Below are 72,089 nucleotides of genomic sequence, written 5' to 3'. Positions count from 1 at the left end.
CAGTCCTAAAACATTACTCAGAACGAGCAAATGAGAGCCTACGTAGTTTTGGGAATGAAGCACTATCGCAGGACTCATGCACTAAATTTTGCGTCGGTTAAGTAGTATTTTAGGCGAGTACCAATTTTAAATCTCGCTGACAATTGTAATCACTTCGTATCCTATATATATATATATATATATATATATATATATGTATATATATATATATATATTTCAGCGAAGAAGACTGGCGCGCCCTACGGACGCACTATCATCATCGGCCCGCGAAGGGGCTCGCGCTCTCGGTGTCTGGCGCTCGACTGAAGCGGTCGCGTTCCTGACTGCTCAATAAACCGCATTACATATTTGGTGGAGCTGTGCTGGGTAGTACTTCCCCAACCACCCTGGAACTACGTAATCGGACAATGCCGGCCATCATGCCTGACGACGCCAGCCAAACAACACCTCCGGCATCGCCAACATTGATTTGTCCTGGCTGAGTGCGTCAACGCGATCCTCCGATCTTCAGCGGTTCCGACGAATAGGACGTAGAAAATTGGCTCTCGACATATGAGTGGCTGAGTGCCCACAATAAATGGGACGAGGCTGCGAAGCTCAGTTACGTGAACTTCTATCTCACGGGTGTCGCTAGCGTGTGGTACCACAACCACGAATCCGACGTCAGCACCTGGCCAGATTTCAAGGCGCGCATTACGCAAGTCTTCGGTCGCCCTGAGGTGCGAAAGCTTCGTGCCGAAGAGCGCTTGCGCAGCCGTTCCCAGCAACCCGGTGAAAATTTCAGCACGTACATTGAAGACGTTGTGGACCTTTGCAAGCGCGTCGATCCATCGATGACTGAGTCTGACAAGATCCGTCACGTCATGAAGGGCATCGAAGACGACGCATTCCAAATGCTCCCCTCGAAAAGCCCGCGGACCGTGGTCGAAGTCGCTGAACTTTGTCAAATCTAAGATGAACTCAGGAGGCAACGTCTACTCACTCGACGTTCTTCGGTCCCCGATACTTCCATTGCATGTTTAGCCGCTGTGACTAACAACCACCATCTGCTCGGCGAAATCAAGGAATTTATATGCTCCGAAGTCGGCCGCCAGCTATCCCTACCCACCGCCGTCCCAGGGCCTACGCCGTCCTTGGCTCCTACGTTGCGTCAGATGCTACAGGAACAAGTGTCCGAAGCTCTTCAGTCCCCTCGTACAGCGCCTATCATTGCCTGTACCTCTAAGCTACGCCGAGGTTGCAGCACGACCACCGCTATCGACTTTTTCAGCACCACTCTTTGCCGCACCGCCACGTCCAATCCCTCCAGTGTACACCACCAGATCACCAGCTAGCACGGGACCCTGGCGTAAACCCGATAATCGCTCCGTTTGCTTCTTCTGTGGAATCCCTGGTCATGTGCCACGGCACTGTCGCCGTCGCTTATGGCTTCGAGGTAATGACCAACCTGTCCGCTCCTACGCTTCGCCAGCTTCGTCCTTCTCGCCGTCAAATGACTCGTACTTACCGTCTACGAGCAACGTCATTCCTTCTGCTTGTGATCGTCGCTCGCCATCCCCTCGTAGCCGCTCACTTGCCCCCATGCGGCGGCGTCCGGCCCCATCGGAGCAGGACAACTAGCTACCGCAACTCAAGAGGCGAGAACTGCGTTCTAGTCGAACCATAGAAAGTATCTGTAGAAGGAGTCGTCACACTGACATTAGTCGACACAGGCGCCGCCGTTTCAGTAGTTACGGAAGAACTTTGCCTCAAGCTTCGAGAAGTAATGACGCCCTTATCTGCGCTGTCACTCCGGACAGCAAGTTATCAGTGCGTTACGTCTGTGGCCGCATGTACCACCCACATCGTCATTCAAGGATACACGTATACAGTCAAGTTCGTCGTCCTCTCATCCTGTTCATACGAGCTCATCTTAGGGTGGGACTTCCTTTCCGATCATCAGGCCATCATTGATTGTTCTCGCGCCGAAGTTGAATTTTCTCCGCTTCCCGATACCAGTGTACATGACTGATGATTCTGGTGACAAACTGGCCGTTACAGAACCACACCACGATCCCTCCGTACTCTTCTGTGATTGCGAATGCCTGCTCTACTTTTACCACTGACATTACTGCCCTGTTTGTCCCATCGGATATTTTTGTTCACCGACGATGTTCCCTTCCCTTCGCTGTCCTGTCAGTGGTGGCTGCACGCAAACTTCTCGTTTCCAACACTAAGGCCACGCCCCTCGTCTTACGTCGTGGCGAGTGCCTTGGACGTCTTCAGCCTGCCGACTCAGTGACCATCTTTGTCGCACTTGACAACACCTGTTCAGACGTGAACTCGTTGATTTATAGCTTGCGTTGTTCCCAGCCTACTCAAGACGTCTTCCATGGCTAAGTAGATGCCCTCCTGATCCTTACGCAGCGTTCGCAGCTTCGCAGCCTTCTACGGAAATACCAATCTACGTTCGACTGTCAACAAACCCCACTAGGTCGCACATCGACTCTACGTCACGAGATCGACACCGGCACCCACACACCACTGCGCCAGAGGCCTTATCGTGTATCACCCGCGGAGCGCCGTGTTATGGAAAATCAAGTAGGCGAAAGCTTGAGCGTGGAGTGGTTCAACCCTCTAATAGTCCCTGGGCGTCACCTGTAGTCCTGGTTAAGAAAAAAGATTGCTCAATTCGATTTTGCGTAGACTACCGCCGTCTTAATAACATAACTCGCCGAGACATCTACCCTCTACCACGCATCAACGATGCTCTGGATTGTTTGCAAGGCACAGAGTATTTTTTTTCGCTCGATTTACGCTCAGGCTATTGGCAAATGCCTATGAATCCTGCCGATCGCCCGAAGACAGCCTTCGTGACCCCAGACGGCCTATATGAATTCAACGTTATGCTATTTGGGCTCCGCCACGCCCCTGCTACATTCGAGCGAAAGATGGACAATCTCCTTCGTGGGCTAAAATGGAAGACATGCCTATGTTATCTTGACAATGTCGTCGTATTTTCTCCAGATTTTCCCTCACATATGAAGCGTCTCGAACAAGTCCTGCAGTGCATCACCGAGGCAGGCCTCCAGCTTACTTGAAGAAATGTCGCTTTGGAGCCAAGCATCTTGCAATACTTGGATACGTCGTATCGAAAGATGGCATACTACTCATGCTTCCAAACTTCGCGCCATCGCCGAATTCCCGAAACCCACGTTCCTGAATGAACTTCGGAGCTTTATCGGGCTCTGCTCCTTCTTTTGTAGTTTTATCCGGAATTTCGCTTCTGTCATTGCTCCCTTCCGTCAGCTGCTTCGCGGCGACACACGACTTTCTACTTGGGCTACAGCTTGCGACGATGCTTTTGAAACAATGCGGCGTTTGCTCACTTCGCCTCCCGTACTGCGCCATTTCGACCCCACGGCCCCCACGGAAGTCCACACCAGTGCCAGCGGCATAGGACTTGGTGCCATGCTTGCACAGCGAAAAAGTGGGCATGATGAATACGTAGTAGCCTACGCAAGCCGAATACTAACGAAAGCGGAATCCAACCACTCCGTCACCGAAAAGGAGTGCCTGGCTATCATCTTGGCCCTTAGAAAATTCCGACCCTACCTGTACGGCCGCCCCTTCGACGTCTTTACAGATCAGCATGCTCTATGTTGATTATCGACTTTAAAAGGTCCGTCTGGCTGCCTTGCGCGATGGGCTCTACGGTTACAAGACTTCGACATACGCCTCATTTACCCGTCTGGCCGTAAACACACGGACGCGGATGCCCTCTCTCGGTCGCCCACACCAAGTGACATGACTTGCATTTCAGTCATCGAATCGGCGTTTTCGTCGCCTGTGAACGTCAACACGGCTGTGGAGCAACGCAAATATCCCTGAATTGTGGCACTTATGGATTGCATTTCTGACACTTCAACAACACGCCCTTCACGCGCTATCAGCCGCCAATCTTCTGATTTTGAGTTACGGGATGGTGTTCTTTATCGTCGAAATTACAATTCCGATGGCCGTAAATGGTTATTAGTCGTCCCCCGCCATATGCGCACAGATGTATGCTCCACTCTCCATTCAGGCCCGCAATGCGCCCATGCTGGCCTCTTCAAGACTTACGCCAGGCTTCGCTCCCGCTTCTATTAGCGTGGTATGTATACATTTGTGCGAAAGTACATTCGCTTGTGCACAGCGTGCCAACGCCGCAAGTTTCTTGCCCCTCGTCCTTCTTGTCCTTTGCAGCCCATTCCTTGTCCATCCCGACCATTCGATCGCGTCGGCATCGATCTTTACGGTCCTCTTCCCTGCACATCAGCTGGCAATCGCTGGATTATTGTCACTGTCGACCACCTCACCCGCAATGCAGAAACTGCTGCACTGCAAACAGTGACAGCCCGCGACATTGCGTCCTTCCTCATGCATCACCTCATACTGCGTCATGGGGCACCACGGGAACTCCTGAGTGACAGAGGGCGTGCGTTTATGTCCGAAGTTCTTAACGCCCTTCTGACCGCGTGCCATACCGTGCATCGCACCACTACAGCTTATCATCCTCAAACAAATGGCACAACAGAACGCTTCAATCGTACTTTGGGCGACGTGATATCCATGTACATTACATCGGATCATACGAACTGGGACCTTGTGTTGCCATACGTTACGTACCCCTATAACCCCGCTTCACAGGCCACAACGGGATTTTCGCCATTCTTTCTCCTATATGGCCGTGAACCTACCTGTACGCTCGACACCATTCTCGCCTACCGGCCTGACCCATCACAGGGCACGCCTCTGTCTGAAGCTTCCACGTATGCCGAGGAATGCCATCAGCTGGCCCGTTCGTTCATGGCGGAAGACCAGAGTCTCCGAAAATTCCGTCGCGATGATGACCGACCTCCCTGCACCTATCAGCAGGGCTCACTAGTCTAGCTTCGGATACCTTCAAGCACGCCTGGTCTATCCTCTAAACTCCTCGCTCAATACAACGGTCCCTACCGCGTCGTACAACAGACGAGACCAGTCAACTACGTTGTCGAGCCGCTAACGCCATCTACTGACTTGAAGCGTCGCGGACGCGAGACAGTGCACCGTCCAGAGGCTTAAACCCTATTACGACCTCCTTGTCCTCTCCTCTCCTTGAGTTTCCAGGATGCCTCCTTCTTCTCCAGGGGGCAGTTGTAGCGAAGACTGGCGCGCCCTATGGACGCACTATCATGACCGGCCCGCCGACGAAGAGGGACACTCGCTCTCGGTGTCTGATGCACGACTTAAACGGTCGCGTTCCTGGCTGCTCAACAAACCGCATTACAATATACATATATATATGTACTCGAACCTTGCAAAGGCAAGCTTCGAGTCCCGGACCAGGACGAATTTTTCAACTGTGTGGCTTTTCTTTCGAGGAACCCGTATGGGTTTCCTTTGTAGCAATTGCTACGAATGGGTGGATGTCTGAGTTTCCCTTTATTAATTACTTCTCTCCACCTCGCGGGTTTCCGCAGAACTACTGCGTCGAATACTAATGAGGTGCGTTGCTTTAGAAGAAATTATTACAACTCAGTAATTGTAAGAGCTGAACATTCAACTTATTCATGGCACTAATTTTTCTTAGCAGGGTACTATAAAATACAAAATTGCAAAAAAATATCAAGTTCCTGGTTGACAACACTGTAACTCGGCAATAACAAAACGATATCACAATTATGGAAATGACACCTAATAATGTATCTAGAGCGTGAAAAGTGATGTATTATACACCTCCACAAAATATAACACTTATTTGTGAGTAGCACTCTTGCAAAACGCTCGTAAACACTGTAAAAGTGCCACGTAAGGTGTAAACTAAGGCCTAAAACTTGTCCCATTGAGATACTCTTACAGATTCAGTTGATAGAACTCATTTCTTTATATCTGTTTGTTTGTTTCTTTGTTTGTTGGATTGATTGATTTTGGCAAAGTTGCGAATTTCCAAATTACGTTTGAATGTTTTACCTTATCACCATTTCAGCAATTCTTCTAAACAATTTGAAGCCTTATATCAAAATTCTGCTAAACTGTAACTTTTTTTCTCTAAAATCTGAAATCAAGTTCATTCCAGTAGAGCCAGCGGTTGTCCAACGAAATCATTATTTTCTGCGTTTTACGTGTATTTGAGTAGGGGAATCGGACTTGGTCCTCCGCTTAAGCATCTTTTTAACCATATCTTGTTTTTTTTTGTTCGAGACAATTTCTGTCTAAGTAATCTTGAAGCATATACTACACATGACACGCAGTTGAGCTAAGAGTACTGAGCAACGTATTTTCAGAGAGGCTGTTGCAAATAACAGACAATTGTAGCAAGCCCTAATTTGTACAAAAATGCATGACTATTTCTTCATATTAAGCACTAACACAATGCCTGGAAAAAACTTGAACATATCATGAGGCCAATAGAAGCATGATGGATCGTTTGCAGGCGGTATATATCTGTATTATATTCGTATTTACGATGTTACACCAAATGGCAAGGTTGCTATTGCAAAAGGCAGTGTCTGGTGCAACTCAAAGATAAACCGAGTGGTCGCGCTATCTAAAAAGCATAAAAGTTTTACAGGCTGAATTGACCTGGATTCCTTTATAGCGAAGCTGTATTTGGGTTAGCCGATTTGTGCATCCGTCCGTCTTTCACCTGTACACTGAAAACTCCTCCGGCGCAACCCCATGCGCTTGCGCAAAAAAAAAGAGATCAAGAGAGGTGCGCGCTGCGCTATGCCAGTAGTGTCCTCCTTGCTCTCCCTGGCTCTCCTTCGAAGCCAAGCGAGCGCGCAGCAGTTTCTCTCCGGCTCCGAAATGGGTAGGCCACGCGTCATACGTATTCCTGAGGCGCAGGTGGCTTTTGATCAGCAACGCCATGAGCAGAACCGGGATAGAGCTAGTCTGCGCCGTGCCGATGCTGCAGACCGGGCTCAAGAACAGGCTCGGGCCGCCGAGCGCAAGCAGCAACTGCGAACCGAGGATTAGGCTGCCTACCAATCCGTCGTTTAATGAACGGTAGGAATTAGCCCAGTGACAAACACCGGGGCCGCACGTTTCAATTTCGCTGGTTAACAATATGTACGGAGTGCTTGGGCGGGGATTTTTTTAACAAAATGCTTCGACATGTACGGCACACCTCCGTATTGCAAGAGTAGGAGAGCTCCGATAACTTTACATAGCTTGCAATATCTCAGCCTCAATTTGTCATGAGCCGTGTGGTTTTGAGAAATGTCAAACGGCAGTTCAAGCTTGACAGCAGAACGTAGCCGAAACATGCTACCGCATGCGCAGCTCTCGCGTATTATCGCGCTCAGTATAAGCTACAACGCGAAAGCGGTACCGGTTCGGAAGCCTGAAATGAATCCTGCAGCTTTTGATTCATACAGAGTAGTAGCGCTGTTCTCCTGTACGGAGGAGCTAATGGAGAAGATGGCGTGACAAAGCTCATTTGGTACGTCGAGCAGGGTCGGAAACTACCGCCTTTCATGACTGGCTTTCGGCAGAGTCTAAGTGCTCAAGACAATGTGCTGGATCTGCTGAGTCACATAGAATATTACTGTGAGGTTGGCCTGTAGAAACTTCGCGATTCATAGATGTTTCCAAGGCTTCCAAGTCTCAAACAGGCATCATCAGCCAGTCACAAGTTATAGTTGCCACGTGTAATCTCTTGCACTTCCTATGTCAGTTTCTTAGCTATCACCGCATCAGAGTCCATCTTGGCGACACTTTAAAGATGAAGTCCAGCAATCCGGGATATCGACTACTGCGGCGAAGCCGACCCTTGAGCAATGCCTTGAGCGTACCTCTATAGGAAGAATTTTATAAACGTGCGTTGCTGAACAATAGCTCTTCTTTAGCAAATTGCACTTTAGGCGCTTAATCCCGACAACGGCCTCACGCTACACGCCACATCTAGCTTAAGTTCACTGGCTCTATTTTTTCGTGGGCCAATTTTATAGACCCGTTTAAAATGTAGCAGGTGATTTTAAAGCGCAGAGGGCGATAACTCCCTCGAAAATTGCACTCCTGTGGCACATACTCTAGGTCTCTTTCTATACATGTGTCTCGCGACCGTCCGTCACTGTACATTCTGCCCGCTTTTGGGAAATCCAGTTACCTCGTGTTGCTTCCACGTGTGGGCTATCGCTCCCTGCTCTTCATTGGAAGAGAGGTAGCTGGCCGACTGGGGCGCCACCACAGCCACTCGGCACATCTGCTTTTACTTTGGAATAAAGCCAGTCGACTCTCCATTCTAAACCTGTCAAACCTTGTATTACTTGGCCTTGGATTGTAGCGCGAAGCGAACACGGACACAGAAAGGAGCAGACAAGATGAACGCTAACTCTCAACTAAATTTTCTTTGTCCGTGTTCACTTCGCGCTACTATCCAAGACCATGTTACCGTACCAACTCGCCCAGCTTTCGATCCTTTTGTATTACTTGCCTCTGCTAAACAAAGCTCCCAACAAGTGGCGACCCAGGACATTTACGTTTTTGTTTTGAACACTGCCATGGGCGACGTTGCTCCAACTCCCGCTGATATAGAAGACACGACGATTACTTTTCCTGTCATCGCCGTAGACTTTCAGCTTCCCAGCATTTCGTACAAAATCCTCGATTTTGGTTTACGCAAGTAAAGACGAGTTTTCAAAAGTCGTCGCCGCGCTACCCTGCCACATCACCGATGCCATAAACGAGTTGCTAGCGGGCACACCTTAGGCCACAGCATAAGAAGACCTGAAATACATGGCCCTGCTGCACCTCGAGCCGCTGCAGCAGAGTAGGCTCCAATAGCTCCCCTCCGAGGAACTCGGCCACCAACGACTGTCACAACTGCTGCACCGGTTGGGTCATTGGTTGGGTGAGCACTCCGTAAACGAGAGCTAGCTTGCAGTTTTGCACGAGATGTTCTTGCGGCGCCTCTCACAGTCCGCACGCATGGTGCGGGCCGGTTTTGACGAGACGAGTCCCGATCGGCTACCTGCACTCGCTTACTGCATATGCGACTGCTGATCTGCGGCACAGCTACCTATCACCGCTGCGAGAGTCTCAGAGTCAGGAGACCGACTCTCGCGCCAGGAGCAAACAGTCGACTGCCTTACCAATGCACTGGAGAAGCTGACCACGGGTGCCAACATTGGCGACCATCTTCGGCGCAATGATTCGCCTTCACAGTCTCGCCGCGCACCAAGATAGTGGCCGCGTCAGTTGTACTGTTACTACCGTCGCGTTCGCGAATAAGCAAGTCGCTGCACCCAGCCCTGCTCGTGGACGGGAAACCCACTGGCCAGTCGCTAACGGTACCGTGTGACATCAGCCCCTGCTCAAGCTGCCTACCCTTCGTAGTCGACCACAGCACCGGCACCCGCCTCCTCGTCGGCACCAGAGCCGACCAAAGCCATCGGGTCGTATGGGCTCCAGTCAATAACACTACACATCGGACTCCGGTGCTTGCACAGATAGGTGTTCGTGATCGCCTACGTCAACTTTGCGATACGGGGAGCAGAATTCCTCAGCCATTCCAACCTTGATGTGAGTGTTCGCGACTAGCGCGTAAAGGATAACGCCACATCCATCGATGTACTTGGCCTGTATTGCAACCTCACTTCATCTGGAATCTGTACGTTTCGGCCGCTCTCTATGTACGACAAGATATTTCATGATTATATTGCGCTTAGCGTTACACTGACGAACGTGAAAGACAGGACGCGGACGTACGTAGCGTAAATCATGAACGTCCACCAAATAGCCCCGTTCATTTCTTTACTAGGCAAGATACTTTTTGAGCACCCGCAACTCACGAAGCGCCGAAATGATGCGGTGCCTGTGAAACATAAGGTAACGTATCATATCACCTCAACTGGCCCACCTGTCGAAACGCGGCCACGGAGGCTCGCTGGACGGAGGTTGGAAGCCTCCCGCCATGAGTTTGAACACATGCTGGGCGTTATTCCTTCTTCCTTCAGCAATTGGTCTTCATCTCTCCAACTGGTTCCAAAACAGAACCGTGGCGACTGGGACTCTTTTCGTGATTACCGAGTTTGAATGCCGCCACTACTTCGGTTCAATATCCCCTTCCCCAAATACATGACTTCGCCACTCCTCTCGCAGAACTAAAATATTCAGCATGGTCGACTTGATGAGAGCGTAACACCAAAGTGCTGTCGAACCCAGCGACATTTCGGAAACAGCGATCACTATTCCATGTGCCTATTGGGTTGTTCCATATGCGTTACGGTTTGAAGAATGCGAAGCAAACCTTTCAAAGGTTCATGGACAAGGTCATGCGCGGACTCCCGTTCATTTTCGCCTATCTTGACGACATTCTCGTTGGAAGTCACGCAGACGAAGGGCACAAAGAGCACCTTCGCCTTCTATTTGAGCGACTGCATGAACAAGGCCTGGCCCTAAAGCCCCATAAATGCTTTTCCGCGTCGAAGCCCAGGATTTTCTCTGCCATCGCATTGCACCCCATGGCATCAAGCCAATGGAATCACGGGTGCGGGCAATCGAGGACTTCCCTTGTCTAACCTCCTTCCGAAAGTTGGGCAATTGTCTGGAGCTCAAATTTTCACAAGCACTTCATACCATCCTGTGCGCAAGTTCTTCTGCCACTTACCAACCTGCTGCGTTGCGACTCCGAAATACCTCCTACCTTCCACTGGTGCTTGGATCCCGGACATACCTTCCAGGAAGCCAAAACACGGTTGGCGACTTCACTGTTGCCGATTCATCCGTTGCCCGACACCCCAACTCGCCTTATGGCAGACGCGTCAAACAGGGTAGCAGGTGCAGTGCCGCAGCAGCGTGATGGCACAGACTGGAGGCCGCTGGGCTTCTTCTCAAAGTCGGTTCTTCTTCGCCTTCGTAACACCATGCCTTACAATCCACAGGCGTCACTGGCGCCACACTCCACATACCGCACAGGGTGGAAGGACTACCCCTAGTACTACTGCGGCTGCGAACAACAATCACGGATGACCTCTTAATCAATGCAGCCGAGACGTTCTATGAATCAGCCATCCACGTCCCAGGCCAGTTTTTCAGCACCCAGCAAAGCGCTGCACCAGCAGCCGCGCAGCACATAGAGAGGCTACGTTCCTGATTCGACCAGATTCGACCTACACCCCTACGTATTTCCCAGGGGCAGCCACCATTCACTCCTTCTTATGAAGCTCCTGTCGTGTGGTTTCGAGTTCAGAGAAAACCTTGAAGATTGACGTACATGGAAAAGAAGAGACGGTCTCATGTGACCGCGTGAAACCAGCCTATCTTGAACAATAACGCTTCATTCTTTCCGTCATTTACACGAAAGCCTCCAGCATTCACGTAGGGCGTCTTTGTAGCGACCGTCCGTCACTATGCATTATCCATGCTTCTGGAAAATCCACTTATCGCGCCTTGCCTGCACGAGGGGGTCACTGCCCTCTGCTCTTTGAAGTGAGCTTGCTGCCCCTCCGGGACGCCACCATAGGCTCTCGGCAAACCTGCTTTTACTTTGGAATAAAGCCAGTCGACTCTCCGTTCTCAGCCTCTGAAAACGTGTAAAAGTTGCCTCCGCTAAACTGAACTTGCCAGATGTGTCCACATTGGTCGTATTCTGCTGGATAAAATTTTTTCATGAGGCGCTTTTATTCGGCTGCTATGTAGCGTAGCTTCACTACAGGGGCAAAAGATTCGTCCGTTGTTGTATGCAGGGAAATGGTTCGTCGATCACGTTCAAACTCAGACTCGAATGTGCAGCTATGATGCACATTCGTTATAGCCTCGTTATAACGAACAGTTAAAAAGTCGGACATTAGTTCGCTATATCCATAATTCGTAATATAAAATTTCGTAAAAAATAGATACAAGAGGAGCAAAATTCAATCAGAGAAGGCACAGCAACTCGAACGATGCTTACTTGGGTCACCTTCATTTATTTACGCACAAAGAACTGCGTTATCGCGGCCTGCTTCTTGGTGTTGATCGCATTCCGTATCACGACCTGTTCCACAGTTTGCAAACACTCAACAAGAGCAAACCCACTGCCCTCAATAGCACTGCAGTGGCGGCGCAGTAAATCCAACGCAGCAAGTGCTTCTTGTGAAGTCGGAATGTTCTCATCGTCTACAGGGTCAGCCTGAGCTTCTTCTGCGGGATGTTCAGAGGCTTCCGCAGCGATTTCAGCGTCCGCCAGTACAGCCGTGGTCGCTGAGATGTCGTCGCCACCTACGAAGTCTTCTACAGTCATTGTTGCGGTCATGTCATCAACAAAACGCGAAAAATCGTTCCAGGCCTCATCGAGCTCGCGGAGCTCTGCTTCTGCTTCGTCGGGATCGTCACCATCGTCACTTGATGCATGGGCCTCTGGTGGAAGAAAACCTGCGTGCCGAAAGCAGTTGGCAATCGTTTCACCTTTCACACTGTCCCATGTCGCTTTAAGCATCTGGATTGCTCCCAGCAGGTCGATCTTCAAGTCTTGCTTCATACGAAGCTTCACGAGAAGAGTGCCAATCAGTCTCCTCTTATAAACTGCCTTGAAGGCCCTGATGACACTTTGATCTAAAGGCTGCAGCTTGGCTGTAGAGTTAGGCGGAAGAAAGCGAACTTCAATGTTATTGAGTGCGACATCTGTGTTGTGCGCGGTACAGTTGTCAACAAGGACGCAGACTTTGCGACCCTCGCGAACAAGCTCGCAGTCCCAAGCAAGCAGCCACTTTGCGAAAAGTTCACGCGTCATCCAACATTTCTTGTTGGAAGCATACTCTACGGGGAGTACGCGACACTCTTTCATGCATCTTGGGGTTTTAAATCTCCCGATGACGAAGGGTCGCAGTTTCACAGTGCCTTCCATGTTGGCGGCAAGCAAAACAGTGATCCGGGCCTTTCCTTGCTTCCCGCCATGGCACGGCTCTCCACGTGCGTCAAGGGTACGCCTGGGTAGCATCTGCCAAAATAGGCCTGTTTCGTCCGCATTAAAGATGTCCTTGGGCTGATATTTTGCAAGGATTCGCGGCCACTCCTCTTCCAACCAACCACTTTCTGATGCTCTCGCAGTTAGCCGTCTCACTTTCGACAGAGATCGTTTTGCCCACGATGTCATAACGTGCCTTAAACCTTTGCAGCCATCCAGAGCTGGCGACGAAGTTTTCGGCAGCGAGGATACAGGCAAAGTCTTTCGCTTTTTGTTGAAGCATCGGCCCCGACACTGGTATGTTCCGAGCTCTGACATCTAAAAACCATTTGTAGAGCGCCTTCTCCAAGTCGCTGAACGCAGGGGGCCGAAGACGCTGTGCACTTGTCCGCATGGTCTCGTGTGCTTCTGCCTTGATGACAGCTTTGTTCTTCACAAAGGTACTCAAAGTGCTCCTTGGGATGCCAAATAAGTCCGCAAGAATGCACTTCTTTTCGCCGTTCTCGACCCGTTGAATAATCTCGAGCTTGGTCTTTAACGTCAGTGCCACTTTTTTTTCACATTCATCGCCATCACAGCACTACGCACACCCGCGCACCGCACTCGACACGACCACCGAAAGAGCCTCCACACAACGCTACGACGGCCACGCCACTGCTTACACTAAAACGCAAAAGCAACATTCGATCACGCCGCTGCCGCCACTGCTGAAGCGGCGCTGTCAGCGGTTGTGAGATGCGGACGATTTCTTTGGCTGTCAACTCTCAATGACGACGTGGCATCTGTGGCGCTGTCAGCGCCTGCGAGGTAGTCCTGAACGTTTGCTGCGCCGCACAACGCACTTGTAGTGCAACGAAGCCTGCCGCCTGCTATTAAAGGGAGGTAGGGCTTGGCGTCGCGAAGTTCGTTATATCCGTTTTATGCCAAACCGCGTTCGCTATAGGAAGTTAAAAACACATGTGTTTGACAAAAATATTTCGGAAGAGTTCGATATATTCAATAATTCGTTATATGCGTGTTCGTTATATCGAGGTTTGACTAAAGCAAAAGCAAAAGGCACTGCCAGATTGGCAAAAGGAAGCAGTGCGAATAGCTTTATGAAATCAAACCCCAACTACTAAGCCCGGGTACGCGCGCAATTTTTTGTTCTCAGACTTTCGCGCGTGGTAAAATGTTTTATTTTGTATTTAAAAAGATAAGCATTACGTTATTGCTTAACCTATGAAAACCGAGCAGTAATTACACTGAATTAATGGCGAAATAACTACGTAATTGCAGAATACAGCTAAACGAAGAGGAGTATAGGTACTAGTGATCAGTAGCTGCTTACTATGCTTTGTTTTCTCACTAGTTTCTCACATTATGTGCTTAGTTCTCTACGTTTTCATACCTGTATCGTCATGTATATAAAATGAAATATCATAAAACGAATAATTAAACAATGAGGCCTGTTGGGAACTGCTATGATCAAGTCAAAAGTGATAATGAATCATTAATTTTACTTGTGCAGCAGTTGGTTTGATTCGTGCACGTTGTCATGAGGGTCACTGGCACTTTACAATAATGAGCATTTTGGTTTACATTGCTAACTAACAACGCCGAGTCTACGTTTCATACAGCACTGCGTCACAATATCAAACGAAAAGTCATACATACACTGATTCAATTATAACAACTAGGAGATGGTAGCACCGAGTGACTAGTGATCACAAATCAGTTGTTTTCGTTTGACGGTGGTATCATTGATTCGTGCACGTCGTAATTGGCATTAAGGAAGAAAAAGGCATTAGAAGAGTATTTCTCGTTACAAATAATTATTGATGATTAAGAGTCCTTAGTGATCTCTAGTGATATGTTAAGCTCTATGTAGTCATACATTTAAGCAGAATAGCGTCATGGATATCAAATGAAAAGTTTTAAAGATACAAAAGAAATTCCGCGGCGACTAAGACACAGTCTTCGTAAACGCGGTTTGATATAATCGCAGACTGGGGTTTATGGCACCCGTAATCGATAGCGAGATGCAGTTTAAAATGTGCACGAAGATAGGCACCACAAGTAACGACACAGCGGAAGAAGTAACCATAGGGCTCGCAGTAGCTCAGACTAATCTAACCGTGATAGTCAGCGACTCTCAGACGGCAGCAAGAAACTTTGCCAACCGCCAAATCTACCAGAAGATTCGCCGTTGCATTCTTCTTGCAGGAGGTCAAGATTGCGCAAGAGAGATATACATGATATCGACACCCACTCACACCCTCGCGGACGATGGCAACGACGAGGCGGCACACAACGCGGCTCGAGGGCTTGCGGACCAAGCCGCGGTCACAAGTGACGCCTCGGCACCCTCCAGACGTGAAGGCGAGGTAGAGGAGTGGGAGTTGGAGGACAGAATGACCAGATATAATGACATCACAGAACACTATAGGTTACAGAGGGGCACATTCCAGCGACCTCACCCAAAATTGACAACTAAAGCAGTCTGTCGCATGGCGGCACTTACAAAGTAGGACGCATCCGAATCCTGCGCTCTCGCACATCATATATCCGGATATATATCAAACAGACAAATGCAACAAGTGTTAATCCAGGGCCATTCTGTAGCATATATTATGGGAATGCCGAGGGATATGTAACAATAACGAGAACGGGGCCTCTAGCAACAGCCTTCGCACGCGCTGACAGGCCGCGCTGGCAGGCCCCGCCCTCGATGATCACTGCAGGCCGTCCAGCGGGCCGTGGATGCCGCCGGCGCCCACGAACTCCTGGCCGCCACCTAGGCCGGACCTTTTGCCCTCCTCACCAACTCGCAGGCCAGGCAATAAAGTTATTTCCTCGTCCTCCTCAAATAATATAATTTGGAGATAGTAGGCGTGAATCACTAGCGATCGCGAATCACTTTGTTTAGTATGACAGTGTTATTCTTCATTTATGCATTGTCATTGCTATGAAAAAGTTTCATTGAACCCATTTTTCTGAATTATTTGTGATAACTATTGATTAATTCAGTGTGCTAGACCATTTGCTAATCTTAACTTTATAGATATCAAATAAAAGTCAACTTAAAGTGTGATTCAACTGTGATAATTAGGAACAGAAAAGTCTGGGTCACTGGTGATTACAAATTACTTGTTACAATGATTGCTTTTTTCCGCGTCGTCATCGGGTAGGAAGAAAGTATCAATAAACAAGCTATTTGGTGAACAATTGGGCCACTATTGTCACTATTGAGTCACTAGTGTCGCAGAGTTTACGAGCTTGGTGTTACGCGCACATACAAACTATAACGTTAAGGGCATCAAGTCAACAGTTGTTGGCAGGGTAAATCACATTTCTACTGTAGCAGCTGTGGCCCTCATTGGTTCATGTCGCCAGAGCAAACAATGGAAGCGACACTAAATGAACGAGCCGCTCAAAAATTGTGAAAATAACGCCAAGCAGCTAGTGATCACTAATCATTTTGAACATTTCAATATGCTTAGATTATTACAGAGCATAGCTTATAGAAATCATATGAAAAGTCAGTCAATGGCTGCTCTATTCCTCATAAAAGCAAGCCGTGCGAGGAGGAAGCAGCCACAACACACTGGCTGCCGGCCACTGGTTGACTCGAGCAGAACCTCCCCTGGAGAACCGCGGCTATGCGCACGCAGAAGCCTCCGAAATTTTGGTTTGGCGCGTGGCGTGCTACGGTTGTGCGAGCAATTGCATTTTCCCCAATACATATAATGAAATGGATTGTACTTATTACTTGTACAGAAACCTGGCTCCAATGTCTCATTTTAATGAGCCTGCTGAAGTTAAAAGTTTAAAACGTATTTGTGAAAAAAATTGAAATTAAATTACGGGGTTTTACGTGCCAAAACCACTTTCTGATTCTGAGGCACGTTGTAGGGGGGGAGGACTTCGGAAATTTCGACCACCTGGGGTTCTTTAACGTGCACCTAAATCTAATTACATTGGTGTTTTTGCATTTCCCCCCATCGAAATGCGGCCGCCGTGGCCGGGATTCGATCCCGCGACCTCGTGCTCAGCAGCCTAACACCATAGCCACTGAGCAACCACGGCGCGTGTAGTTGTGAGAGTTTTGGTAAACAGTGACTAATAGCCTTATATCACCTGTTACCTCTCGGTTGCCATGTATCTGAAGGAACCGTCCTTTTGATTCTACCAAGTATTTTAAAATATGACTGAAAGTCTTCGTGGAAAAAGTATAGGCGAACTTGCAGGCAGGCAAGAGGGTAGGGTAACAGCTCACGAGAACATCAACTCTAATGCTTTCCCATGAACCGGTTTTTTTGCAACTGGCTTCATTACATGACCATTGGGACAGCGGAAGCGCCGTAAAGGCTTTTGTTAGAATGCGAATGAATCAGCCGAATTATGCCAAGTCAACCGAGATACTCTTACGCGGACGGCCTTAGTTTACAACTTAATTGAAAGGAGACTTGATAGCGTTGACAGGGTCGGTGTCATACTTTACATGACTAAGCCTTCGTAAGAACTTGCAGGGGTCGATGCAGCATGAAAACCGCTTTTTAACAGGCCAGCGTGCTAACCAAGACCATAGAAAAAGAAGGCTTCGAGGATAGAACTGAACCATCTGGTGGTGACTGTCGTACTAGGTCTTTTGCTTGTCTTACTGGGTCTTTTGCAATCTTCGAAGCTTTATAGAAGTGTTGTGGTCAGGATTAAAACACAGCTATAAAGCAGCAAGAAAGTTACCAAGGAATACCATAACTACGCATGTTATTACAAAGTCATAACCTCTTGGCTTCAAATTCAAAGCTGTTGAAATATATATATATATATATATATATATATATATATATATATATATATATATATATAACATTTGTTCGGCGGCGAAAGTTGGTCGTCCGATAGAGATAAGTACACGTGTCAATATATATATATTTAATTCTGTCTGTTGAGTCCCACTGGTGCATTGCAGGGAACGAATTCAAAGTTCCTGGGTATGTCACTCACTCAACCACTTATACAAGCAATCAGTCAGTTGCTCAATTAACAAGCCAATCAATCAGTCAATCAATCAACCAGAACACCTTGTTGCTTCTCTTCATAACAGAGCACCTACTGATGGTTAAGGTCATTCCCCATTATTCCCACCCCATTCATCACTCTTGTAATCACTAATTACACAAAAGTTTGAATCCCTAGTTATCACAGTAGAATCACCGTTAAGAAACCTTTCACTTCATGTCTATATTGTTCGGATTTTTAAATATTCCTGAACACTCAAGTGAACACTATTACTATTGATTACCAGTATTTTGACCCTGTCTACCATATAGTCAGAAGGAAGAACTGAGTAATGACAATCACTAAAAGAAGTGATAATCACGATCGAAGAATATCACTGTCATGCTATACTAAGTGATTCGTGACTAGTCACTCAACCCTCTTATTTCCTAGTTATCAAATTGGAATCACCATTCTTATGATTTTTCATTTGATGTCTATGACTCCATGATGTTTAAAAGTGTGATCACATCTAACTGAGTGTATCATTAGGGATCACCAATGATTCGGTATCATCAATTAACTGAACTATTCATTTAATTGCTACATGATTGATACCAACGGTGACGTCAAAGAATGGAAGCTACCCCTGGGATACTAAACAAATTGATTCAGGATGGCTAGGAACTCAACGCTTTCATCTCCTAGTTATAATTGAATCATTACTTATGTGACTTTTCATTTGGTTTGCGTGATGCTATACTGTACAAGAAAGAAGTACATCTAATTGAGCCTATCACTAGGGATCAATCAAAAAGGTATCTTTCGAATTAGCAATGGCCACAGTAAAGAAACACTTGAGTACTCATGTCTGAATTGATACCAATGAGGGCATGCATGAATGAAGCTTGGCATTCTCATATTAAACAGACAGATTTATGATCACTAGTGGGTCAATGGTACCATCTCCTAGTTATTATAAATAAGTATCGTTTGTATCATTTTTCATTTGATATCCATGACGCTGATTTATATTAAAGTTCGAGATAGAGTACTGCACAGGCCCAGGCCGACCCGAAAGAGCATCACTTTCGCTTTTCCTCTGTGCAGTCGAGTGATCCCTCTTGCGATGCAAATATCACTGTCGCGCAGTAGATGTTGGTTGCCCTCGATGACGCCTTCAAGATCTGCGGGTGTTTCGTTGCGGACGGAAATGACATTGCTGGATGGAGGCGAGATGCTGACTTGGTTTTAAGTACTGTCAAGGCACGATGACTGGAAGCTCTCTCCGGAGGTATCCCTTGGTCTGTGGACAGCGTTATCGACTTCGACTTTAGGTCAATGACTGCGCCGTGTCGATTCAGAAAGTTCATGCCAAGAATTACGTCGTGTGTGTACTCTTGAAGGATAACAAATGTTGTAGTGTAAGTCCAGTCATGCTCTGTAACTCTTGCTCTGCAGCTTCCACTCGGCGTTATAGGTGTCCTCCCGCTGTCCGGATATGAGGGCCGTCCCACATAGTCTTGACATTCTTCAGCTTGGCGATGAAGGGTTCACTGATGACGGAATAGTCGGCTTTTGTGTCTACTAGAGTGATGATGGTGTGGCCGTCGAGAAGCACGTCGAGGTCGGTGGTTTTTCGTCTTTCATTGCTATTGGGCCGCAGCGTGCAGTTTTGGCTGCATCACGTTGTTCTGTAGCTGGTACTTCTCATCATCCAGTCTTCTTCTGTCGGCCTAACTTTGGCTTCATGTCTTCGTCGGGATGGCAGCTTGTCGGGATGGCGTCCTGTAGTTGCTACGTCGTGGAGAGATATTTGGAACGTCGTCGTCGTCGACGGTGGAGGATCTTCGCTATTTTGACATACCGCAACCACACCTCCTTCGGTTGCTGCACTATGTTTTTCGGATCTGATCTTGCGGACCCGCCACAGGCTGTTCTTGTGTATGGTCGGTGCTGCGGCGAAAGGTAGCGTCCTGTTGATGGCGAACGCGAAAAACGTCGGGGTCTCCACTGTGTTAAGGCGATGTAGTCGGCGATATCACGAGGCCCTTCGCCAAGCTGTGGACGCTGCTTGTTGTCGGCGAAGCTTCGCAGTCCCAAGTCGAAGCATGGGCACCTGCCGTACACGTGGCCCACTTCCGCGGAGTGGTAGCAGAGCGGGTCTTGGTCTGGAGTGCGCCATACATCTGTGTTCTTTGGGTAGCTGTACTGGGTGATGGGAGGGCGAGCTGGTAGCGTCAGCAGTGAACGACGGAGCTTCGGCGTTACCGGGCCCTCGCGTGGGCGCGGAGGGGGAGCATGAATGCGGCAGCGGCGTAGGGTACCGGCTGAAGCCGCGACGATTCGGAGACTACAAGTCCCTGCTGTATATCCTCTCGGACAATGTCAGCAGTGACATGGAGTGATTGTGGCGTTCTTTGAGTGAATATTTTTCACCCGCTAATAAAGGTCAAACGTTATCGCCCAGCGTAGGATGCGCCTGCATGTACCGGAAGTTTCTCGAATGTTGACCATGGTTCTATCCGCTGTCTGTTGTCACCAAACATTGTGTAATCTGACTGTGTAGTGGTTACAGAAGACACGCGGGTACCAGCGATTATTTCAGAACCTCCGATGACTAATGTATAAAAGCCGACGCGCTTGCCCCGCACACCAGATTTTCGACGATCGAAGAACGTATTCGCCGCTGTCGTTGTGTTTTGTTTGCAACTTGCTTTAGTGGGCCAAGATTCGCGCAATAAAAAGGTAGTTTTATCATTCGCAGTTTCGCGACTGTTTTCTTAGTCATCACTACAACGTGACAATGTCTTTGACTGATCCTTACAAGGATATTGCATTACAGTCGAAATGTTGAAACAGTTTAAGTTTAGTACACTGCGCTTTGTAGTAAGCGTGTATAGCCTTGACGAAATTGTTGCTGTTGTTGTTTTGTTTTTCTTTCAGAACGCCATGGTAATGTTGTATCCAACCTACGTTCGTTACCTTGTCGAAGCCGGCGTGCCGGAAGGTATTGACCTCAACATGGTGCGTGCTGTATTGATTGGAGGAAACGTGACTGCTGAGAAGTTTTTCAAAGAACTTTGTCATGTATTCCCGAGTGCCAGTATAGTTTGTGGTGAGTATGAGCGTTTTATGGCTACAATACTACTTGATAATTTCCTCGAGGCATCGTGAGAGAACTTTTTTTACACCATGTCGAATAGCGCACGATGCCCATTAGAACTCATGAAATCTCCTTGTTTGTTCTCGTCTTGTCTTGCGATCAGCCCCAAACACGGCCTATAAGGGCGCTTAAAGTGTCATTCGCGTGGTATCAAGGCAGCATTCGTGTCTATCATCTGGTGTCTAGCATATGCAGGCGTCCAATAGTTTTTCCGCTTGTTCGGTCTATTTCTGTGTGCTAGTGCACTTGTGACAGCACTTTGAAATTACATTTTCCTTTGGTTTCGCATGTAAAAGTTTACAAAAATGGATCTTCAATCTAATTCTTCAAGGAAGCGTGAACTATGGCAGCTGATGGCGCTTGGTTTAGCACGTTGCACAATTTCCATGCGTGGTTTGAAACGCTGGAGCGGCAGTTTGGGTGGATAGTAAAACGTAAACTTGAGAAATGGGATTGGACACCTAAGAGACCAGAACATTATTTGCGGGGGGGGGGGGGGCAACAAGCATGGAGCAAGTGCTTGCTGCGCATAACTTCTACTGCATTTAGATTGCCTTTAAGCCGTTATATCTTCGTTGGTCGTGGCCGGCACTATACGGTAAAGGATCAAATTCTCGCACTTGTCGAGTAAAAAGTTGGGCAAAGCATAAGGGCTTAACACAGAAATCAAGGTGGTGATTGAGCCATTTAGTCTCTCACCGAATCACCAAAAGTGAGTTCATTGATACCGGTGATAAGAGACAGGAACTCCAGTGAAACCAGTTGAGCCTGTCAGCTGTCAGCATACTGAAAGGCAGAAGCCATTATTTATTCCCTTGTAGTGTTACACTGTTGTAGTGCTCACAGATTCCCTTGTAGTGCTACACAGATGTTTGTTCCTTCAGGAACCGTTATGATAGGTTCGCTTTGCAAATTTTACACAACTTCTTGGGCCAACGTTTAGGCTAATGCCTCTGAGACCTTGCGGTTGCAGCCAACAAGTAGTAGACGCCTCTTTAGTTGTGCGGGTTGCCCTGATATAATAATTTACGGAGGGGCTCAAAATCAAACATCAATATAGAAGGCTTGCTGTGTCTTATTTATGCGGAGTTACTTTGCGGACTAGCGGAATAATCAGTTATATTTGTGCCTGAAAATTTGTTTCGGCGCATCACCTTACAAGAGGTACCTTAATTTTTCTCCATGATTAAGGCAGACCAGCCTCGTCTCCACTGCCTAACGCAGAACATAAACACTCCAACTGGTGCTGTAAAGAAGTGCTTAATTAGTTTATTCAGAAGTTCTGGGTTTCGCAAGCCATACATGCTCCCCTATTACAACGGCTTGTTGGTGCCGTTGTGAAATAGGTGTGCCGTTTCGTCAAATGAAGGCTGCTGCACTATTTGAACCAAATGAACCATTTGTGAGCGTTTATCATGGCTCTTGATCTTAAAAAGGAGCTTTATCTCAGGAGATCCTTTCTAAATGTATGGCAACGAAGAAGTGGTCTTTTTCACTTACATATGCACCCGTTTTAATGAGGTCATTGCATTAAATGGAAAACGTTAAAGGCCCGTAAACGTATGCTGTGTATTTTCAATTATGCCACTTATTTGTCTTGGAAGAATGCTTTAATATTCGGAAATTTTAAGAAGCTCGAGTACCAAGAGTACAACTGTGTAACTCCTCAATTAAGATGATATCCCAATTCGATGAACTGCACCTAATATTACAACTATAAATACAAATGTCACGCGTTATAACCCGCTCTGAAATATACGGATAATTTTTTTCAGTAGCACTTCTGCAAAACATCCGTAAACACTGTAACACTCCTACGTAAGCTGCCAACATATATACCGAATTTATCCGCTTGAGATACCTTAACATATCTAATATCTAGAACCGCGATATCCGTTTTTGCTGCAGTGTTATGAATTTGAAAACTTCATGCTTCTGTTCTTTTTATCTTTCCCATCTTCGGGAACTAAGAAACTTCTGTTTCTTAGAGTTGCTAGAGCTTAACTTATTTTCTGAAATGCAACAACTTTCATTCTAATAGGCACAACTGTTGTGTCACGAAAGAGTGTCTGCGTTTTAAATGTATTTTAGCAGGGGAAGTTGACTTGGGCCCAAGATAAACTTTTCTGGTAGCCACAAAGCTTCTTTTAGAACGCGCTGATTTAAAAGCACTACACGAAGAAACAAGACAGAAACACAAGTGCACACAAGACGGACACAAGTGGCATGGTTTACTGTAGATGCGGCACTGGATAGCTACCACTGTTCAATGAAACTCTGTATCTGATTCTGTAGGTGCTCCTCTTCAAAGAACATCTTTGATGCCAAATTTGGTCACAGGGTGTGTGCCCGCATGTGTGGGCTACTCTTCAATGAATGTCTTTGACGCCAACGTGACGCCAATATGCCGCCGTACAATGAGGAAGATCTTTCTAGATTATATAATGCTGTGCGGAATCGAACCCACCTAACAAGGCTTCCTCAAGCACAGCATCCGATGCATTAGAAGGCTGCGTCGCGAATGCACTGGGTATGAGAAATTTAAATAAGTTATGGGGGTTTCTCGTGCTAAAACGTTGATCTGATTATCAGGAACGCCGTAGCACACTGGTGTTTTCGCATTTCGCTTCTATGAAAATGCGGCCGCCGTGGCCGGGATTTGATCCCGTGACTTCGTGCTTAGCAGCCCTACACCACAGCCACTAAGCAACCACGGCGGTTTACACTAGGTATGTGCTTCGCTTCAATCAACGTTTCTCGCGCCAATGCTTTAGCAAGCTGCACCGTAAATTCACTTCAATTAACCCCTTCAATGAACCTGTCGCCAACTTGGGTCACCGAGTGTCTGCCACTGGGTGTGCGGCAAGTGAGGGAACAATTGTCAGCATTCACAGGCACCGGCGCGCCACGCGTATCGTCTCAAAGGCCACGTGCAGACTTCTTGTCAGTGCCACTAGATGGCGCAGCGTGTCCTGAAAGAAGCGGGAGAGAGGAGCCCGTTTGCCGCGTTACGCGTTTCTCAGCGTTCCAAAGCACCGGCGCTCCGTGCATATGGGAGGCCATATGGAGGTTTCGCGGTGTCTTCGCTATGTGGCACCGAGTGTTCTTAGAGAAGCGCGATGGGGAGTTCCGCTGCTCTACACGCCTTATACAGAACTTGTTTTGATGATGACAATGCGTTGTGTCGCTATATTGATTCAATGCTAGATGCATTATCTTCGACAGTCATCGTGAGAGATGGGTGCTGCAGATTTTTTATCTAGAACAACTCATTACGCTAACAGAAGCTCAGTCGAAAATTTAAGGACAAGATCCCTGTAATAAGCACATTTACAATATTCACACCAAATCGGAACGTTGCTGCTGTGTTGAAATTGTAGGGTCTGCTGAAAAATATTTTAGGGAATACTCTCGCTTAGAGAAAATTACAATAAAATCTATTTCCGCCTGAATATGCGAGCTTTTTTTCCAAAATTTATTTACATGTACGGCACACCTTTGCACTGGAAGAGCAGTGCCTGAGCGAAGAACAGCCTTTAACTCCACACAGCTTCCAATAACTAAGCCTCAATTTTTCACGAGTCATGCTGTTTTCAGAAAAATCCAACCTCACTTCCTGCTTGGCAGTTCACCGCGCATGAAACATCCTCGCGCGTACTTCCTAGCATGCACGAACCTAGCGAGCTGGAGCGAGTGGTGTCCTGGCCGTGACACCACTCACGAGAGCGCGCCACTCCAATTCTCGCCGCTAATCAGGTGCCACGAAAGGCCGAAGCATTGATTCAGCTGATGCTGAAGACGAGCTGCTACATCTACATTTCCGTAGCGTTATCTGCTTGGTGTTCATACACTGGGCTCGACATAGCAGCAGTGGTTAATTGCATTGGCTTCGCAGCAGTACTACCAAGGAAACATGTTGCAGTGTGTGCTCATCTTAAAGGGACACTAAAGGTTAGTATTAAGTGAACGTGGACTGTTGAAATACCATCCCAGAAACCTCGAAACGTTTGTTTCGTGCCAAGGAGAGACTTATTTTAAGAGAAAATGCGTTTTGAAGCGTCCGCGTACCTCTATCGCAGTTCAATTCGCCCACCCTCCTATCGAGGAGTACTGACATCGTGGTCTCATAGTGAGGTTGCGCCATCGGTGATTAGAACGGCGTCCGCAGACGGTGCTACGGCTTTTCTGCGCAAAACACAAACGCGCGGCCAGAAACAGAGCCAAGACAGAGCCGACAGCAGAGCGAAAGCGGGAGTATGGTGGCTAACGGAAAGAGAAATGCGCGACCATAAGCTGGTACTTTATTCTATGACGCAAACTTCGACGCTCGTCGCAATGGACCCTGACAACGACAGATTGGCTCGCGATGCTGGGCTCAACTTCAGCGATTTGAGCACTGACGAGCGCGACCTGCTGCTGAGGGCTCGCGCTACCGGCGTCGTTGCGTACTACGACGGCGGCCTCGACACCGGCTCTCCGGAGCGGGAAAGCAACGAGGGCTTCCCACGACATCACAAGGCCGTGGCATTCTCACTGCTTGTTCGAAATGAAAGTTTCGCGAGCCAGCAGATCCCGCACAGCACGACGCGACAACGAAACCACTGAAACTCCAAAGCGTGCGCGGCGCAGAGTCGAGCGAAAACGAAACCTTTCGACCACCCATACTACAGAAGGGTAACGTCAAAATGTTATTTTTTCTTAGAATCGAATCGACGTAGACAAGTAGCATTTTATTCCGTCTTATAATCGAATGAAATGATAATTTCAATTCGAGTAGTTGAGTATTAATAACACAAATTATGAGGAGTGCTTTCGTCATCGGGCTAGTACCGGAATGTCGCTGGGGGGTCTCAAATCGTGTCATGCATTTACCTCAATTTCTCGGTTACTAAAGCTCTGTTCGCAATTATATTGACGCCTTAGACGTTCAAGAACATTGCTCTACCACTTTAACTTGACTTCCTGGTAACCTTTAGTGTACCTTTAAGGTTGCACTTGAAAGAGAATATTTTGGGGCGCTGAAGATAGTGAGCCTTGTAATCATTACCGTGACTACAAGTTAGACCGCTACCAGTTTCAAAAGAGCAATAAAATTAGTCAGCACTCCTAAAGGCACACGCTACGATGCTGTGGGGCTTGAAAGCGAATCGTACTTGGAAGACCACTGTCTTCCTGACTGGCTTGCGCATCCTAAACGTGAAAAAGAGGACGGAACCTTTACAACTATGTAAACACATCGCTTACTACTTACCACGCATTCTGATATTCAACCTTATAGTTGAAGCCCATGCTTTACTGTTACTATAACGACAGGTACCAACGTACCCAAGACACTCACTGTCTCTCCATGGGCGTGTTCGCGTTGGGCTTTACCTTGACCAGATCAAGCATGGTGTTGAAGTTAAGGCACATTTCTGAATGCGTGGGCAAGACATACAAGGTAGCTTAGGACGCCTAAAATAACCGGTTTTCAGCTTCTCTAAATTTAATGATTAGGTTAATATCCCAGAGTATAAATCCACACCTATAACATCTTTATCATGGCGGCAGATCTGAGGCATCTGTCTAAAGAGTACCACTGACAATAAAATTTGTCCTTGCAAGCAGTAGAGCACAGCAAAGCTTTATGTGATATGCGAAAATCGACGGTTCAAGAACACGTGAAAGCACATGGCGTGTGCCTACAAATGATGCACGCAAATGATTCATGCAAACGTACAGACGAGCGCCAAAGCATGCAAAATATCACGTAGCTCTACAGACAGCCCTTATTACAAAGGACCTCCAAAGCAATGCATGAACGGTGACTACCTCGCAAGATCGAGCACCACTATCGAAAACGTATGCCAGAACCACTGACACCATCGTACCGTTGTGCACAAAACGTGCGGACCGCGAGAAGCACGTACAGTGCAAGACCAGGACGAGTATGAGAAGATGAACTGAAACACGGGAGAAAGGGAGACAAACAAGAACGTCGCTTCTCTATCACCATTTGTTACGGGTTACAGTTCAGCTGTTCAAACTAGTCTTAGCTATACACCAATTGGCTCAGTTTAATACTATTCCGAGAAGAAACACCACCGACATGCCTTGAAGGGTACTGCCGAAACCGCTGGGCGTTTGCGTTGTGCATCAGTGCTTCCGGCCCATGCTCAACACACTTTACCGGCGTAAAAGAGAAGACAACACAAAAAGAAACCACCGACATACCTTGAAAACCATGTGTCTGCTGATGACCGTACACCACTGCAGACATGGCGAGAATAAGAGATGAAGGGTCACAGCATCAGTACCGAACGGAAAGGTTGGCGCCATCTTCTGCAGCCCTTCAGGGAGCATAGCATAGAGCAGCACAGCCCAGCCATAGAGAAAGCTCAGCGCCAGCATTGGAACACAAGCTCACACTTGAACGCATGCACTTGCTTGCTGCGCCATTGCAGTGGCTGCGCTTATGGTAACGTATGACAGGTGCACGACGGTGAGAATAATTGATAATTGGGCAATAATGCTGCGTAAAATCTCATTAAATCATTGAACTTAGCTTAAGTTTTTAAACACCATTTTTCATTTAATGCCAAATTTATGGCGTGCTTCCGGCTTTTTGCTTTCGAGAATGCTGTCGACGCACATGCTCTCCGACATGGAGTGTCAAGTGGTGGAGGCCGCGAAATCACTTCCACACGGGAAGTTTGCCACATCTTAAAATGTTTGGTGGCGCTCAACAAAAGTAGAGTGCCTTGATACAATGTTCATGCAGTTTTTTCTACTATATATATCAGTTCATTTCCAAACATACTGTACCTTGTTTTTTTTTTTTCAAATAGATTTACAGAGTCGGAAATAAAAGAAAAGTCATTGATTGCAAAAAAAATTAGAAAATGGGACGTCTATGGACATCCATTACATGATCACTGATGATACCTAGCGATCATCGCACCAAACTGCAGGCTCCAACTGCCCAGCATCGTCCACGTCAAAATCATAGAAGCGCGCGTAGACAATGCGAAAAAGAAGCTTTGGGGGGCCTACAATGCACGTCTAAAGTACAAATTTTATGGGCGTTCCGTGGACATCCAAAATTTTGTCTGCTGTACGTCTGATGAATGAACTAAATGGATGTTCATCGGACATCCAAAACTTTGATGCCATTGCACGTCCCTTAGATTATGTGCATGCAAAGGGCGTCCATAGGACATCCCATTTTTTGCTGGATGTTTGGATCAATCAGGTACATCTATCGGATGTTTGTGGCTATCTGGGAAAAGCCAATGGTCTATAAGAGTAAATTCTGTCTTTCTCCCCCTTACCTTCATCAATTTATTTAATTCTACCTCGTCGCTAACTGCTTGATAGTTGCTGTCTTTTAAGGTTTTTTTTTTCACTGCTTTCAAGAGAGCTTCCTTACTTTTAGATCCTAGTTTATTTTTTGGCCTAACGGGAACCTCGTATAACCCTGTGGCAGTGCGATTACGAATTCTGTCTTCTGCTTTCTTCCAGTTGAAATTTGTCAGCACCAGCTCCTTTTCTATCTGGTACTCTTTCATGCTCTTTTTTTCCTCAAATAAAACCTCGTCATTGTGTCGGAATCATACGGCTTTTAGTTTTCGGATGTAATTTAATGCCACGTGCCCGACCAGTTTGTTTCCATGTTCGTGTGGGACATGTTGTATTAATCCTGAACGTCTGCCTAATATATTATGCGATTCCAAGATATGCTTGGTGCGGCCTTTTTCTCACGTATTTCTGACAACCAACGTTCACTTTACCTTTTATCTTTGTTTGAACCAGTATTTGAACCATAGATTTCTTCGCCCGGTATATTGCCCATTTTCTGGCTACTTAAGCCTGTGGCAACTGCGCCTTTTTGCCAGCCTGTGCTCTCGGGATGATTTCTGTCGTTCGCCGATCGCTTCTCGTATCGCCCAGTTCCACCAGCTTTCCGGTTTCTTTTCTCGTTTTCAAAGAGCATATTGACTGTTTTCCCATATTTCTGTTGTAAACACACTTAGAAGCTCATTGTAGTCCCACTGTTTCGTTGGCCATTTGCGAACTTCTCCCTCGACTCTTGTGACTATATTTATTATTTGTTCAACGTTCAAATTTGGAGGCCATTTTCGCTCCTTGCTCTCTCTCCCAACAACATATTCTATATTCAAAATGATGCGTCGATGGTCACTCCCTATGCAGCTATAATTTCCTCGTGAATGACTATTTTTCTCAACTTATCATAAATTCCGTATGTCATCAGATAGTAATCAATGGCCGATTGCCGGTTTCGCACTTCCCACGTGGTCTGTCTTGACACTTACGCCCTGTGTTCGCGATAACGGGGTTATGTGATCGGCAAAGATGTTTCATTCACTTCCCGTTGTGGTCGATATAACCATCTAGATCCCGTATGTGGACATTAATGTCATCTACTGGGATATTTCGGCGTCATTCCCGAAACAGTACTTAGGCAGTTCACTTACTCTTGATTCTTCTCTCTGCAATTATCCAGGGCGCACAAGTATGTTACGTCCAGTTAAGTATGAATTATTTCCACTCATTGTGCATGATAACCAAAGATTCTGCTTACGTTTTGAATTTATTCTTTCTGATTTTCCTCCCTGATGTATGAGCATTACTATTCCCACTCCCTTCCTTTCCAATTTAGTTCTGTTGCGCCCTTCTCAAACATAGTTCTCCATCACTGGCGGCTCTTCCGACTCTCTAAGGTGAGTTTCTGTAACCGCATGCACTCCTGTTCGTTCGTCACTTAACTGCTCCGCAATATCTATGTAGCCAATTGCATGGCGAGCTCCCTTCCTTGTTTTCCACCTTTTTCTGTTATTGACGGCGACGCTTTTCTGAGGGTCCCCTAGGGGACCTTCTTCATTACTACCTACCCCGGCCTCCTGAGCAGCCGTGAGCCTCCCAAAGAAAGCAACCACGCGACCAACCAGCAAGTTGTCAGCCCGCTTCTCATCCAAGCCTGACATTGACGTGGACCCCGTTTCGTTGAAAACCACCACACCTTCTCATTTCCTTGTTTACTTCAACAACCTCGAAACCTTTCTGTTGGTTCAATCTCCATATAGCCTCCTTTGCAGCTACAAACATACTTTGTGGGGTATTGTCATGCAAAGCCACCTCCGGCACCATGCAAACAATGTGAACCTGAGAGGACAGTTCGCGCAAGTCGTCTACCCCCTTTGCCAAGCCCTGAGCTAGTCCTACCTCTTTTGTGTGCCAGGCTTCAGCAGCGCCAAGATGCGACTGGTTTCCCACTTGTCTGACACGGTACCCGAGTGCGATGAGGCGTTAAATAGTGATAGCAGGAACTTATGCGCTCCTTCTCCGAGAAAACGGAGCGCGGTGTATGCAATGCTGTCTGTTCCGGCTGCTGATGAACGTCTAGAAGCAGCATGTGCGCGTTTGGTTCTTTTATCGTGAATATTAGATCGATGCGGTCACCCAAGGCTGATGGTGCCTGTAGCTTAGCGGCTGGAGCAAGAAAATTTTCTTGCGGTCACATGAATGGTAATGCGACATTCAGAAGGGTCACTTCACAAGCTTGCGATTTGAATGACACGGCTCTTGCGACGCCTAGGGTTGCTTTCGGCCAGGTTTTGTAGGGTACGCCGCATAATTTAGCAAATCTGAGGGGAAAAAATTTGCGCATTGTAATATTACTAGTCTACTTTATTAAGAGCAAAAAATGCGTGTGTATTGTAATCTAAAACCGCTTCAAACTTTAAGTTTCTTTTCGAGTGCGCAACAGCTGCTTCTGAAGTTCAGTGTAACCAGAAACGGCAGGCTTTCACAGCTGTTCGCAGCTCGTAGTTCAGCCCAGTGTATTGTCTCATGTGCCCTCGTTGTCGTTGTCCTTCTGCCTGCATTTCTGCAAATTAAGAGATGACCTATCACGTCGCATTTGCAGTGTTCGCTATTCGGTTGCAGCGTAGTCGTCGCGTCCGTGCAGGAAGACCCTCACGGTACAAGCGCTTGGCGGCAATTCCTGAATAAATTATGTGTTCATATTGCTCGTATTAACGCGTAAGCGGCGCGTGCTCCTTGCTATATACTTGCAACAAACGCAGCAGCAAGCATCAAGCTGAAAGCCCACGTCTGTGCCTGAAGCAAGCCGCAAATGATCTGTGTGGCATTACTGAACAGAGAATGGAATTAGTGTTGTGAGCTTCAACCTTAGCGCTAGCCTTGTTTGTCCACCGCGGCGCGTGTGCTGTAATTTTGTATAGAAGTCATCTCTGAATATTTCCAAGTGCGTAAAAGACGTCACCACAAAGGTTTACGAGCTGCAGTCCGTGGTGCATGTAGCATCATATCACTTTAACAGGCATGGAAGTCGTCCAATTTCTCGTCCTGTCGGTCACGTTGTTCATGTACTGTGAATCTGTACCAAGCGGCTCAAATCAATATGCTGAAGTACGTAGGGTGGCGGCGTGTCCTCTTCAAATAGGTTGTTAGGATTATATTCGTTTATTTATGAACAAAATATAGCGCTAGAATTTTGCACCCATAGTGACAAGCGTAAAGTAGGAAGCTCTCAGAAATATCAGTCAATTTCGTTGACATACGTGTGCTTCTACTTTCCTTAACACATTATCGTAAATTGGACTGAAATCCCCAGACTACCAAAAACCTGTGCTACTGGAGCAGATGTATGGGTCCTTCACTGCAAATGAAAACAAACATCCCAACCTGTTAAGCCAGGCATTTACTTAACCCCCATTAGATCAGTATTAGTGCATGCTAACAGGAGCAGTTTCAAACTAAATAAATCAATCAAAATAAGAAAGTGCAAAGAATGCCGCAGTGTAGAATCTCATATTCCCGAACGGATTGCATTAGCCGAATTTTGTGCCTGCTTGAATTGCTTGCATCGACCCAACGATCAAAGGAGGGAAGACTGATTCTTCTTACTATGAAAAACTGCTTGAATGTCAATAACATCATAAATACTTAAAAGGAAGAGGTCTGAACACCGACCAAAATGTTTTAAAATAGTTATTTACGTTTCGGCTCCCCCACGGGAGCCTTGTTCCCAATGAAACAAGCGGCAGAGCTGGCGCCCCTTTTTGTTGTTCACGTGGAAACTGTTAAGCATTGACAACATCTCTAAGTTTATATATGTGCTTCCTTCTTGAACCACAATGCAATAAAGCTGTTTACCTTTGCAAATTTCAGAATCCAGGCATTGGAAAATTTTGGCGAGACCACAATAACAACTTTAAGATATAGAGAATAAAAGTGCGCCTAAATACAAATACAAACGGAACATACTTGCCTAGCGTCGTTGAAAGCCCGACTGCGGACTGTGCTAACGTCCATAGCTGCTACCTCGCAATAACTGCTAGCCTTCACGTATGTTTCTCCTCTAGCCTCTGGACCCTACAAGTAGCATAACCACCCGCGGCTTCATTTCAATGTAGACTTGGGCTTTTTTTTTTGCAAGATATAGCAGCCAACTTACGCGAAGCGCGACTCTTTCTGTACATGTATTTAACATTCGTGTCCGTCTTATTATGCGCATGTGTTTTCATCATGTTCCGATTGTTGTACTTGCAGTGACGTAAGCGTCCTTTATATATATTACACCACAGCCATTTACGCGACTTTGTGTTGCAATGTACAAGCATGTGGCCACCAACCAATAGCCAAAGTAGGCAGCAGTATCCGCAAAAATACGACGTTGATCCAATGCATGTCAACAGCTTATACAGGCTAACGTTGTAACACTGATCATCTCTAATCAGTTCCTGGATGTGTACATCGCATGATAAACCTAGGAATTCTCAAGCGGCCTGCGATACGTTTCAAATGACGAGGGCGAAATTCGCGCAACATGTGGCTTTGTCACCGGAGTCTTACATCGGCAATATGTAGTATATATTCGTTTTTCCTCATCTTTATGAAGGCACTTTGTGTGAGACTTTATGGCAAATAAAGCAGAAGGAAGACAAATATTGTCACGTGGTAGTGACATTAAAGAACACAGTCGCAATACTGTGAAAGACAAAACTAGCTTTTATTGGGCGAACTTGTGCCCACAAAAACAGGCTACACTTACAGCACAACGATAGCGGCGAACACGGTCGGCGGTCGTCGAATATCTGATCAGCGGGTCAAGCGCGTCGGCTTTTATACAGCAGTTGTCGAATGTTCCAGACTAATCGCTGGGACCCGCGTGTCTTCCACAAAGTTCTACGCCATTCGCGTTGAAATCAGATACCACAAGGTTCGGCGACAACAGACAGCGGATAGAAGCATCGATAACATTCCAGAAACTTCCTATACGTGCAGGCGCGTCCTGCGCTGTGCGATAGCATTTGTTAAGCCGGTGAAACATGGTCACTCGGGAAAGATCAACATATACACGTCTCCCAGGGTCTCCAAGCCAACATACATACAGGGTCATACAGGGTCTCCCAGCCAACTTTAGCCAGAACTTAAAATTATGCAAATGCCACGTAGCTGGAAAGAACAAAGGCATTGTTGTTTGCCGTCGCTTGGAGATAAACCATTCTTATTATACCGCCTAATTCGATAATCAGTCTTATCCAATTAATTAACTTATCAAATATTATATTTAGATGAGAAGTGACATGGGGTAAATTCTAGAACGACACGAAAAACTTCCGATACAGCTTTCTATTGCTCAATACGTGCTACATAAAAATGTTTTCCTGAGCGTGAAAGCAGCCCGCAAATGCACGCACAATTATTGCGCGACTGGCCACTCGAGGCAGATTGTGCATCTTGGCGGGCTTCTTTCATGCTCGGAAAAACACTTTTATATAGCCCGTACTGAGGAGCAGAAAGCTGTGTCGGGAGTTTTTCATGACGCTCTACAATTTTCGCATTGACACTTTTCCTGTAATTATAATATTTGAGAATCTTATTAATAATTCAGAATACTTATCTAATTAGGTGGAATGAAATCAATAGTTTGTGTCTCCAAGCGACGGCGAACCAACTTATCTTTGTTCTGTCCAGCTACGTGGCATTTGCATAATTTTAAGTTCTCGCTTAATTTAGCTGCGGCACCCTGTATACAGGGTGATCATATTCAAGTTTTGGCCAAGTTTTAAAACTGGCGTGTGGCAAGTAGTATAATTATTGTCTTTGAACTTTATTGTTCGAACAAGCGGACATTACTAGCACGAGAAATCGAAACACATATGCGAATACTTAAAGCATAATATATGATTAACTTCCTAATTATTACTTTACGGAACATATTCCAATATCTAATTTGTGGCCGGTAGGTTTCCACGACGTATCCGCTTGAACTGAATTTGCAAAATTAGACCAATTTTAATATATTATTTACCAACAGTATGTGGGACAAAATACAGGGGCGTTCCAGTTGCTTTCGTGCTTCAATTCACAAAAGAACGTTGTATTAAAGAAGTAAAGTAGAACAACAGCGCCTTTGTAAGGCGAATTCGATGCGGCATAAATCCAAACTTGTGTGGTTCTGGAAATTCATTCTAAGTGCACACGCCTTGATTGCTCACTGGCTACAATGAGAACATTGCGATATTTGGAGTAAGGTAATTAGAAAGTGAGCTCGTGCATCTTTGTTAATTAGTTCGATACGTGTTTCAATTTATCCGGCTAGCAATGTCCGCTTCTTTGAATAATTCAGGTCAAGGAATGAGAATATGTTATTTGCAACAGCCGATTTTTAAAAATCTCGTAAAACTTCAAAGTAGTCGCACGTATATTCTCAGGGATTAAATATCGGTCTTTTGTGACCCTCTTAAATTCAGAAACTTTTTGTCCTGCAGTTGATTTGTTATGCGTACTGCACTGTATTCATACAAAGCACCAAAAAGGCGAAACAAACATTTATACGCGAGAGTTGTGCACATGAATGTCCAGTTTCACATATTTTGTCTTGCGTGTGAATAGTATAACACTGTAAACAGAACCATTTCATGCAACTAGCCTTCTTGACTGTATTTTCGTGCTCGCAAAACCGAAAAATTTGGGCCGCATATGAACTTGTGTGAGAATGAGTGTATGAAAATATGTGCATCATTTCCTGTTTCATTCAGGGTATGGCTTAACAGAAGCCTCAGCTGCTGCCGCGTATCACCGATGGCCCTGCAGTGACCCCAGCTGCGCCGGTCCACCTATTGTGAGCCTGGAAGTGAAGGTTAGAGTTTTGGCTTTGTTTACGCCACTGCGAGCAACAGTAGTTAGCATATGTTAGTTTATAGAACCAATGCAAACAAGCGATGTGCATTGCTACGAACTACTCATCATATGCTTGCTACACGTATATTAAAGAAATAGGTGCTGCGTCGCTGATATGTCGCTGTATATATACTATAAATCTCTACAAGCCCATCTCGACGTACACGTAAAAATATCGACTACGTATTACCACTGTTACACAGGCATGGTTGCTTAGCGTATATGGCACAGCGCGGGAACGCAAGTGTTTGCAGAATCAAAACCCGGCCGGTGCGGCAGCATTTCAATGGAGCGGAAAAAAAAGAACACCCATTTACCATGAATGCGGTGAACGTTGAAGAACTAAAATTGTCAGAATGAGTCCGGCGTCGCTCACTAGGACGTGCCTCATAATAATATAGTGATTATTGCAAGTAAAATCCCAAAACATACTGATCACCAGTTTTGATAAACATACCTACTTATGTTGAAGTTAATTCTCAGTATTAGGGCAAAATTATCCATTGACTGCTGCTCCTTTGTCGGAGCCTTGATTTAAGAATAGAAAACATGGGAACACAGTGACGTTGCACCTACCATGCCACTGTATTATGATATAGATTATTCGCTATAATATCCATCAGGGTAACCATGTCAAAAACACATATGAGACTAGCAAAGTGCAGCGTAAGAATTCATTAATTTTGAAAGCGGCTCCACTGACCGTATAAACACGGTGCTTACAGTAACTCGAATCGGCATTTTATTAAAAGACAGCAAGAAAGGGAGAGGGAAAGGCAGAGGGGTTAACCAAGGACGTGCCCAGTTGGCTGCTCTATACTTGGGGAGAAAATGGAGAGATTAGATAACAAGGAAAGTGTCAGTTACTCGCAAAATCAGTCCCAAAGGAAGGTCCCTGTAACCGCGTTCATACGGACAAGTAGTATTGAAGAAGTGCAGAAAGGCCTTTCGCGTGCGAGATTGCAGAGGCCATGGTCCCAGGATATTTTCCTCTTAGAGGGCTGTATTATCTAACGAGCTGATTTTAGCTTGTAGAGTACGTCGTTGACTGTCAAATCACGGGCAGTGAAACACAAGGAGCTCTAGAGTTTCATCGCGCCCGCACAAATTACACGCCGCACTGCTGGCCATTCCTATTAGAAATTCATAGACATTTGTAAGTGCCACGCCGACCCACACGTGACACAGCGAAGTTGTTTCGCGACGGGATAGTCCCGGTGGCAAGCGATGTCGCAAGTTAGGGTCGAGAGAGTGCAGGAGTTCGTTGATAACACCCGGTGAATTCCATCGTGGAAGTGTGATGTGGCGAGCAATTCGCTGAACTTGCCGCGCGGCATACGTATTTGGGAGTGGTATACGCACCCGCTGATGTTTCTGATGACCCGAGCACGCAGCTTCTGCAGTGGTGTCGTTACCGACCATTCTGCAGTGGCTCTACAATCATTTAAATACTATGTCCTAGATAGAACGCGTTTTCATGAGCGTGCCTAATTTCGTACACAAGCTGCTCGTGTAACCCATGACGTAGGGCAAACTACACAGTTTGTAGGGCTGTTTTCGAATCGCAGAAAATGACCCAACGACTTGGTGGCAGTTGGAACACGATAACTCAGTGCACCTTGAAGCGCCGTAGGTTATGTTGCCGCCGACGTGGTATTGGGAGAGTATTTAAATTGCAAAGGGACCGAGCACGGTGGAACAACCGCTGCTCCGCGAGAGCTGCCGTAATTGGTGAAACCGTCCCTGTAAATGCGTATGCGGTTGAAATAACACTTGTTTAGGAGAAACAGAGACAAGTGCTTCTGGGCTACCGGTGACGAGTCTAGTTTAGCCATACCAGGGACTGTGAGGCACACGGGAACTTGGCGGAGACACCAAAGTGCCGATGTTGGATTTATCGCAGGCTTGAAACAAGATGGTATCGAGTCATGGAGTCTCGTCACAGTGCCACATATTGTAGCCTGTGGCCTTCACCTTCGCGCTGGCAAACCGGCTACATCAGGGAATAGGAGGTGCGAAATCTGTCGAATGTGCGTCGAATGTGCGTCGAATGTGTGTCGAATGGCGTTTTAACAACGATATGAGTGGTGATCGGGTGCTCCTGTGCGATGACAATCGTTGTGGCTGTCGAAGAACATTTCTGGAGGCCAAGACATGCCTGAAGTGCTTGAATTTGTACACTCTGCAACGCAAGGACCTTGACCTTGCATATGTTCGACAAGACAGAAAGATTGTATCAGAGAAATCTGAGAAAAAGTTACGTGTATAGCTTTAACATAGAGCACACGAATAGTCATTACAATTTTCCAGCTAGGCATTTGAACATATGCTCAATACAAGTGAGCTTCTTCTTCATGTAGGAGACATATGAACTTCAGGTGAGGTCACCATCCATAATAACGGCAAAGAAACTGTTAGTTTTATTATGCCCAATTCACTAGCCCTCGATGCACACCGGGTAGAAAGAAATCGTTTTTCGTTTAAATTCAAGTTGTACATTGTTCTGTCTAAATCGTCAGACCTGGTCGACGAAACTATGCCACTGTCAGAGTTGCCGCTTTCTGTATTTTGGCGCGTACCATTGACCGTGTAACGCCGAACGCCCAGATGCAAATATCACCGGCGTAGAGCGAGACATTCGCCGTCTTTGGTAGCGTTTCGGCGAGCCCCACTGGACCGAGATCGGAAAGGGCCCGCCGCAACACTCCGCCTTGTGGGACACCACGACTTGAGATATATTCATTTGTCGGGCCATCGTCTGTAAGAAAAAAAAAACACAAATCTCCTTGAGAGATTCTCCTAATCCACGCAAACATGTGTCCTTTAAATTCTGCAGCCTCAAGAACTCGGAGAATGGCTGTGTCGGTTACGTTGTCGCAGGCACTTTTTACGTCTAAGACCAGTGCCAGAAAAAGACATTTCATGGCTTTGTGCTGACGCGTGGAGGTCACGAGATCAATGACGCTGTCCATTAAAGACCAGTCATACCAGCCATACCATTCGGGCAGACGTTATAGTATTTGAGGTACCATTCCATACGTGTCAACACTGTCATCTGCGTGATCTTACTCATGCAACTCGCAAGTGCAGTCAGCCGGTACGATGTGAGGCCGAGCGGAGACTTCCCAGGCGGCAGCTCAGGCGCCAGTCGCCTACACTTCAGATCATTGGGGACAATGCTGTCATGCCAAAGTTGATTGAAGATATCCTCAAGAGAGCATTGCGCTGTTGATCCTAGGTGCCTTAAGACAGCGTATGTAACCCTATCTGGAGCGTGTTATGGCGACTGCCTGCACGTAGCCAAAGCCACTTGGGCTTCAATAGAGAAAGGCACTTGCTACATTCATCTCTCGCGACAGGAATATCATGTAGCGAGAGGTCAGCCATTAGAACGAAGTCTCCCATAACATTCCCACAAAAATCACCCGCGACCACAAGCACTGGACGACTGTGAAGTAGAGCGAGCGATGTGAAGGCACGATGTTGTTGCGGAAGTGAGCGAAGATATGAACAGGTCTCGACACGGGGGATAATAGCCTCCAAGGGTCCAGCGATTCGCAGAAGCTCTTCTGTCTTTGACCCTGAAGACTTTTCATCCAATGCTGAACTTTCTTCTGAACGCGTCGGGATTCCCTCAGACCATAAAGTACGCCTGTATCTTCTCTCGACCCGCCGGTGGATTGCCCGCAGCCTCTCTAATTTTTAGTCGAAATCTGTGCCTCTTGAAGCGTTTGTACGATCATCTCTTCAAGGGACTCCAGATGTTCATGTCTGCAGTTCGCCTGGATAGAAATTTGGTACTCTTTCCAGTCAATCTGTCTTGAGAGAACAGGGGAGAGCTAACTGTCAAGGCCTCTGATAGCCATGTGCGTAGAAATGTCGCTACCGTGAGTTTCAGTGTCTGTCGACCATTGAAATTTGGAACTTAAACTATGCGACACTATGGTCGAGTCCCAACAGCTGATCTAAGTCACCTCTCAGAGATAAGTAGGGCTGCCATCGTTCAAAACGCTCAGCCCATGCTCGGCAGCGAGATCAACTAGCTTCGTGCCTCGATGATTTGTCCTGAAGCTTCCCCATAGTGGATGATGGGCGTTAAGGTCACCCATGATTGTCCAAGGCTGTCGGAGTTCTTGATAGTATGTCTAGTGCTTGTCGATCAAGTCGACGTGATTGGGAAATGTAGGCGCCAATCGGTGTGAATGAAACCTTATTTTTAACACGGAGACAAACATATTTACTGTCGGAGTGAGGCTCTACTATTTGGTGAACATAAGTGAGCTCCTTCCGGATATTAACACGTGTACTTGCTTATCTTTCTCCGGTGACCGCTTTTTACCGAGTAACAAATGTTAAACGTTATCGCCAAGCTCAAAACACGTCTGCATGTATAGGAAATTTCTCAGATGTTATAAATGGCTCTATCCCCTATCTCTTGTCATCGAACCTTGTGTAATCTGATTGTATGGTCGACGCGAATTGTGTAGTACTTTCTGGAAGTCAAGCAGGCACCAGTGACTACTCTGGAGCCTTCGATGAAACCTTTATAGAAGCGACGTGCTTGACCCGCAGGACAGATTTTCGATGATCGCAGTCTGTGTTCGCCGCTTTCGTTGTGGTTTGATTGTCACTTGCTTTTGTACGCACAAGTTCTTCCAATAAGAGTTCGTTTCGTCATTCACAGTTTTCCTACTGTGTTCTTTACGGTCACTACAACGTTACACAATACACAGCTTCGCTACGTTCACTGTATGACGAAGAAACAAATTATTTGTCACCATACTGTCAAATAGTCTGAAAAGTGAGGTTCACAAATGTTGATAGTGGAGAACTTGTTTTAAAAGGGCCGAAACGCTGACATCTGTAACTGCAGACCTCTGGCGTTTCATTGAACTATTGACGCACACTCGAGTTGCTTCCAGATAGGTCGCAGTGGTTGTGGAAGGCAAGCCATCTTTTTACTGAGGACCCGAAACTATTGGTTCAACGGAATCCAGAACTTGCAGTGTGCATTTAGCGAACGCTGTTTGCATATTATTCAGGAGTGCGCAGGTAACACTTTTTAGCGACCTCCGTGCAGCAACGAGCTGGTTGTCTTGGGCAGTTTATCTGTTGTCTGAGTATCGTTTGACAGTAGTCGCTGCTGTCACCCTGCAGAGAAGTGTGCCTGTGGGAGAGTAGGCCAAGCAGCACCAGATTCCCTTGTCTGAGCCTCAGTATTCTAATGACCATGTAGGTGTAGCATGCTTGGCGGTGGTAGTGGTGGTGGCGGTATAAAGGAAGGCTCTTGGGTAAAAACGGCACTTTTTTCTTTCTTGGGAGAGCGCCGTCTACTGGAACGCCGTCTTTTAAAGGGAAGCTGAAGAGTCTGTCGAATTCAATAAGGCGCTCATATATGGATGCGGGAACCTTATAAACCATGAAGGTAAAATATTGGGGGGGGGGGATTTTTCACTTTGGAGCGACGCAATCGTCGGATAAAATTGAGCTGTAGCTCCGCCCCCCGTCGAGCGCCGCGCGCTGCTGCTGACGCTGACGATGCGAGCGGAGACCGGAAACCGCGGCGTAGTGACGTCAACACTGGTGTTCCGCTCCTTCGCAGTCTCCTCGGCCGTGCCTGACTGGGCTTATTTCTGCGTGCGTGCCGTCCTAATCTGCTTCGCTCGACCCTACATTCCTTTGTTTGTGTGTATGTAGGAGTTGTAGTGGACGTGCGCAGCATCAATTGAACTTATTGGCCGATCATGCCGGCGTTCTGTGCTGCCTACGCCGGCACGAACACCAGCGGCCGCGACGATGTTCCGATGTTCCATTAGTTCCTGCCTGACAAGAAGCCTTCAGCTAAGCGGGAGGCTGCTGTGAAACGAAACAACTTCAAGCGCTCAAGAACAACAGTGTTGTGCTATAACCACTTCCGTGACTATTAATACCGGAGTTTATCAATAATGCGTGCTTTGGGTTCTGCTAAAACATAATTAGCACGCTGAACGGAAGGTGCATGTTTATCTCCCACCCTTGACGCAGGTTTCATCGCCAAGCACCGCGAATTTTCTATTCGCACGTGTGTTGTGAAACAGCCTGCATGCAGCTACCATAACGCAGTGCAAGCGTAAAGTTTGCATGTGTTGGAAAGCCTGCTCACGCCAGGCGCTGCGCTCCCCCTTCTCTCGCACACATAGAGAAACAGACCCTCTCACGTAACCGACAGAATTCGCCGGTTACGAGTATCGTGCGGATGGCGCGCTGATGAAGGTTCTATACTACACGTGCTACAACAGCCGGTAAACTTTTCCCGCGTTTAAACCGTCTGCGTAGATTGTCGACACCTTTGGGGCAGCGCACAAATGCCGAAAATCGCATCACCGCTTAGTTCTACGAGGAGGCATGCAGGAACATAACACTACAGTTGTTTGCCCGGAAACGTACTCACTGGAACGCTGAATGCAGCTCAGCAAAAAACATACTCGCCAAAGAACATTTCCAACAGAAGGAGGTGCTAACACTTCCCCTTCGTTCGCGTGAAAGCCGTGCTTGCACCAGCATTTTTTGCTTCTTGGAGAGGCCGGCTCTTCGCAATCGGCTCGTACATGTAGGCAGTAAAGTATGAACCCCCTACAAGTGATCTTGCACGCGACAGCGACAGCGCGATAAGCGAGGCGATGGCTCTCGCGTTCACTCATCGCCTGCAAGCCGAACTCCACGCGAGCGACGGCTTTGAGCGACGACTTCCTTGTATGAGGGCAGCAATATACGCGCCGAAACTAGCGTGACGCATGCTTTATCAATTTAAGTTGATTTATTTTACTGAAGAAGGAGCATAAAATATTTATGAAGGTCTTGCACTAGGTTCTTATTCTTGCGCGTGTAAAATTCAATAGTTTGCTCGTTCCGTGCGACAAAGAGTAGCATTTGAGTTATGTACATCCAGTTTCGGCTTCGCACTATTGGCTAATCGCTCATAGCATTTCCGGGCGACGAGCGACGAGTTCTAGATTTCTAGAAACGAGCGATCGAGCGACAACACCGAGCGGTCTGTTCAAGCAACGGCCCGTTTTGTCGCTCGAAGCCGTCGCCCGTCACCGTCGCGCGCAATATCGCTCTCGTGGAGTTTGGACTTAACGCCGAACTCCTCACAGAAACGCAAGCTCTCGAAATTTTCCATGACCCCGTCTAAGCAAAACACCACCAAACTACCTTGCACCGTGCTTCGTGCGTAGCGGCAGCAGTCGGTCCGGACGAACACCATTGTTGACGTCACGAGGCGCCCGACCAATCACAGGCGGAAACGAGGCACGCCAGCTGGGCGTGTCCGCTGCTGCACTTTTCGTCGAAATAAAATATGTTTGCGCTTTCTTTCGCTCAATGTCTATGCGATATTCGAATTCAGAGGGTTGAAAACCAAGACGTACTGCTCTTCACTCATTTTTTTCCGGAAAAGCTTTCAGCTTCCCTTTAACAGTCGTTATCGCTTTCTTCCAGGACGAGCCATCCTTCACCGCTTGTCACAAGATTATTTTGTTCGTCTTGATTAGTGCGCAGTTATTTGATGAGGCATAATAATTTGCACTGCATTTTCTGCCTTTCAGGGTTAACCAATCACTTTTGAAGACTCTGCTTTGTGGGCTTCGGCACAGCGCGTGGCAAACTGGCTTTTTCACGCGCCACACAGATAGCCCATGCTGAGAGGCTTCCGGCATTAAAGAGGGCCCGGCATATAGGCTCCGACGACATGACAAAAAAAGACCAACTTTCACGTGTGAAAGAAGACATTCGCTATTGAAGTTCATGTTGACGCGACAGGAGTTGCCGATTTGGTAAACTTGCATTATTCCCGCAATGTCAGTAGCTGACTTGACCAGGACAGGAAGGTCAGCATTTCAAATGGTAAAGTCGACGTCATACATGAGGGCCGTTATCGTGCCTCTGTCCTGCGGAATGTCAGCACGGACTCTGATGTCGCCAAGTTCCGCAACAGTTCGCAAAGTATATAAAGCGGCCGAGTGCTTGACATCTATGGCCAGGATGTTATTGAATTAGGTCAAATGTCCTTTATCTCATTCTGTACGAGAGCTTCAAGTCCTGTCGCGATTACTTGCCGATTCATGCTCCTCAGTTTGTCCGAACGATCAACAGGAACAAACAGTGCACTGTGGCAAGCCGGACCGCAGGAACCCCTCACTGTTGACGTATTTCCTGGCGAAGACTCGTCGAGTATCCTCCTCTTCGCCATTTGGACGAAGCCGTCGTCGATGTCTTCGCTACTCGCCATGTAAAATTCAATGTTCAGTTTCTTTGCCATGTGGGGACTACATAAAACGCGGTCAGGATTCATCGCTACACGGAGTAGATCTATGATCCCCGGTATACAAAAAAAAAAAACACAAAAAAGTGCAGGACACATAGAGAGCAGTGTTCCACAGGAGAAACACTAGTTTTCTCAGCGAATGCGCAACATTTTAATAAACGTGTTGCACCGATACTCTCAGTGGAGGCGAATAAAGCTAGTATGTACGCAAATGTTTTCGGCTACTCAGAACCTCCCCGATCATAGCAGTACTATGTCGCGTACCTTGTGCTATCTTCTTCTGTCGTTCCTACTCGCTTGCATTGCAAAGTTTCATTCTAACAATCTTCGCGTCAATGTGTTTCGACAGCACCACATTGTACACATTTAAGGTGCTCCTTTAGAACTAGCAGTATAATTGGCTGCCAAGACTTGCACTGTGCTGCATATTACCCCATAATATGACTTAGCGTGGCGTAGGCACGATGAACACGATCTCACTTTCGGAAATTTCGCGATTATATAGGGCAAGTTATTGATGCCGGCACAGTTTAGGCCAATCGCATAAAATCGCATAAGAAGTCTGATTTGTTTTTGCCAAAGAACGGTATCAGTGATCAAAAGAGAAGCACCGCTGACGTATTGTTTTGCTTTGCCCAGGGAACATATTTAATAAAACCACACTCGAATAGGCCTTGAAGAATTGCATCTTACGAAATGACTAGATAATGCAAAGCTCACTAAATTATTTTAATGATCTCGCCAGAAAAGAAACGTGTGACGTGCGCTCTGCGCGTTCAAAAATACGGCAGATATTTCTACCATTCCTAACAAAAATATATGTTTTGCAGTGTGTGAATAGCGCCTGCAGTTCGCACTTCATTGTTTGCAATGTATCGAATAATGCTTCAGTCAATGGCCGAAGCATCTCTAGCTTGTCTACAAATATACATAATGCGCCGTGTCATCCTTTTAATGCAACATACATGAAGTCCCACAAGTTGTAAAAAGGAACCATATTTAATTTTGCTGAAAATTATGAATGATGAAATATTGCGTGGCCCTGCAGTTCTGTATTTGATGTTGCAATTTAAACTTGGCGAACGGCTATTCATGAACAAGAATGCTAATGTATACTCTCTTTGCTGCTGTTTAACCTGTTCTTCTTAACTATGAAACATCAAAGTGTTTGTTCCATGCCTGCCTCCAAGGTTGTGGACGTGATTACGAAGAAAGCGCTTGGTCCCAACGAATGCGGCGAGATCTGCATGAGGGGACCGACGTTGTTTAAGGGCTACCTGGACATGCCTGATGCCACCGCAGAGGCTTTCGACGCTAGCGGCTTTTTTCTTACAGGTAGGCATGAAATGATCACATTTTGACAATAATTATATGGATTTCGTCATCACTTCTGGCTTATTTCTTTATTTTGGTGCCTTACTGCTCTGATAATTTTTACTTCCTTTTTGATTTGACGCATCAATGAACAGTCGCAAGCATTTACTCTAACCTCGGCTGCTTGATAGAGCTTGTTTTTAATGATATCCAGCTCAATACATTTTTAAAGCAGATTTTCGGCTAAAATTCCTCGCAACAGTATTAACCATAAATTGCAATTGTTAATGTTAAGCACATGTATATTTTTATTTAGACATCACAGGATAGTGGTGAATTTTTTCTAGCTTCAATCCAGAAGCGAGCATAATACATATAGAGCAATGTAATATCCTTTTATGGGGTGAATCCGGAATTTCCAGACGGACAAAAAGGCTTAGCTGCCCATGCGAACGCTCCCAGCCAAGATCGTTTTCGTTCACCGCTGTGAAAGTTCCAATTGATTTTGTATTAAGCAACAAAATAATTTTTTTTCAAAGACTGCAACTCTCGGCTATTGCGGTGGCAAGTGCATTGTGCCACTAGTGTGTTTCAGTCTGCACACAGGACGCGCTCCTTGAGAGCCTGCGGACAAATAAACATTGCTTATGCCTTGTTCTTCAGCGTATATGTTATCAACCAGCCGTCTACGCATGCTTCTACTTGCTATGCTTTGAATCATGCACTGAAATTGCCTGATACCATGTGATCATCAGTAGCTGATGAAAGCAAGCCTTAGGCTAGGGCCCACATTTCTACGAGAGGACTTGGCTTCGCCCGAGCGTGTCTTGGTGAAACATTGGGATCTCTTGTTCGCCCACGGCTGGATCACTGATTCTCCATGCTCTTGTGAATATTTTGTGGTGTCCTGATACCATCTCGGATTCCAACGGTCTGATTCTACAAAGCCTCATTTAACAATATATTGTACCATCTCATTCTATGCGCGGTACTCTGTTCTTGAGACTAGCCTGCCATTTACTTTTGTGACTCTTCTAAACTAGTGCTACTACGTGTGCCCGGTTAATGAAAAATCCCTCATAAAGCATCCTACATGAATATCATGTGCCATCGTCCCCCAAGCTCGAGGTATTCACAGCGATGCCTGCCGCCATATTAGACGTAATAAGACACATTGCATTTTGTTTTAGGCTATACAATATGGCGATGTGTGTTGGAAACTTACAACACATAAACTGTCTTACACTTTACCGCTACATGTGAACCACCTATGGAATCATATTTGTTTTGTGCAACTAAAAACGGCAAGTATTTTCGTTGGTTCAATTGTGCAAATTTCTTTGTTGAACATACATTACTTTCTTTTCCGTATTCAACTTGGGCATGCGGTTTCGCCGAGATTCTTCTTCTGAGGTCTCTGTTACGTTTACTTTGTCTCCTGTGAGGCGGACACTACAACAGCTGCCCTGTGAGGCACGCCGTGCAGTTTCTCAACGTATCAAAGGCGTTAGGAGCATCCGGATCCCTATTACGTAAATCTATTCCAACGTGTTTCTATTGCATTTTAGTCATCCCTCCCCGATTGTGTAAATTTATTCCCGACGCCTACTTCCCCTGTCGGTCACGCGACTTCGCGAAAACTGCGAAAACTCCCCATCTGAAATGATGTCTGTGCACTGATTATGCACAACTTGGCCGTACAAATAAACAAAAAGTTATTCCGATTCTACGCGTTTTTTGTGGTTAGACCGCCGCTATTAGCTAAACATTCTTTGGCCCGAGCCCTCTTCGCCTGTCTGTCACACTAAGTCACTAAACCGCGAAACTCACTACATCGATGTGACGTGTACAGGCGCCCAAATCTTTAACTGGCGTGCGCGAGCGGCGACTTTTCCGTGCGTCAGCGCCGTATGACGGGGCGCGGCTGCAAAGAGTCTGAGGCTAAGTGCATACGGACAAAGCGCGCTCAGCTGGGCCCATCGTCTGTTAAGCTGTTTCCAGCCTCGCCCGGTCATACGGCGCTGACGCACGGAAAAGTCGCCGCTCGCGCACGCCAGTTAAAGATTTGGGCGCCTGTACAACTAAAGATGGAATAACAGGATGAAATAAAATGGTTTAATTTTTCAGTACAGTCAAAGGAATAGAAGACGGCAACACGCCGATCCTTCTGGCACTGCCACTTGGATCTGCCGGCGACATTCGATTTCTTCGCGTAAAATACAAATTTTCGATTGGCCGTGTTCGAAGCTCGGTTTAGCGGAGGTAACTAATACACGTTTTGATAGGTAGAGAACTGAGAGTCGACTGGCTTTGTTCAGAAGTTCAGGTTTGCTGAGTGGCTGTGCTGGCGCCCCCGTCGGGCGAGCAGGGGTCGTGCCTCTCCCCACGTCGAGGCACGACAAACGAAGCCAACTGGCTTTCCACGGGGCGGGGACAATGTATAGACGGACGGTAGCTACAAGCCGCTCCCCCCCCCCCTAGTATGCCGGAGGCTTAGGTATGAATTGCGGAGGGAACGGAGAGCATATGCTCAAGATAGGTTAGTTTCACGCGGTCGCAGGACACTGCCCCTTCTTAGCCACGAACGTCAGTTTTCAAGGTTTTTTCTGAACGCGAAATTACACAAAAGTGGCCCTCATACCAAAGAGTCAATGGTGGCTTGGATAGACTCGCGCCCCAGAAACACGTGCCTGGCTGTGTTCATTGTCGGGGAACTAATCACAGGCTGCCCGCAGGCAATACGGTAGGGTTTAGGTTGAAGCTGGTCGAGCCATGAATGTATCCGCTCTAAGTGCTGCGCAGCCGCAGCCGCAGCCCAGGGTGCCTTGCTGGGTGCCGAAAAACTGGCCTAGAACGCGGTTCCTGATCCATAGAGAATCTCGGCTGTGCTGACTCCGAGGTCATCATTTATTGTCGCTCGCAGCCCCAGTAATACTCGAGGTAGCCCTCCCACCCACCCTGTGCTGTATGTCGAGCGTGGCGTCCAATGACACCTTCACTTGTCGGTGGAATCGCTAGACTATGCCTTTCCTCTGTGCAGTGTAAGCCATGGTGTTATGAATTGCGCGCGACAAGCACTCTCCCCAGGGCAGAATAAAAGCGAGCTTTGTAATTATCCGCCTCGGTCAGTAGTTATTCCCAAAGGGCAACCGTACCATGACACGCACGTAGGAACAAATGCTTCCGCCACTGTTTCGGCCGATGTCTTAGAGAGGCGTCACCACAGGCCACGTTGAGTGCTAGTCGACACACGTGAGGAGGTACCACAATATTCTCAGGGCAGAAGAGGCCCCACCAAGTCTAATCGCAAGTGATCTAAACGACTATGTGGTTGTCGAAATGGCTGCACCGCTGAACACGTGTGCCGAGTCACTTTCAAAGCGTCACAAGTTTGGCAGCTTCTTGCGCAGCTTCGAACATCTTTGTTGCTCCCAGACGAAGCGGCCTATCATAAGCCGCTGTGTCGTTCTCATGTCGGGATGGCTTAGGCTGTGGAGTGAATCGAATATTGGCCGCCGAAACTTATGGGGCACGAACGGCCGAGGAGCTGCCTGCAATGTGTCGCACGTAACCAATGTTGTTGGGTAGGGAAGCAGCACCTCCACAAGCTGGAACTACGAGCCTTTTTCCCGCAATTGGCACAGCTCGGGGTCGTATTGCTAAGCGAAGGCTAGAGCTTGAAAATCCACAGAGCCAGCAGGCACAGCGCCCATCTGTCACAGTGCGTCAGCTGCCTGATTTTCTACAGATGTCTCTAGAAAATTCGGATATAAAGGAGAGTCACCGAAGGTCACGTCCTGATTTCGAAGAACTGTTGTTCTTCAAAATGAAGGTTGATGGCTTCCGGTTGGTCAGAATGTAAAAGCCTTCAAGAAGAAAACATAGACGCCTGCAGCGCAATAAATGGCCAAGATCACCCTCCTGAAGGTGATTTAGTCAAGATCTGTAGGCTTGAGGCATTTTGAGAAGCCCAGCGGCCTCCAGTCTATATAATCCCGCTGCGGCAGTACTGCACCCAGTGCCGTAGTCGACGCGCCTACCATAAGGCGAGTTGGTGCGTCGGGCAACGGATGAATAAGCAACACTGCTGCCTCCAACCACGTTTTCGCATCCTCGAAGGACTGTTTGTGCACCTAGGAGCAGTGGAAGGTAAACGGTTTCAATTTTATTACTTTTTCTTTAGTCGCGACGCAGCAGATAGATAAGCGGCTGATGAATTTGCGCACAAGATGGTATGAAGTGGCCGGGGAGAATTTATAAGGCAAAGGAATTCGCGGAACTTTCAGAAGGAGGTTGGAGAGGAGAAATCCTCGATTGCCGGCATTCGTGTTTCCAGTGGCTTGATTTGTTGGACTGAAATGCGATGGCCGAGGAAATAACAAAAATGCATTTCTGGGGCACTAGGAAAAGGGCGCGTTCATCCAGTCGCTCAAATAGAAGGCGAAGGTGCTTTTCTGCTCTTCGTCTGTGCGAATTGCAACGAGAATGTCGTCCAGGTAGAAAAAAATGAACGGGAGTCCGCGCTAACCTGGTCCAAGAACCTTTGAGAAGTTTGCTCCGCATTCTTCAGACCGTAAGGCATACGTAGGAACTCAAATAGGCCGAACTGAATAGTGATTGCTGTCTTCGGAATGTCCATGGGTTCATCAGGACTTGGTGGTACGGGCTCATCAAATCGATCTTACGGTATATGTTGGTTCCTGCGAGACGAGCGACGATGTCATGTATGTGAGGAAGGGGATATTGATTCGGAGTAGTAACAGCATTCAGAGCTCTGTAATCGCAACAAGGCCGCCAGTCCCCACTGTCCTGCTTTTAGACCAGATGGAGAGATGGTGACCATTTGCTGAAGGAAGGAGGAATAACGCCGAGCTGAAGCATATGTTCGAACTCACGGCGGGAGACTTCCAACCTCCGTCCAGCCAGCCTCCGTGACCGCGCTGTGATAGATGGGCGAGTGGTGGTGATATGATGCGCCACCCTGTGTTTCATGGGCAGGCGCTGTCGGGGCTTCTTCAGTTGCGGATACTCAGCAAGTATCTTGTCGTTCGGTGAGACCGACCGAAACGTACGGATGCCAGATGAGGTGGGGTTGGACAGCAGGCAAAGTACATCGGGGGATGGGACGTTATCCTTTAGGCGCCAATCTCGAATACTCGCATCTAGGTTGAAATGGTTCAGTCTTTTTTCAACTACCGTCCATGCGTGACGCTCCCTGTTTAGCTCATTTTTGAGCTGTTCCACCTGTTTGACAAACTCATCCTGGAAGGCCTCCATTTTCTGCAGCCTAGTAACGACATCACAGTGTCTGCCGGTTGACTCGATTCTCTCTCCGGTCTCATCCGTGCGCTCATCTGCCTTGAGGGACCCCCCGCGCACTGCCTGCTTAACCCGGCTTTCTTGCCATGTATTGCAAGGCTTGTCTGATGCAAACACTATAATAATATAATAATGAAGAGCACGTGCCTTTTAGCCAAAACCGATACGCACAGGATCCGAATGCTCAACATGTCGCAAAGCGACTCTCACCACTTTTTCAAAAGTAATCAACGCTGTGGAGACCCAAGATATGACACGCTCTCGTACGCGCTCAAACTCGCGCCCACGCTCTCACTTTCCTACCGAAACACGCAAAGTAAAACCCACTAATAGCTATTAGTCACAACTATTAGTCAACTATTAGTTGTCTATTAGTAGTCAACACAACTATTACTTGTCTCGATTGTTACTAATACCTATTAGTTTCTCTAATAACTCAACGTCCCTCCCGGCTGCCCGTGTTGAAGCCCGTGGCGCGAAAGGGCGCTCTAACCATCCTGCAAAACCAAATGTACACGAAACGCATCAGCGCACACGAAATACGACAGACAAAAGAAAGCAAAAAAGAAAACCGCGCAATTACTATTTAAAAGCAAAAAAGCGGCAAATCAAAAATAGAAGCAAGCTCAAAGCATGCACAAAAACTCATGATTTCGTCGCCGCCACTGAGCCCCGAAAAGCAAGTCCATTCGCCACAAAATCTCAAGAAATGCCCTTTGCTTTGCTTTTTGAGCGCCGTCTGGTGGGAGACCCACCGCAACGACATCGGCTCACCAGCGCAACACGTCACCGCACCATCTAGGTTCGAGTATTCAAAGCTGATAGGCTCGCCATTTATTTAATTATAGTCAAAGCAGCATTTTTATAGGTAGACAATTTTAGAATAGAGCTTGTTGCCTTACGTATGCTCCTTCGATGCATTCAGTTTAACATATGAAAACGCAAACGTAAAGAAAACGTTCAAAGACATGGAACCGTCTGGTGCTTCGTGGCAGACGTATCCAAGCCGAAACATTTTAGTAGTAACTATTCTCTTGTTGCTATGTAGACAGGTCTCGTCAATCCTTTGGGCGCCGGAATTGCTGGACGATCTCAGAAATTGGACCCCCTATGCGCTGATATATAGCGTTTCAGGTGAATTAAGAGGAATCGAAAGCTCATTTCAATAGTTACTGGCGATCAATGAGAGTGCGAGCGCTCATATGACGAGAATTTGCGGTGAGGCGAGAGCGATCGCTGTTGCCACCTTCGACAGCGCTATTTCTTAGCGTCAGTTCATTGCGACCGGCTAGCACTTCCCGCTAAATTCCGAAAATAGACAATTTTATCACAGAGACCCGTTGCAAACACAAAGTGTCTGCAAGTAAACATAAACGCATTACGTACACAAAGAAACAGCGTCGTCTTCACTGCGCATGATCTGAACGTGATAGGCTTTCTGTCGTTTACATGCCCTATGATAATGTATATTATTCGGCGAAGCGGCACCCATGGCTCCCGCTTCAGCGTGATATCTCGCCATTGCTACGCTCTCGCTCTCGTTGACCAACAGTAACTATTGAAATAATCTTTCGCTTCCTCTCAACTCAACGTGAGTTATAAGTGCATAGCGCGTTCAATTTCTGAGATCGTCCGACGATTCCTTCGTCCCTATGCCTAAACAAGACGTTCCGCATAGCAACAACAAGACGGCTGCTAACGGCTTGCCTTGGCATGGATACATTTGGCACAAGGCACTAGACGGCGCTCTATCTTGTGACGTTCTGAGGGTAGCAATGCAGGCAATCAAATTAAAGCTTCCAGCATGGGCAGAGAATAATGATATTTTGGGAGAACTTCAGAATGGCTTCAGAATAGGTAGGCGTTTAGATGATAACTTATTTGTTCTTAGTGTAGTGAAATATCAAAAGTTAAAAGCAGACCGTTATATGTTGCCTTTTTAGACATTAGAGGAGCCTATCACAACGTAGACCGCCACATTTTGTGGAATATTCTGGAAGGGGAAGGCTTAGGTGACGATTGTCAACAGCTTTTGAGAGAGATTTACCTAGAAAATACCGTTTGCGTTGAATGGGAAGGAATGAGGAGGGAGGAGAGAGTTCATATCAACAAGAACATATCAACATATCAACATATCAACAACACAAGAGCCAGAGATGCTCTTGGCAGAAGAAGAAAAAGCCCCAGAAACACAACTGTATTCTTCTGTTCTTAAACGTGGCAAGCAGTCACAGACAAAGAAACAGAAATTACCGGAACCTCTGCATCATTCGGATGATGACCATGATGACATTGACGCTCGGATAGACGCACTGGCCAGAGAGATTGAGCGACTACGCAAACATAAAGAATTGGTAATTCTGCGTCGTAATAAAATAGGACCAACACGTGACGCATCAAACACTGCGAACGCCACCGTTACGCCTGAATCCCGTCCGGCACAACAGGTCAACCGAGCTGTTTGGTTTTAGGTCAACTTGCTCAACTAACGTTGCTCATTCAGAATTGCCTGCATCATGCTAATTCTCTGCAGCAGCTGTCACAGGATGGAATTCTACGGTGGAATTGTCGGGGCCTAAACTCCAAGTTAGGAGAAATGAAAACCAAGCTTCAATACAATAAGCTACATGTATGGGCACTGCTTATTCAAGATCATAATAAGCTATGCTCCCTGTCCAATTTTAATGGGTATCATAACCCATCTATTAGAGAGAGACGTGCTACTGCAATGGCTTCAGCTCCGGGAAAAGCTGCAGTTTATATATCATCGCATATTGCTCACACAGTGATTGATCTGGAGCCATGGTGTAGTGGTAATTAAGAAGTTGTCGGGGTCCTGACACGACAAGTGAAGACTCCTGTCATTCTAGTGTCATTCTACGCCAGACCGCAGCGCACACGTTTGAACTTGGGGTGGATAGCCCATACCTACGTCTATGTACCCATAGTCTACGTACCTGGGAATTTCTATTCTCGTGGGTAGAGACTTCAATGCCCCACATACAGAATGGGGGTACAAGTACAACTCCCGAAGAGGATACCAAGTTAAAAACATCATGAGCGATGCCACTTCTACACTGCTGAACCATCACGCTGTGGTTACCTGTGCTGTACCCGCAGTATCTAGAACAAACGCTCCAGACCTCACGTGGTGGTTGGGTCCTGGAATGCCGCAGTGTAGGGTGGAACCAGATACATGGGGCAGTATGGTATGGTATGAAGAACTTTATTTAGGTCCTGAGGGATCAGTCTGGGACTGATGCGGGCCGGTCCCACGTCGGTACAGAGAGGCCGAGCCCCTCTGCCATCACACGGGCCCTCTGGACAGCCCTGAGTTGGTCCGCCAGCACTTCACTGTGCAGCATTCGCTGCCACCACTGTTCACCTCGAGAACCATCACCGGCCAACGCCAAGCAGCCAGCACTTCACTGTGCAGCATTCGCTGCCACCACTGTTCACCTCGAGAACCATCACCGGCCAACGCCAAGCAGCGCCACAGCATGTGTTGTAAATCGAGCAAACCCCCACACTTACTACAATAGACTGAAACCCCGCAGTCCGGATTAATTTTATTCATGATGACCGGGTTAGGGTAGGTCCGTGTCTGCAGAAGCCTTAATGTAACCGCCTGCGGCCTACTTAATTTAGGATGTGGCAACGGGAATGCCCTGCGCCCTAAGTAATAGTGCTTGGTGATTTCGTTGTAGGTTAACAGTTGGTCCCTGTACTCAGGAGCGGGAGATCCAGCCCCTTCAGGGAGTACACGGCACACTAATCCTCGTGCCTCCCTGTGCGCCACCTCGTTGAGGTTACGCGGGGCTCCCTCCACTGTCCCCATGTGCGCCGGGAACCAAGTAACGGTACGCGAAGTGATATCCCTACCCTGTTGCAGTCTGTTAGCCGGTTCCGCAACAAGTCCTCTCGAGAAGGCTGTAATCGCAGATTGCGAGTCGCTAAACACCAAAACTCTTCTAGAATCAATTAGTGCTAGAGCAATAGCCACCTGTTCAGCAACCCCCGGGTCTTTGGTATAAATGGAAGCAGCATTTCTAACGCTCCCTTTGCCATCTACTACCACCACCGAATAAGCATTTTTACCATTAATCCATGCGGCGTCAACAAATGCAGACTCCTCCTCCTGATCCTTTGCCTCTCGCAACAAAGCCCTAGCTCTCGCGACCCGCCTCCCTACATCGTGCACGGGGTGCACATTCCGCGGAAATGGACGAACCATGATATTTGCCCTAAGGTTCACGTTCAACTCGTGTAGGGGCGCCCTATCGTGCGACACAGCCACCGATTCTTCAATTGACTGTAATATATACCTACCCGCTGGTGTACCTAGCAACCGCGCCCTCTGTGCGGTACGTTGAGCCTCAGCAATTTCATCTAAAGTATTATGCAAAACCAGTCGTAACAACATATCGTTTGACGTAGTCATAGGCAGACCAAGCGCAGCCTTGATGGCTTTTCTGATTAATGCTTCCAATTTATTTTTCTCCCCCCTATTCCAATTTAGCATAGCTGCCACATACGAGAAATGACACATAATAAATGCGTGAACTAAGCGCATCGCACCTTCTTCTCCTAAACCCCTATGCCTATTAGAGATCCTTCTTATAAGTCTTATGGCCTCCTCCGTTTTCTTGATAATACACTGAATGGTTCTAATGTTCGAACCGTTCGCTTCAAGTACAAAACCCAGGACCCTGATTGCTTCAACTTTGGGTATCACCGACCCTTCCCTAGTATGAATTCTAATGCAAGGCTCAACTTCCGGTACCCAACCCCTCGGCCTACGACCTAGCTTCTTAGATTTGTAGATCAACAACTCCGACTTTTTGGTGGAGCACTTGAGCCCCATGAGACCCAGGTACTCCTCCGTAAGCGTTACCACCTGCTGCAGCCTAGCCTCAAGCTCTCCATCACTACCACCGACACTCCATATAGTAATGTCATCCGCGTAGATAGAATAGCCAATATCCTGGACAGTGTCCAGTCTATTAGCCAACTTCGACATCGCCAGATTGAATAACATAGGCGAGAGTACGGATCCCTGCGGAGTACCACAGCAACCCAATTTAACGACTTCCGATTTTATCTCCCCAAACCTGAGACATGTCTTTCTATCCGTAAGGAAAGCCTTGACAAAATTGAAAAGCCGCTGCCCCATATTCAAGTCCGATAGCACCCGTAGAATGAAAGAATGTCGGATTTTATCGAAAGCTTTTTCCACATCAAGTCCAATTAGTGCCTTAGTATCCCTTGTTCGCCGGTCAAGGATCTGATGCTTAATCCTGATCATAGCATCCTGAGTCGAGAGGCCGGGCCGAAATCCTATCATCGAATGCGGAAAGACCCCATTGCCCTCAACATAACGCGTTAGCCTATTTAAAATGGCATGCTCAGCGACTTTTCCCAAACACGACGTCAGGGAAATGGGTCTGAGATTTTCAAGCCCTATGGCCTTGCCCGGTTTGGGTATCAGAACAGTAGTTGCCAGTTTCCACTCTTCCGGGAAAGAGCCGTCCTTCCATAGGCATGGGGCAGTGATCATATGCCAATAATGATTGGTTTGCACAGAACGTGCATAAAGAAAATTCGTCGACGAGTAACAGTCACGCATTGGGATAAGTTTCGGGAATCATCGATTCATAAAGTACCCTCAGAGCCCCCAGAAATTCTTCCCGCTTTGCAAGAACTGCTACGGAGGAACACCACTGTAACCACAGTTGACGAGGAACAACCTCAACCGGACCTCACCCTTTTGCAACTTTGGGCAAAGAGACGTCAGGCAGAATTGCATGCGTCGAGGAATCCCGATGCACCCGGTAGCCGTGCACGTGCTTACCATATAGTGGCGAAGGCGCGTCAGCACGAAAAGCAACTTTCTCGACGACGATGGTATGGGTGGTGCGAGAATCTTGGATCGGGCATTGGAAACAGAGCACTTTGGCGTATGTTCCCGTCAATGGAATACGGTCATAAGCAACCTGACCCTGCAGCGAGCGTTAGGTTAGCGATGCAGAGTTCGCCACATCAATTTGCAGAACACGCTGCTAGAGCGTTTTTCCCGAAATACGATCAAGCGTCACCTATAAACTGCCCCCAAATTGATGAGTCTGACACAACCTCCAAATCCGAAATATCCAGCCCTTTTAGTATGGCCGAACTAATAGCGGCGATTGAAACTTCGAAGCAACGAACAACACCTGGTCCAGATGGTATTCCTTATGAGGTTTTCAAGAACATGGAAGGAGCAGCTCTCGACGCACTTCTTCAGGCTATTAATAAGGTATGGGAGACTGGAAACATTCCACCTGATTGGAAGCATTCAATTGTTGTCGCGATTCCGAAACCAGGAAAGTCTCCAAATAGCCTGCAGTCTTTACTCCCAATTTCACTAACTTCAACTGTCTGCAAGCTCGCTGAAAAGATGCTGGCCACACGAGTTTCCTGGTGGCTTGAACGCCACGATAAATATCACCTGGCTCAAATTGGATTCTGTTCTTACTTGGGAACTGAAGACGGACTTTCTATCTTATCAGACGATGTTTTACCGGTTTCTCCACACAGTCACGCTGTGCGCACGGTAGTAGCAACAGACATAACGAAAGCTTATGACAATATAGACCATGAAATCATTATATCCAACCTCATCGATCTGGGATTTCCACCGCAGGTGATAAGATTCATCTACTCATTCCTTCAGAATCACACATTTGCGATTAGAGTAGATGGAAGGAAAGAAGGATACTTCACATTGAACAGAGGAGTCCCACAAGGTTCGGTTTTGGCTCCTCTTCTCTTCAACGTTACTCTAATACCTCTAGCCTGGCAACTACATCGGATTGCAGATGTGAGGTTCTTAATCTATGCAGATGACGTCACTTCGTGGTCCGTGCATAAAGATATATCTAAAAAAACTCAACAGCTTCAAGAAGCCCTTGATGTGCTAAACAACTACGCTCGGAAAGCAGGGTTGGACATTTCCGCCCAAAAATCAAGCTATGTTGCGGTGACCAACAAGAAAGGACGCACAAGAATCACGCAGCACCCCTTTACATTTAGACTCGGCGCAGTGACAATCCCTGAGGCTTCTGAGGTCCGCATACTGGGTCTCAATATTCACCACTCCGGCAGTGGTGCACACTGGCTCCGTAAAACCAGACAGAGTTCGACAAAAACACTTCACCTTATTCGTCGCATTGCAGCAAAAGCAGCTGGAGCTCGTACTGACGTAGCTCGACGGTTGGTGCGTGCAGTCTTGCAGCCACGAATTTTATACCAAGCACAATTTCAACGGCTGACTTTGGCACAGCTGGCACAGTTGGAGACAATTAATCGCGATGCTATGCGCACAATCACAGCACTGCCCCGCATCACTCCGATACCAACCTTACAGGAACATGCCCAGCTCAGCACAATTGCAGAGCTAATTTTGCAACGTGAAAAAGCACGTGAAATAAAAAAGCTACTTATTCCGGCTGTCGCTGCGTTGCATGCTCATTTTCACCGCTGCTCTAGGATTGACAATCAGCCCTATCTAATGCCTCCCTGGGAATTCACCAGCATCACAACTAATAAGCCAACGAAGTTACGACGCAGCGATACAAAAGTTATTATTGACGAACACAATATCGCCGATGCATCATGCGCTAACCCCTGCAAAGTCTATACGGATGCTGCCATTCTCCCAGACGGCGGAAGGACATCATTCCTGAGTACTACGCATAATTTCATCAGCGGCCACCGGCGCTATTCATCTACGGAACCCAGCGCTCTAGTAATGGAACTTCAAGCCATCCACGACGCTGTGCAAGATGCGACATCTAAGCTGCCTACCATCAAGCAACTAGATATGTTCACAGATTCTTTAGCGGCTATTCAGGAACTCAAGAAGGTTGATAAGGCGATGGAAATCTGCGAGACAATACACACTATGAATAGTAATACAGCTACTTGCCTCAAGGTACACTGGATTCAAGGCCATTCAGCGAACCCTCACAGCATTGCTGCTGACCAGCAGGCACACTGCCCTCCTAATCCTGATCTTCCGACTATTCCCCTCCCACCTCAACCCCTTAACTCGCTCCAAGCCCGTAAAAACTTTCTCCGGCAGGACACACGCGCTCTTATCCCACCGTGTGTCTGCTCCCTCCCCCTTCACCTTACTAGGGCGGGGGAAGCTATGCTTAGGAGGCTTCGGGCCGGGGTGGCCCTTACACTGGCTGTTATCTCAAGGTGGAACTGGTCGCATTTACCACTGAGGGCTACGTGTCCATACTGCTCCGTTCCTGTGATGGATGCAGATGCATACCACCTAATATGGACATGTACTGGTTTAAAATCGGAAAGCTCGCGTCTCCTACTCCAAGCCGGCCTCCGCTACAGTGTAACAACCAGCTATGACCGCTCGATACATGACAACAGATTCCACAAAACACTGCTTCAATTCATAGACAACACAGGCCTCACAGCACACATATAATACACATATACGCATCAAAAATTATGCCTTAAGGGAAGTCTTTATCGCAATAAAAAAATATGAACAAGGGACTGAGGCAGGGGTGCCCTTTATCCCCGCTGCTGTTTAGGATGTACATGGTGAGGATGGAGAGGGTGCTACAAGGAAGTAATATCTGGTTTAATCTCTCATATAAACAGGCGGGTACAGTAATAGAGCACCAGCTCCCTGTTTTATTTTATGTGGACGACATTGTGTTGCTAGCTAACAAGCAAAGTGATTTGCAACGTCGGGCTAATATTGGTGGGTAGGAAGGCCCCAATTTAGGCTTGAAAGTTAGTGTTAGATAATCAGGTGTTATGGTATTCAATGAAAACAGTGGACAGTTGAGATGCAGGGCCAGGAAATACATCGGGTAACATAATATAAATACCTTGGTATATGGATAAACGAAGGCAATAGATATATGGAAACACAGGAAAAAAATAACAGTGAAGGGGAAGAGAAATGGCGGCCATAATGAAGCACAGAGCGATATGGGGATACAATAGGTACGAGGTCCTCCGAGGTATCTGGAAACGTGTAATGATTCTAGGACTTACTTTTGGAAATGTGGTTGTTCGCTTTAAATCAGCGGTACAATCAGGCCTCAATGGGAACCAAAGGTCAGTGGGTTGCCTCGCACTGGGCGCTCACGGAAAGGCTACAAATGAAGCTGTGCAGGGTGATATGGGCTGGACTAGTTTTGAAGTGAGGGAAGCTCGCAGTAAAATTGAGTATGAAGAACGACTGAGGAATATGGAAGAAAGTAAATGGGCTGGGAGAATGTTTAGGTATCTGTACAGGGAAAACATCGATTCACAATGGAGGAAAACAACTAGGAAGCTTACCAACAAGTATGAGGCCTGTAGGGTGCGCAACACAGCAACAAAGAAGGTCAAGCGGAAAGCCAGATAGGCTCAAATAATCTCATGGGTCGCGGCAATGGAAAAGAAACCTTCCATGAGTGACTACTTAAGATGAAAAAACGAAATCAGGAAAGAAGCAATTTGTGATAACTCAAACGAAAGCTAATCACTTTTCTAAGCGAGATTGACATGCCTTAGAACACGCACCTATAAACCGAGATATAAGACAAAAGAAGAAGCATGTGCTTGCTGCGGTAAAGCTAGGGAGACTATGGAGCATGTGTTATTAGAATGTGCAGATATCTACCCAGCGGTCGATTTAGGCACCACTGGCCATCTTGAAACCCTTGGGTTCAGCGAGAGCAGTGAAAAAAACATGTCCGCAATAGGCATTAGTAAGAGGCGTTTGGAGTATTGGTGGAAGAAAAGTAGAGAAACCACGAAAAACGGACACGTACAAAAGCAAAGTTCGAAATAGGCGATCAGAAAAAGTGGGTGTGGTAGGTCATAGTGTTTTTTTTTCGTTTTCTTATTGTTTAACCTAGGTAGGACATTAGGCAGTATAATAGGAAGATCTTGGTGGCGCAACCACTAACTCTTAATATGAGCGTACCCGTTCCAAAGGGGACGCTCATAACATCCATCCATCCATCCATCCCTCTTCCGTTTGCGTTTTGAACGTTAGACTAAAGGTATTGGGAACACGCGCACTGCAATGTCCCGCAAAGGTACCCATGTTTAACGTACGCAAGGCGACAAACGCCATTCTAAAATTAGCAGCGGAGGCGCGGTATGCGCAAAGCTGCTATAGCGTTCTGCCCGTGTGCTGTGTGCCCCACTATATTTTAGCGTTTAGCATGCTGCCACTTACGCTATGCTAAAATTGTCTAGTGAATGTGACACATTCGTCACTCGGCAAGCTTCTGTGCGAAAGCACTCACTTGCCCGGAAATTTACAGGACTGAGTAGCCTTAGCCACGCGTCAAACATTTTGTAGATGCGGCGTGACAAATTTCGCGATAATCCAAGCTTGACTTTTTATTTGAGAATCAATTGGGCAAATATTTCTTAATAAAGGCATGTCTCTAAAATTGAGCATTTGAAGCACTCCTTAGTGCCAAAAACGTGCGCACTCCTCAGGTGGGCCGAGACTTTGAAGGGTTTGGAAAGTAGTGGAGAAAGCACCAGCGTTTCATTTCTTTTCCCAGCGCTCCTTCGTCGCCTTCATCACACCTTCTTCGCATGCGCTAGAGCACGCACGCGTTCGTCCCCAATGCCAACTGCGTGTTTCCTGTCGAGATGCGCCGTTCCGCCTTGCAGGTTGCTTCGCTCGCCGCGATTGCCAGAGTGTTTGGAAATCTTCATAATTTTAAAGTGATAGCTTTCTTTGTTTCTTGCCCCCACTTAGACGTTTGTGAGTATATGTGTGTCTCTCGGGCGGTTTATATAACCTGGACGGTTACCAGGACACTTGCAGGTAAAGTTCAAGATCTCCAGTAAGCCTCTAGAGCCTGTGAGGGAGTAGATTTGCCTAGCTCAATTACTCATAAGGGACCCTGATTATGAGAAGGAAATTTAGAGAAGAATAAAATTGGGCTGGAGTGCACACGGTAGAAATTCGCATATCCTGAGTGGAAACTTACCACTATTATTGAAAAGAAAGGTGTACAATCAATACATTTTGCCGATGCTAACATATAGGGCAGAAGCTTGGAGATTGACAGTTAAGCTCGAGAATAAATTAACGACCACGCAAAGAGCGATGGAACGAAGAATGATAAGCATAACGATAAGAGACAGGAAGAGAGCGGGGTGGGATCAGCGAAGAAACGGGTGTAGCCGATATTTTAATTGACATTAAGAGAAAAAAATGGAGCTGAGCAGGCCGGGAACGTATAGATTAGTTACCCGTTGGACCATTAGGGTTACCGAATGGCTGCCAAGAGAAGGGAAGTGCAGTCGAGGACGACAGGAGACTTTGTTGTATGACCAAATTAGAAAATTCGCTCACGCAAGTTGGAATTGGCTGGCGCAGGACAGAGGTAATATATTATATATATATATATATATATATATATATATATATATATATATATATATATATATATATATATATATATATATATATATATATATATATATATACATGTATATAAACGTTTCCGATGGATGGCTTCGAACGCGGTCCCACGAGTCGAGAAGCTAGATGCTCTAACCATTTGGGCAAGAACGCTTGCCTAAAATGCAGTATCACATACATTCGCGAATTTTCTTCATGCAAGCTCTGTGACGCTTGGCAAGTCATGCAGCCACAATTTACCTATAAAAATTCAGCGCGCCTAGCTCCTAGCTGGGGATAAAGAACGAAGTTACGGGACGCCTTGTCGTCGAAATTCGCTGCTCGTCTCTCTTCGTACTGTGTCGCTATGGAGTGTTGCTACAAGGCTGATCACGTCATGCCATGCGATTAAACACGTTTTAAGGCTGAATAGAAGTTCCACTTTCTCTGGAAGCTCCACCATGGTGTCTGAAAGACGCGACCCCCAGTGAAACTGGCAGCGTGTCTCTTGTAATGCACATTTGCCCTTGCTGGCTCATGCAATCTTCGTGTACCCATCCCCACAGTGCATCGGATCTGAAATGTTTGTGTCCTTATTTGCTTGCGTTTTATTTGTTTTATCTGTCGTGTATTCTCGAAGACGAGAATTACGGAAGGGAGGGAGGGTGTGGGGGTATGGTGTAACCCGCAGAGAAGTCGGGTTTGCCCTGTTCTGGGTTGGATTGCTGGCACTGCGGCCGACGAACTCGTGAAGTTCAATGATGGATACGCTGTTTCGTATACATGACTTGTAATTTTTCTTCTGTGTTATTATGTGAAGCTCTATACCCTGCATAATGTCAAAAAAAGACATTCTGTATGGGCTTGAACAATCATAGTCGCATTGCCGTGTAACGCTGTGTGCTTGCGATAGAGTACTTTTTCATTTTTTTTAGTTGATGCAGTGGCTGCAGCTACGATTTTCTAGAGCAGAATAGGTAGTGATACTGCAAATTTCACCATCAACAAAATTCGAGCACCATATATTAACCGACAAAAGTTACAGTTATTTCGATGCGAAAAAAAACATCTGCCGAAGAAGGATCTGAAAGAAGAACTGAATACGCTGAGACATGCGCAGAAATTATGCATAAGTGCTTATCGCTTAATTTCTGATGTCCACCTGGGTTAATGACATGCTGCCTAATACATGGTACTTTTTTATAATGGCTTCGAAGAAGCGAAGCAGGATGGCTGCACTTCTACGATTACTTTGCAGAAAATAAGTTACAACTATTATTATTAACTAATAATTTTTAATAAAACCCCTGGTTAGTTAAAGTGTATTCAGTAACAAAGGACAACCTATTCAGTTAAATACACGGCAGAGTGCATGTGTTTTACTTTAAGGTGTATTCGGCAATTCATAACATCTGAGTCTTTTTGAATTATGTAGCTGTCTGTGCAAGGAAAAAAGTACAATACATATTCGATTGCTTAATGCTGCAGGAGACACAGGCTACTACACGGAAGACGGCCATATTCACGTAAGCGGCCGCATCAAGGACGTCATCAAGTGCATGGACCAGCAAGTATCGCCTGCTGAGCTCGAGGCCCTTCTCCTCTCGCACCCCGATGTTAAAGAAGCAGTGGTTGCTGGTGTGCCTCACCCAAAATTCGGCGAGGCGGCCAGGGCTTTCATTGTGCTGCGTAGTGGCCGACGCGCAGACCACGCTGTCAAGGAGAGCCTGCAGAGTTTCGTGAGCGGTGCGTGGGCAGATATGTTGATTCCGATTGTTTAAGCTGTCTTCTTTCGACATTGTCGCTGCTGTTGCTGCTGTTCTCTCGCACGCCGAGTCGGGGCCTGGTTGAGAACTTGTATAATCTGAATCATGGCGCAGGACAAGGGAAATTCGACGTAAGAAAGCGTGCCTATTTTGGGTCCATTAGACCTTTCAAGCAAGACCTGAGAGCTCCTTGGGCGTTGACACAAACCCTTCTGTACAGGTATAATAGCGCGTAACCCCTCGCCCTCTCGCAAAGGCATTGCAGAAGCTGCAGTCATTCCCTGTGTACTCACGTGTAACAGTCCGGCGATGGATCGAACCTCAGCTGAACCTCAACAAAACTGAATTGCTACATTTCCGCCATCTTAGAACCGAACCCGAACCGGAAGCTATTGAAAGAACCGTACTGAACGCGTGTAACAAATGGGTCAGAAGGCACTATGGGCGCTATCCTATCTAAGCGTTTGAAGGAAACGTCAGAGGTCAATGTTTGACAAAGACTCAGGCCTCCCGCAGTTTGGAAACAATTTACATACTACAGTGAATACGCAAATACCATAACTTCAACACAGTCGTGACAGTGGTTAAGTTAACTTTTGTGCAACAAAGGCTGCCCCTTATGTCAAGAAAAATGTGGGTGTTTTACATGTGGTAGCGCATTTCCCTCCACCAAAGGGACCGTAAAGATTTTGTTCCACTTTCTGTTCACTGTTATGCTTTACACGGGTGCCTAAGCTCCAGTTGTAATGCAACTTCTCAAGAGATAATTATAGCGTTCAAACTCCTGACGTTCTTTCCCCTGCCGCTCTGCGTCACGTGTGACGCGGCAACACTTTCCCTGATAGTGACGGTGAAAGAGATCCGGAAGAAAAGCTCATGGTTGAATCAGCATACTACATGCGTGATAAACAAGTAACCATTTTTATTTAGACCTCCAACGAATTCTGAATGTGGTACAAGTTTGTTCTACTTGCTACAGGTACTCAAAGTGTTACCCTTTTATTGCGGTAGGTGGATGCAACTGAACACACAATTGGAGAAACGCAGCCTCGGTAGCTGCTTTCTGGGTGAAGGGCCCATTGCCTCAATATAACTGATCAATATTATCTTTACAGCAAGCTGCCAAATTGAGCAAAATTGCATAAGGCAATAGGCGTGTTAATTCGAATAGTTATGCAATAGTTATGTGAAAGCTTCTTTCAACCCTTTCAAATAAGGGGACTTGCATGGGAGCGTCGTTAAAATTTGACTGCAGACTATACAGAAGACCTTTTGTAAGGCCAACTCCGGTCACACGATCATTTATTGTTGCCACATCCTAATACACAAATCCCCCATTGGCCCTTCAACGTAGGTGCAAGGCAGCTTACAGGTGCAACTATTTGTCTATTTATTTATTTGGAGCCTAATGTCCATCCTGATAGGGATTATTGCAGGAAGCAGATACACATAAGCAATACATGCGTAGAAACATGAACAATACACGCGCTAGTATATATTCAACTTTGTCATATACCATTGAAGTTACATAGTATAGCTACGAACGCAAGAGATACATATACGAAGAAAAAATACAAAACACAAATCAAGGTAAGCTACAAGGATAAACATGACAGTGAAAGTAGTTCGTCATATTATTAACAGAACGAGAAAAAGCAAATTTATTGCAGTGTTCGAAGGTGCGTGTCGTACAAACGCCAGAAGTTATCTAATGGCGAGGTACCTTTAGGAACCCAGGTAATGTGTTCATTTGTATAATTGCTAATGGAAATAATGAGCATCTGAAACAATCGGTGTTAAAGTGACAGTATTTTAGTGTTTGAGGACGTTTATGCCGAGTGCGTCTAGTTTCAGGTTTACTGAAGTAAGTGGTGCTGTCCACATCAAATAGGTTGTTCAACAGTTGTTAGATCATTTCTGGTCGTGCGATTTTAGCATGGTTTGCAGCGTGAGTAGTCCTACTCAGTTACATAGTTCTGATGGTGAATCGGTAAACTTGTACCTGTTAAAGATGAACGTTCTTGCTGTCCCTTAAATTCCCTCTAGTATTTTGATCAATGCCTTACTAAAGGAAACCAGACAAAATTAGCATATTTAAGGACAGGTTTAACGAATATATTATAAGTTAACAATTATACAACTTGTGTAGCTGCTCGGAAGCACCTTCTGAGAAAGAACATCCATTTTATTGCAGTAGGTATCACGTAATTCGCATTAGTGTACCACCTGAAGTCGTCTATTATTATCAACCCTAGGTATTTACCTTTATGAACGGTCATCATTGGATGTTATTAATTGTGTACGATAATTCCGATAGAAGTTCCTTCCTAGTTACATACCAATTTATCACCGCTAAGGCTCATCTGCCAGTTGCTAAACCATTTAGACACTAGTTATAATGCATTATTTAAAGTTTGATGGTCTTCAGGTGAGCTAATTTCGCAATATAAAATATAATTCTAAGCAAAAAATCCCGATGTTGACATCGATATTACATGCTAGATAGTTAATAAGAGTTGGGAATAAGACAGGAGCTAGCTCAATGCCATGCGGTACACATCAAGTTACTTTGACTCTACTAGAGCTATCATGATTTACTTCTGCATACAGAATCCCGGTCACGGCGACCGCAATTCGATGGGGGCGAAATGGGAAAACACCCGTGTACTTAGATTGAGGTGCACGTTAAAGAACCCCAGGTGGTCGAAATTTCCGGAGTCCTCCATTACGGCGTGCCTCATAATCAGAAAGTGGTTTTGACACGTGAAACCCACAATTTTAACGCGATAGCGTTAAGGAGCTCGTGTCGCAGAAAAGCCGGTGTCGTCGGCGTCGGTGTCGGTGTCGGCGTCCGCGGCGTTGGCCGTGAGCGATAAATCACGGCAGGCACTTCATAAATAAAAAGCAACTTCCAAGATGGGCTGGGTGGGAATCGAACCAGGGTCTCCGGAGTGTGAGACGGAGACGTTACCACTGAGCCACGAGTTCGATGCTTCAAAGCGGTACAAAAGCGCCTCTAGTGAACGCGGTGTTGCCTTAGAAACTAGCTGTTTCTAAGGCTGAGGCGTGCGTCGCTTGCTCAGGCACACATTTCGTTGTCGCGCCGAACGCTGCGTTGCTCGACGCTCACCGCGTCCGATGCGGGGCGCGTAGTCGCTGCGCCGTAGCCCATTGTCTTACACCCCTTGGCGGGTCGACGGGAACGCTGTCGCGTTCCACTCTTGAAGGCGAAGCTTAAGCGTCCTCCAATTTTTTTTTACTTCTACGTGTTGCTTTTGCTCTGATATTTAATTATTATTCCAGTCAGTAATGACGCATTTGCCGAAAGTTGGTTCATGCTTCCTTATGAAGCTTGAATCAGTGCCTTAGAAGTTTATAAACGTGCAATAAAATAGCTTATTGTTACAATTTTAACTCTTGCTTTTGTGTCTTTTATAGCTGAACTGAGAGCGTTTCTGGCAATCTATTTAGAAGTAATTTTCAATGATCCACTTATGCGCTTGACGTAGCGTTGGCGTATATTATGTCGCGATTTATCCTCAGATTGTGTTTAAAGGTTTTTTTTCTTCAGCGGAAAGAAATTACCAACGCAGAAAAACATAATTCTTTTGAATTTCTGTCACAATACCTCCAACTCCGTGCTGGTGTCGTTGGAAAGCTGTTCGAACATGGAAAAATTCCTACAATAGTTTATCAGGTATACTTGTACCATTTGTATTTTTGAAGCTTAGCAAGGTGATAAGAGGCCTCTGCGTAATTGGAATGTCGTTGGCTGAAAGGCTACATATGGTTACGAAATTATCTGTATCTCCATAGGTACATCCTCGCTTCCTCAATCGGAAAGCGGTTACTAAGAAAAAAATCAAGGGTGCTCGAGCTGTTGTCTGTTACGCGAGTGGGCTGCTTCACTGTTTGACTTAATCCGAATGTTATCATAACATCTAATACGGCATCACATAATTGAGAGTTTTGCCGCATGGTGCACCAGTCCATAATTAGGAGAGTAAAGTCACCTTATATTACTACCATAGATCCAAGTACATGCTGGTGCATATATGTGTTCAACGATTGCAAAGTTTCAAACCTGAATGATGGAGTGGGATAAAAGCAACCGACAATGATTCGGTGAAAAGGTTACATCAGTTCGCAAAAGATCGCTTCGGCACCTTGAACGTCAGGAAGTACCATGAAAAGGATTTTGTTTTTTATTAGGAAAGACACCACGCCGACACGGGTTTGCCTATATTTATGTACGTTCACTAAGTTAGGCAGACTAACTTCCAAGTCTTTGAGATCGCGCGTCAGCCATGTTTCCGTGACTGCGATAACGTCCGGAGCTGTATCCAGAAGGAATGATTGCAGCGCACGTTGTTTGGAAAGTAGGCTGCGGGCATTATTGCTTACAAAGCTTATTTCGCGCGCTGATGCTCGGAGCGGGGCGTAGCGATCTTGCCATGGTTCCTTCGATTTCTTTGCTAGAAGCGGCCGGTGAGGACGATGTCGTTTTTTCTATCATCTCGACGATAGAAATCTTCTGTGACACACAACTTATCGAAAACCTGACACCCTTTCATCTCGATTCTTTCTTTTCTTTGATGACATTCCAGAACATTTCTGGCTATATGCATATGTTCGAGGCAGTCGTTCTTTTCTCGACTGTCTTCTGGGACACCGTAATGAAATGTATCTAATTGAATGTCGGAGCGCACAGAAATAATGTGGAAGTAAATGTGTTTTCAATGCACTAGGCACCCGGGGGCGCCTTGGAAAACAAATCACAGTAGGCCTCCGCACCTTATTTCAGTTTCTTCGCAATTATAAAGACAAAAAAATTACAGTGTCTGTCGTAAATGATTGGGCACGCAAGAAATATTTGAGGTATATCAATGTGGTCACCTTTAAAATATCCTCCATTAGACACTGGTCCTACATCTTCTTCCATTGTCCAAAGGACGTTTGAAAGTTCTCGTCTGTTAAGCACCTCACCGGCGGTGTTGTTTAGTTTTGAAGTGTAATCACAACCCTGAAACGCCGCCCCCGACAACCAGTTAACAGCTGAGAGAAAATGCAGGGGGCTAAATCATGCGAGTATGGAGGCTTGTCAAGCGCAGGAAGGAATTAGGCGCCAAAACCTAATGCACAATAGGTGCGCACTGCACAGGGACCTTATTTTGGTGCAGAATCCAATTCCGCTCGCTGACAAGCTTGGTGGAACCTGGCGCGCACGTTCTCTCACACGAAGCGGATGCTTCAGATCCTTGAGGTTTGGCATTGAGGTGCAGATCCGAGGTGCACAATTCCATGGTTGTCAAAAACTTGAACAGCGTGACAAATTTTTGCTTCGCTTTACCGTGCTTTTTTTTTTGCAAGGCTCATTTCGAATCGCGAAGCATTCTGCGCTTCAATCCAGGCACTTCCGGGAAGATAGCCTCGTTTCGCGCCCTTGTAATAAACGAGAGATGCGTGACCGGCGTTGCACTCACGCCATTGTCTTCGAGCACAGCAGCCCGACATTTTCACCTTTCACACATACTACTATTGTGCTGAAGCCGTGTAGCTCTTTGAGATGTTTGGCGCGTGCGTCACGCACCAGTTTCTTGCGTTGTTTTCTCTTGGCCACTGCCACTTTTTTGACGTTGTATTTGACTGCCCCTGCGCTTCCTAAATTTAAACCTTGTCGCCGGTGTTGACCCTTTGCCAAAACTCGCCGGTGTCGTCTGAAGTTTTTCAATCAGTGTAACTTTCTTTTCATCGCAACAATTGTTCACGGGTCAGTAGTTTAGGCACCATCTTAGCGGAAACCTTATTAGTTTCCAAAATTTCAGCCAAGGTCCGCTGAGCCGACGACTTTACAAAGGAAGCGCTGCTGATATCATTCTAACAATCATTAACGGCTCGCTGAACATAAACTGGCCACCCTGTATACGTAATGCCTCATAACCTCGAGCGTACCGGAATCTTGGAAGAACGCTAACATAATCCTAATCCATAAGAAAGGGGACGCCAAAGACTTGAAAAATTATAGACCGATCAGCTTACTGTCCGTTGCCTACAAAGTATTTACTAAGGTAATCGCAAATAGAATCAGGAACACCTTAGACTTCTGTCAACCAAAGGACCAGGCAGGATTCCGTAAAGGCTACTCAACAATAGACCATATTCACACTATCAATCAAGTGATAGAGAAATGTGCAGAATATAACCAACCCTTATATATAGCTTTCATTGATTACGAGAAAGCGTTTGATTCAGTCGAAATCTCAGCAGTCATGGAGGCATTACGGAATCAGGGTGTAGATGAGCCATATGTAAAAATACTGGAAGATATCTATAACGGCTCCACAGCCACCGTAGTCCTCCACAAAGAAAGCAACAATATCCCAATAAAGAAAGGCGTCAGACAGGGAGATACGATCTCTCCAATGCTATTCACAGCATGTTTACAGGAGGTATTCAGAGACCTGGAGTGGGAAGAATTGGGGATAAAAGTTGATGGAGAATACCTTAGCAACTTGCGATTCACTGATGATATTGCCTTGCTTGGTAACTCAGGAGACCAATTGCAATGCATGCTCACTGACCTGGAGAGGCAAAGCAGAAGGGTGGGTCTGAAAATTAATCTGCAGAAAACTAAAGTAACGTTTAACAGTCTCGGAAGAGAACAGCAGTTTACGATAGGCAGCGAAGCACTGGAAGTGGTAAGGGAATACATCTACTTAGGGCAGGTGGTGACCACAGATCCGGATCATGAGACTGAAATAACCAGAAGAATAAGAATGGGCTGGGGTGCATTTGGCAGGCATTCTCAAATCATGAACAGCAGGTTGCCACTATCCCTCAAAAGGAAAGTGTATAACAGCTGTGTGTTACCAGTACACACATATGGGGCAGAAACCTGGAGGCTTACGAAAAGGGTTCTGCTGAAATTGAGGACGACGCAACGAGCTATGGAAAGAAGAATGGTGGGTGTAACGTTAAGGGATAAGAAAAGAGCAGATTGGGTGAGGCAACAAACGCGAGTAAAGGACATCTTAGTTGAAATCAAGAAAAAGAAATGGGCATGGGTCGGACATGTAATGAGGAGGGAAGATAACCGATGGTCATTAAGGGTTACGGACTGGATTCCAAGGGAAGGGAAGCGTAGCAGGGGGCGGCAGAAAGTTAGGTGGGCGGATGACATTAAGACGTTTGCAGGGACAACATGGCCACAATTAGTACATGACCGGGGTAGTTGGAGAAGTATGGGAGAGGCCTTTACCCTGCAGTGGGCGTAAATAGGCTGCTGCTGCTGCTGCTGCTGCTGCTGCTGCTGCTGCTGCTGCTGATGATGATGATGATGATGATGATGATGATGATGATGAACATAAAGAACGCACACGATTGATATTTTAAGTCTTTGCAAGATGTGGGACGGCATCGTAATCGCCTTCCCGAAAATGCTGGACCCACACGAACACACTTCGTTCCTCTAAGGCATCATTTCTATTGGCATTTTGAAACATATGACAAATTTCGTTGCTATTCTTGCTCAATATCACAAGAAAACGACATGTTCCGTTTGTTACATTGAAGCTGTTTACTTCTGTCGCCTGTATGCACCCACCGCATGCATTCCTAGGGTCTCTACCCTGGCTGGATTACGTATGTATGGGCGACGTGAATGTGTGCACCGATCTCGGGGCTAGTGCAATACCGGGCATGCATTGCCAGGAACGGTACCCTGGATGGCTTAGGCCTGTATGGGCGACAGAAATGCGTGCCCCCATCCCGCACATAGTGATACATTGGGCCGACCCGCGGCGGAGGTGAAGTAGGCTTCAAGCACTCCGCTGGCTTAAAAAAAATTATATTTTGTCCACATAGAACCATATAAATTCGGCGTTCGAATAGAAACATTATATATACATCGAAACGTGCACTTAGTGTGGCAAGTTGGCCTTCATGCGCTTTATTTGTTTTAAATGCTGTTCGTCGAATAACGAGAGGGGAAAGAGTGTGCCTATGGCGCCTGTGCATGTGGCCTGCACTTCTGTGGTTGTAACGTCGCGCGCGTCGGATGTGCCGGCGCCGCTGCAACAACGGTTGTGGCGTATGCATGGGAGGCGCATGACCACGGTAATGCTTGTGTCAGCGTAGTGCGGTGATGTATTAAAGAAATGTACGGTTTCATAATGTATGCAGCCCATGTATGCAGCCTAAACAGCTTCGCAGATAATTCGTCCCTATAGTAATGTTCCAGGCCCAGAAATTTTTGTCAATATCCATTTCGACCATGCTGAAAAGAACGCACTAGGCTGGAGTGTCTTCACAATCTTGAAGCCTAGTCACGAATAATATAATAACGTAGGCCCTAGTCATGTTATAGACAAGCGGTAGATTCTAGTCCGCTTGCGTGCGAAGCAGTCCAGTCTATGCTGTGTCAGTCAGGTAACGCACCGAGCGCCACGCTTTACGTAGACGCAGTTCGCCGCTTAAAGATCTGACATGCGCCAATGCTGTAGCGTATGAAGGCGTCGGGTCACAGGCATTGTGCCCCGCAACTGGAAGACAACCTCAGAGACGACTCGTCAGGCTTAAGGGCGGATTCAGCCTAAAGAGAAATGCTTTCGCCCTAGAAACTATGTGAAGGCATCTAAGTCATGCTTCCGACGTCGATTCGTCGCGTTTAGGGACATCTTCCTGGAAATAATGGCGCG

General features: G+C 46.6%; 1 protein-coding gene across 1 annotated transcript; it reads left to right on the top strand.

Annotated features, from left to right (window-relative positions):
• Positions 1–12,880: 12,880 nt before the first annotated feature.
• LOC142566631 (luciferin 4-monooxygenase-like) lies at positions 12,881–66,840 on the top strand. Its single transcript, XM_075677467.1, has 5 exons — positions 12,881–12,908; positions 35,111–35,211; positions 44,748–44,892; positions 63,116–63,366; positions 66,832–66,840. The coding sequence occupies exons 1-5, from the start codon at positions 12,881–12,883 to the stop codon at positions 66,838–66,840; spliced, it is 534 nt and encodes a 177-aa protein (XP_075533582.1).
• Positions 66,841–72,089: the final 5,249 nt, after the last annotated feature.

This window comes from Dermacentor variabilis, unplaced genomic scaffold (assembly GCF_050947875.1).
Source record: "Dermacentor variabilis isolate Ectoservices unplaced genomic scaffold, ASM5094787v1 scaffold_13, whole genome shotgun sequence".
In the NCBI taxonomy this organism is placed as follows: Eukaryota; Metazoa; Arthropoda; class Arachnida; order Ixodida; family Ixodidae; genus Dermacentor; species Dermacentor variabilis.
The sequence above is the reverse complement of the archived record's forward strand: the minus strand, read 5'-3'. Positions and strand labels throughout refer to the sequence as shown.

Coding starts and splice junctions, on each gene's coding strand:
- LOC142566631 (XM_075677467.1), top strand. CDS start 12,881: ATGGCACGGCTCTCCACGTGCGTCAAGG. Junction 35,212..44,747: donor TTGTGAGCCTGGAAGTGAAG/GTTAGAGTTTTG, acceptor CCTGCCTCCAAG/GTTGTGGACGTGATTACGAA. Junction 44,893..63,115: donor TAGCGGCTTTTTTCTTACAG/GTAGGCATGAAA, acceptor TTAATGCTGCAG/GAGACACAGGCTACTACACG.